General features: G+C 47.7%; 2 protein-coding genes across 3 annotated transcripts; both read left to right on the top strand.

Moving 5' to 3' along the window:
• Nucleotides 1-27,341: 27,341 nt before the first annotated feature.
• LOC123168996 (ethylene-responsive transcription factor 5) lies at nt 27,342-28,258 on the top strand. Its single transcript, XM_044586860.1, has one exon. The coding sequence runs from the start codon at nt 27,463-27,465 to the stop codon at nt 28,237-28,239; it is 777 nt and encodes a 258-aa protein (XP_044442795.1). The 5' UTR covers nt 27,342-27,462; the 3' UTR covers nt 28,240-28,258.
• Nucleotides 28,259-31,601: 3,343 nt separating this feature from the next.
• LOC123181670 (palmitoyl-protein thioesterase 1) lies at nt 31,602-36,580 on the top strand. 2 transcript variants are annotated; one of them, XM_044593990.1, is made up of 12 exons: nt 31,603-31,884; nt 31,986-32,070; nt 32,671-32,722; nt 32,804-32,824; nt 32,893-32,946; nt 33,272-33,322; nt 33,716-33,778; nt 34,951-35,016; nt 35,112-35,150; nt 35,322-35,444; nt 35,984-36,076; nt 36,229-36,580. In XM_044593990.1, exons 1-12 carry the CDS (start codon nt 31,779-31,781, stop codon nt 36,415-36,417), a joined length of 942 nt encoding a protein of 313 aa, XP_044449925.1. In that variant the 5' UTR covers nt 31,603-31,778; the 3' UTR covers nt 36,418-36,580. The 2 variants fall into 2 exon arrangements, with proteins under 2 accessions (XP_044449926.1, XP_044449925.1); XM_044593991.1 differs by lacking the exon at nt 35,112-35,150 and having other exon boundaries at nt 31,602-31,884; nt 35,343-35,444.
• The last annotated feature ends 35,509 nt before the right edge of the window (nt 36,581-72,089 follow it).

Raw genomic sequence — 72,089 nt, 5'->3', positions numbered from 1 at the left:
AAAAAAATGAAAAAAAAATACATAGATAGATGGAGGCATAATGCACGAGTGTGTAAATTTTCAGAACGAAATACGTTGAGCCGAGGGTTGTGCAACAAAGACAAATATGAGGCTTTTTAACACATGATACTATTCATCCTTCTAGACCATGAATTTGTCTTTTTTGTACATGTCACATTTTAACGTATTTCATCCTGAAAATTTTACACACATACGCCTCACATCCTTGTTTACTTGTACAAAAAATTCAGATTTTTTTTAAACCAAAATTTTTGAATTTTGAATTCTTCAAGAATTCGGCCTCCATGGAGGCCGAGATCCAAAACGCCGTTCTCGAAGGATGGTAGCTATAGGAGTACAAATTTAGTCCAACTAAAAAAAGGATGTAAACTTATAGTGACAACGGTGAGGGGTGCGGCAACTGTCTAGCCGAGGGAAAAAAGGTTGTTCTTACCCACCAGCCACGTTACCAGGGTCGATCTCTAGGATCGACGACAGGCACAATGTGACTTGCTGTCTACTCCGAATACACTGAGGCCCTGCTTGGATCAGCGTTTCAGCTCGTTTTTGGCCGGTTTAGGATACGGACCTCTTTCCGTCGTTTTAATTTCAGGCTGGAATCAAGTGGCGACCAGTAATTTACACCTGTAAGATAAATACAGGTGTAAAAACTTACACCCATTCCAAGCAGGGCCTGAGTGGTATGGTGGACCGCGTCTATTTGTTAGTCGATTCGGATACTGTCAGGGGAAATACAACCAGAAACGTTCGGTCTGGAGGAGGAGGCCGAGACGTGCATCATTATGTGCAGAACCGAGATTGGGAAGCACAAGCACGGGGGACAACGTACGGGCATCGCGCCGGGGCAGCATATTCCTTCTCTGTCTTTTTTAATCTCCTTTCCGCCGGGAAAGGAAGATTAACGCGTGGGTGGATGCTGAGGCGATCCAGTCATCTCCGACGAGTGGTTGGTGTTTTCCTCCAACTGGACTGAACTGAGCCCTTCCTTTTTTTTTTCCCTTCTATTGAGCGTCAACTGAACCCAACTGAAGTGGCCATGCGGGCGCGCAGGTGCAGCGCGATCTTGGTCGGCTCCTTTTTTTAGCCCGCGTGGTCGGCGCCTTTAATGTACTGTTCATCGTCCATCTCGATGCACATGGAGGTAGAGTGAAGTCTGAAATAAACCCTGAGGTTGTAGAGGCCGACGCAAATGATCCCTCATCTCTAAATCCTTGAAGTTTGTACCCTGATCTCTCTGATCCCGGTCTACTCAAACCCTAGTTTGCACACCGGGAAAAGCACAATCCTAGCCGGGAATCTGCTTCTTTTACTGTTGGCGCTGATCAACGCATCATAGCCGTCCTTCCTCGTTCCCATGATCCATCAATGGCAATAGCACAAAGCACAACATGCCCGGCTCAAAAAAAAAAGAAGCATACAGCACAGCAAAGACGAGAGTGTCACCTTGTGTGAGCTTAGCCTGTAGCATGTGCACATAGGAAAGCTGCTCTTTCCATGTGCACGGCGGCGGCGAGCAGTAGCAACAGTACATGGTAGATGGTACTGGCCAGCATGGACAGCGGTTGCTTATGGTCGGGAGCTGCACCAGCCACAGTAGTACGCTGCGCCGGTGAGCGGCACCAACAGTACCACGGCCTTGGTGAGATGGGCCGACTCCGTCGACCAGGGCACCAACAGTACCTCGCCGTCCTCGCCTGCTTCAAGCGGGCTCGACTCACCGCCGCCGACGTTACCCTTGTCACCACCGTCGTCCGCGGGCTGGACGGGCCGGGCGAGGAGCTCGAGAGACGCCTGGATGGCGTGCCCCAGCAGCTGCTCCGCTCCCAGAGTCAAAGGGGGCGGCAGCTATCGAGCTCTATCGATGGACTGACGCTGCCGCACGGGCACCTCGAGTCAGAGAGGGCGGCGCAGCTCCAGACAAACGAGGCGTCAATGGCTGAGGACGAGCTAAGCCTTCTGCACTGCACCACGTTCGTTTGTTTGTTTGGTGTACTTGCACACACCAATTAGCCGGCGGCTAGAATCGATCCACCGGCCATGCACTTGTGAGGAAGAGATTGGGGAAGAAGATGCGTATGAAATATGGGCCCACATAGTAAGTGACAGTAGAAACAATCCCGGCTGGGATTGCACCTTTCCTACTACGCCAAACATGATTTCACTGATACAGGGTGAGGATTGACTGGGATCTGTAAATACAGGATATCAACTTCAGGAATTTAGAGATGGAGGTTTTTTACGTCGGCCTTTACAACTTCAAGGTTTATTTCAGACTTCCCTCCATGGAGGTACTACTACTGCAACGCAACGCAGATGTGTAATTCTGTCAAGCACCAACGAGTGCTGATTTGGTAAGATTAAGCAGGTTTGGTAAAAATGGAAAAACAGATGCTGAGGCTGCGGGATAACGCAAGAAAGATGGGATATGTGTACGTTTAACTTTCGTGAGGGCATGTTCATCGTCGTCATCGTCCTCCTCGCCGTGTGTTTGCTGGTGCTTTTCTTAACCTCCGTGAGCACGAACTCGTCGTCGCTTTAGGGTCTACCCGTGCCTTTTCCTAGCCCTGCTCCCTTTTTCTCCACCGCGGTACGTCTTTCCATCAGAATCCCAAGAGTCCGCGTCTGTATGATGTGCCATGGTATGCGTCTGTATGATGTGCCATGGTATGCGTCTGTATGATGCCCACGATAGTCTGATAGTGGTAGGAGGAAAAGGGTGTGCTCGCGGCCTCATGTGGAGTGGGCACTGGGCAGAGGCTGGGGCGGAAGCTGCACCCGTGGTTTCCGGCCTCCCAGCTAAAGTGGAGTCCCCCTAAAAAAAAAACAACTAAAGTGGAGTTTTCTTTCTGCGAAAAATAAAACTTAATTTCAGACAGAAAAAAGGTGTGGCGAGAAATACTCGGCTGAGTTTTTTTAACACAGTACAGACGCAAGCACTTATACATACGCACATACACTCACCCCTATGAACGCACACACGCCTATCCCTATGAACACCTTCGAAAGACTGAGCCGGAATATCATCTTGAGATTTACCAAGTCACCGTAGGCGCCTCGTCGTCGACGAGAACGTCTCCTCCCACTGAAAGCGCATCGTCGGAAATCCTGAAATAAATCCAGACATAATGCGAGCACCACAACTTAAACTCTGATGGGCTGGTGATACCACTGTCCCTCTAACCATCCAACCACAGGTTAGTTCGCAAATATTCGACTGATTTTATGGGTTCATTTGGGATCAGTTGCCTATGTGCCGACGGCCTAGTAGTCTTCTCGGCTGTTGTACCGTGAGCTGCTAAAACAGGGCCATGTATCCCTTAGGCCAACTCCAACACCGCCACCCAAATGGAGACGGATCCTGTCCATTTTTGTCCGTTTGGATCACCAACTGGCGGATGCGGACATGGATGGACAGACGGATACCACATGTACCCAACGCGGGAGATGCGTTTCGAACATCGAGGAAGTGAGTCGTCAACGGGGCACACACGTCTGCGCATCGAGCAGGAAGGGCGACGCTTGAAGCCCGGCGCCCCAGCTGACCGGCTGCTGCAGAGTGTGGCCGCGCAAGCCTCTGCCACCGGCGACGACGGAGACGCGCTAGATCTACACCACCAGCACCCGCCTGCACCCAAGCGCCAAACGCAAGTTGGCCGGCCAATTTAGATTTCACATTTTTTTCCTGGTTAGCTTGATCGCATCTGGGGAAAAAAGGGGGAAATAATAATTCGCAAAAAAGAAAAAAATGAATTCAAAAAAGTTCACTAATTTTGAAAAAATATCATGAACTTGAAAAAGAGTTCACCGAATTTAAAATAGTTCATTCAATTTTAATATAAGTTCATCATATTTTAAAAAAGGTTCATCAAATTTTAAAAACTGTATAGAAATTGAAAATAGTTTATCTAATTTAAAAGGCTCATCAAAATTGGACAAAAGTTCATAAAAATGAAAAATATTTATCTAAAATTGAAAAGGTTCGTTGATTTTAAAAATATCACCTTTTGTAAGTTTGACCAAGAGTGTGATATGGCCCGGTGGTTGCCGCGCTTCATTTGGAAGGATGATAGTGTGCAAATGTTTGCAAATTTCGAAGAAACTGACGCTTGAAGCGTTGAATAGGATATGTCTTTGAAGTTGGGGAGCAACTAGTTGACGAGCGCTTCTTCGGGAGCCTCGCAACGATCACTTGTGGGAGGCCTGGGAGCGCGCCACTTGGCGCGTGCTCAGCCGCCGCCGTCACGTGTCGCGCTCTGGGCGCTTTCTTCAGATTTTTTTTATTTTTTCGCACCCGTTTTTGCCTTTTTAAACGGGTTTTTTTCTTTTTTTGTTTTTTACCGGTATTTCTTAGCTTTTGGACCAAAACCAAATTTGGGGGAAATTTTTGATTGAAAAGCACGTTTTTTTCTTACCCGAAAGGCACGGTTTTGCTTTCGTGAGAGGCACGGCCGTGCCTCTCGGAAACGAAAAAAAGCGTGTTTTCTATTTTTTTTGCTTCCGCGAGAGGCACGGCTGTGCCACTCCGAAATGAAAAAAAACACGTTTTCTGATATATTTTTTTCTTCCGCGAGAGGCACAGTTTTGCTTCCGCAAGAGGCACAGTTGTACTTTCACGAGAGGCACAGTCGTGCCTCTCGAAAACAGAAAAAACGTGATTTTTGCTTTTTTGCGAGAGGTAAGGTTTTGCTTCTGCGAGATGTATGGTTGTGCTTTCCGTGCCTTTTGGAAACGAACAAAACACGTTTTCTATTTTTTTTTTCTTCCACGAGAGGCACGGTTTTCATTCCGCGAGAGGCACAGTTGTGCTTTCGTGAGAAGCAAGGCCATGCCTCTTTCGGAAAGGGAAACCCGTGCTTTTGGTTCATTTTTTTGTCCGACTTTTTTTTGTGAAAAACAAAAGTTCGTCAAAACCTATCAACATGGGATCTAGTTTTTAAAGATCTCGACGCGAGGAATCCAACAGTGAAAACGGTTCGAGATTTGGACGCACGGTTTAAGAGATAAAACATTTTGAATAAACGAATCTACGAAAAAAGAGAAAACTCACATGTTGCGACAAGTGATGCACATGCAGCGCGCCACTTGTCATAGCCTGAAAAGGTGGGAATGATCTTTGCAAAGAGTACTCCTCAATCAGTGATTTCGTTGGAGTTGGCCTTGTGTAGGCTCGAGTCAAAGCCGCACCGGTGGGCCAGCCCTGTAGCGAACCGAGCATAGCCTCTCTTTCGTTTCATCCAATATGTCGTTCCTTTGTTCGCTCTTTTTTTTCTTACATTTGTTTATATTTTCAAAAATATTTTCTAAATATATATATTTCAGAAATTAAATCCATGTTAATTTTCGAAGCTAGGCAATGTAAAAAGTTGTTAGTGTTATTTAAAAAGATGTCGATGTCACTCGATAATATGCTTGTGACATTTCAAAATGCTTACATGTTTCAGAAAATGTACGTAAAAAAATGTTTATGCAAAGCAAAATAGTATTCACTTAACTGAAAAAATGTTTGTTTTGTATCATTCTAAAAATCTATGCTTCATTTAATCAATTGTTCAAGCATTTTTAAAAAATATGCCCATCAAAATATAAATTTTTATGCACTGTAAAATAAAATTTCATGTCGTTTTATAAAAGTAGCATATAGTTAAAAGATGGTTAACCATGCATTTAAGAATTATTAATATGTATTAAAAAAGTGGAAAAATCTATTTGGATTTTTTATCATATATATAAAATATTAACATGTACAAAAAGCAAATGTGTATGAAAAATGTACAATGTCTGTTAAAATAGAGGACATCAAAACATGTATTTAAAATAATGTTAATCATGTATTGGTTAAACATTTATAATTAATGCTCATGATATATACAAAAAACATACGGTGTGAATGAAAGAAAGTAGACATGTGTTTTGAAGAAAGATGAAAAAATAAAAAGAAAAAACACAAAAAACCAGTAGAGAAACATTAAAGAAGAGAAAATCGATGAAAACCAAAAAAATAAACGACAAACAAAAACAAAGGAAACCAATGAATGAAACAATAATACCGAACAAAACCATTGAATACCCTCAGAATGATGAAAACCATAAGGAAAAACACAAAAGTGAAATAAAAAACAATGAAAACCGGAGGACTCTAGAAAACGCAAAAAAGAAAAAACTGTGAAAATAGTATAAAACCATAAAAACACAAAGAAGGAAAAGGGAAACTTTGTAACAAACGTAAAAAAAAAAGAATGAAAAAAAACTGGACCAGTCCAACCAATAGACAGAAAGAAGAAGAAGGAGGAGAAGAAGAAGAAACCATAAAAACTCTGAACGAACGAGCGAGCGTAACGAAACACAAGCGAGCCAGCAAAAAAAAAAGAACTAATGAAGCGGGCTGGTCCAGTAACTACGCGAGGAAAAAGTCTTCATAGACCGAAATCACTACTCGACGAGTACTCGTTGTAAAAATCACTCTCACTTTCTCAGGTTGTGATAAGTGGCGTGCTGCATGTGCGTCATGTGTCGCAACTTATGAGTTTTCCTTAATTCGTAGATTCGTTTATTCAAAATATTTTATCTCTTAAACCGTGCGTACAATCTCGAACCGTTTTCACCATTATATTCCTTGCGTCAAGATCTTCGAAATTATATCCCATGTTGATAGGTTTTGACGAACTTTTCTTCATGAAAAAACCGAACAAAGAAACCGGATGAAAAAACTGAGCCGAGAGCATGCCTTTTTTCCCTTTTCAAAAGAGGCATGGACGTGCCTCCTGCTAAAGCACAACCGTGCCTCTTGCGGAAGCAAAACCGTGCCTATCGCGGAAGAAAAAAAACAAAAAACACATTTGTTTTTTTCCCTTTCGAGAGGCACGGCCGCGCTTCTCGCGAAAGCAAAATCATGCTCTCACGAAAAAAAACAAAAAAATGCATTTTTTTCGTTTCTGCCGTGCCTCTCACGAAAGCAAAACCTTGCCTCTCGCGGAAGCAAAAAAACGTGTTTTTCGCACTTTTTTCAATATTTTTTTATCCAAAAGCTAAAGAAGACTGGTGGAAAACCGAAAAATAAAAAAATCAGAAAAATGTTTAAAAAGACAAAAACGCGTGCGAAAAAAAAATCCGGAGTAAGTGCCCAGAGCGCGACACGTGACGGTGATAGTTGCGAGGCCCCCGAAGGAGCCCTCGTTAACTAGTTGCTCCCCACATAGGCCCAACGGTTCAACAGGAGTGCACAATGTCGTTTTGGGCTGTACATGTAGTTTATTGATACCTCGGCAGGCCTATGGCCCTTTCTGCATTTTTTTAGTTGCCTTTCTACATTATTAGCTTATTATGGAAGATTTTATTTCTATTTTTGTCATGAACTTACTACCTCCGTTCGAAAATATAGGGTGCAACATTTCAACAAAAAAGGTACAATCATTTTTGTGAAAGTCATACATACATCTGTTTGCCAAAATTATGAAATAAAATATCATCATCCGCAATATAAAATAAATAAAATATGAAAAATACTTTTATTGATGCATGTAATGATACAATTTCGGTATCGTAGGTATTAATACATTTTTTCTAAAAACTTGCTCAAACATGCATAATTTTGTCTTTTGAAAAAACCAATATAGCTTGTATTGTAGAACAGAGCGAGTATATAACATATTCCTCTTCACATATACACGGGCACAAGTGCCCCTACAAAAGTGCACATGCTTTTAAACTGTCACACGAGGGACGATCCCAACTACTTCTTCCGTTCCTAAATATATGTCTCTTAGAGATTTTAATGCGGACTACATACGGGTGTATATAGACGTACTTTAAAGTGTAGATTCACTCATTTTTGCTTTGTATGTAGTTGTAGTGGAATCTCTAGAAAGACTTATATTTAGAAACAGACGAAGTATATATCAAAAGAAACAATTTAATCTTACAATGCATGCATCGATATATTACAAGAAAATGAGGGGAAATGAGCGAATGGGTGCCCAGACAGAGCATAGCCAGCCGATGTTACACAAAAGTCTCTCTCCGTTCCATAGTACAAAATTGAGTCATTCCAAGTTAGTATAAAATTGAGTCATCTATTTTGAAACGGAGGGAGTATCGAGTCACAAGCAGCTGCGGAGCGCCGTTGAAGGGTACCAGAGACCTTGTAAGTTGGCAGAAACACCTCCGTAAGGGGGGTATCCCACTGCGTGGTACATGAGCGAACACAATCAATAAGTGCCATCGGCATTGACTAGAAGCTCCGCCAGAGCGCCATGATACAGGAGAGGTCCTTCCGATATTCCGTGGAATGGAATTCAGAATTCCTTCTTCATCGTTCTGCATGAGTCAAATAGTACTTCCTTCGTTCCTAAATATTTGTCTTTTTAGAGATTTCAAATGGACTACCATATATAGATGTATATAGACATATTTTAGAGCGTAGATTCACTCACTTTGCTCCGTACATAGTCATTTGTTGAAAATCTCTAGAAAAACAAATGTTTAGGAACGGAGGAAGTAATACCAAGTGATTATTACTGCAGAGGTCCTTTCGATGCTGATCATAGTGGGAGTAACATAGCAAGTAACATGACAAATTCCAAGAAAAGTTTGCTTATGTGACATGTAGTTAATGAAGAGAGAGGTGTTTGGAGTAACATAATATGTTACCGTAACGTAGCGCATCTCAATACAAAATGAGTCTACATCTTAATAAATGATGTCTTGCATGATACTACATATATGTTCATTCCCATTTAAAAATAGTAACATAAACTAGTAACATATGCATGTTACTAGTCTAAGTTACTTCCCACCATGACTAGCCGGCAAGAGCTTCCACGATAGGCTTCCGCGAGACAGCAACGGAAGATGTATATATATTAATTTAATTCATTCAGATAATTCTACGCACGTGTAAATTTCTTTGATCCTATCCTGTAAGAAAAGTACAGCAGAGAGAACATGTAGGAAACACACAGAAGCTAACAACCAAACAAAATAACGGTACGTGCGTGCTTTCTGAAGTTGGGGAGACCGGACGGACTTTTTACAGAGCATTTCCGTCGTGTGGTGTGGTGTGAATAGAAGGCGTCAACCCTTGAACAGTTGGCTTCCAACAGTCAATGCAACACATTTGTGCAATCCAACACACGTAAGACATCTCTAACGCCGACCTCGAACCATCCGTAACCGTTTTCGCCGTGCGGTCGGGGCGTATTTTATTATCCAAGATGGTTCTATATCAGTCCGTTTGATGGTCCAAACGCATTTCTTCTTACAAACGGGAAACAAACAAGGGGCTTTGCGGGTGTCCGAACCACTGTCACGTCCGTTTATGACTGCCTTTGACCACAGTTAACACCTTCCCTCGCCCATACGGACTTCCTGCTCGAAGCGGTCAGTGCTGCTACAGAGCGACAGTGTCACATTTATGCTCGGCCAGAACAGGTGTGACCTCTCACTGCTGTCGGCATTGAAGAGGCGCACCGGTCGAGAGAGCGCTGCCAGCGCCGCTTCCCGGTGCACGCGACTGCTCTGCGTTCAAACAACACGCAGTTACCGAGGAATCTACTCCGGCGCCACCCATCCGTCCGTCTGCCACCCACCCCACACAGACGTGACCCATTGCCATCAGTGTCGGGGGGATGGACCCCGGGCAGGCAACAGAATCCGGATCCTCTTCAAAAACAACGGGGCTGGCACCGCCCCTCAAAACCGGCGCGCGCTTGGCCGGGTCGCTCGACCCGGCCAAGCCCCCCAAACCGGCCAGACTACCCGACCCGGTAAGACACGTCGACTTGGCCCCAACAACTGGCGCAAGACAGCCGAACCCGGCACGGCCAAGGCCTCCTCACCAAGCCAGCGCCACCCATGGCGTGCTACGCAATCCAGCCGCGGGTCAACTCTCGTCCCATCCAGGCCGTATGACGGGGACAAGACTTCAATCAACGATGACCGAGGTAACAGTGCCCCGACCATGCCTCTGGTCAGCAGGAACGTGGCAACAGTGCCCCTCACCTACCCGCTGACCAGGGCCGGCGTGGCAACAGTGCCCCCACCCTCACCGCTGACGACAGCAAGCGGCAACCTGACGGAGAGCACTGTACGCGGCTCGACTCGGCCACGCCTTGACGATCGACAAGACGGCGCACAGTCCCCCTAGGCCTGCGGGGCCCGCACCTAGGGGAACCCGGCGAACCAGAAGCCCTCAGCGGGGCCCAGCCCGGGACCCCGGACACCGACTACACGGACCCACCGACTTATAACATTACCATTGTATCCCCGAGGGGTTGGACTATAAAACCCCCGGGAGCCCACGATCATTCGGGGCGAAGCAGAAGGACTAGCCACCAAACAGCAACACCGGAGAGAAGGAGCAGCCCAAGCCTTGGCCAGCTTCCTTCCTCCTTCATACAGCTCCAGGAGCAACATTGTACTATCGATCATCCAACTACACTCGGCAGGACTATGGGTATTATCTCTTCGGAGAGCCCCAAACCTGGGTATGTCCGGCGTCCCGTGCCCGCTCATGCCGACCTCGACTCTGGAGCCCACCAGCGCCCTCGAGCCTCCTCCTTTCTTTAGCCATTCCTTGGCATCTGCCGTGCGCCCACCACGACAGTTGGCGCCCACCGTGGGGCAGCTCGAGGAGCTGGCCGGGAGCATACTTCGGACGGGGCCCTTCTTCTTCACCGACGAATCCGTCGCGCTGGCGGACGACGTCATCGGCGCGCTCGCCGCCTCCTTCGCCGCGCTGCGCATCTCCGATGCGTTCGCGGCCGACGAGTACCCGAGCGAGGTGCTCAGCTACTCCGACTCTCCCCTCTCCCTTGGCGGCGGCGTTTCCGTCGGGGCAATGGGCGTCCATGTGGAGGTCTTCGTCACCGGCAACGGCGCCTCCTCCTCGTCGAGCAAGACGAGGAAGGCTGCCGAGGCCAGGGCCGCAGCAGATCGGATCGAGCCGTCCGATCCGTTGCGTGCCGCGATGCAGAGCCTCCACATCCCCATCGGCACCGACGTCGACGCCACCAACGTCGCTGAGGCCCGAACCCAGCTCGAGGAAAGGCGCCAGCAGATGCTGGACCTATCTGAGACGCTCGCCGCCACTCAGCGTCACCTGGACGCCGCTCAGCTGGAGCGCGACGCCACCTACGGATTCACGCCCGCCGCGGCCGAGCCAAGCCGGGTCGCCGATGTGCGTGCCTGGGGAGGAGCAATCGGCCGGGCCCTCGGCGCCGTCCCAACCGTCTACGAGACCCCAGTGAAGAACATGCGCGCGGCCCAGGCAGCCGCGGTCGGTCTGGACCAGCTCGCGGGTGAGGAGCTGAAAGAGCGCATCGGGCGGATGCGTGAACTCCTCCATGCCGCCAACACCCAGCAGGACCGCCTCAACCAGCTCGCCAAGCCGGCGGGATCCGGCTCCGCCCGCCTTGGCGGGCCCGGCGAACTTCTGCACACCGCTTCCTCGCCACCCGGCGAGGCGCACTCCGGCCAAGCCCGGACTCGGCGCGTTCTGGCCGCTACAGCCGCCGGCGGATTGGGCAACGAGCCCGTCCTGGAGACCCATGGACCCGGCCAGCATGGCTGGCGTCCGGCTCCAACCGACCCGGCCCCTCGTGGCCTGGCCGCAAGTCGACTCGGCCCGCGCGCCATCGACGACACCGACGCTCGCCACCGCCTCGATCAGCTCGCTCGCTCCCTGGAAGTGGAGGAGAGCGGCGCTATCGGGCCAGCGTGCTTCGGCCCACGCATCCAGGAGGAGCCCTTCCCCAAATGGTTCATGCTCTCCCGCGACACCCCCAAGTACAACGGGACGGTGAAGCCAGAAGACTGGCTCACCGACTACATCACGACCATTGGCATCACCGGCGCTAATCGTCGTCTCGCCGTGCGCTACGCACCGCTCATGCTCCAAGGGTCGGCCCGCACGTGGTTGAACAGCCTGCAGATGGGCAGCATCAACACGTGGGTGGATTTCGAGGAAGCCTTCGTCCGCAACTTCACGGGGACCTACAAGCGACCCGGCCGCCCTAGCCAACTCGCGATGTGCGTGCAAGGGCCTACGGAGACCGGCCGCGAGTACCTCGCACGCTGGACCGAGCTCCGGAACAGTTGCGAGGGCGTCCATGAAGTCCAGGCGATCCAGTACTTCGTCAGCGGGTGCCGAGACGGCACCCTCCTCAAGCACAAGCTATTACGCTCCGAGCCGGCCACCATGAGCGCGCTCATGGTGACGGCGGACAAGTACGCCAACGCCGACTCCGCCATGAAGATCCAGGTGGCGCTGGATGAAGCCGACAAGGCGAAGCCGGTTCCCCCTCCGAAGCCGGCCGGCGAAAGCAGCCGGCAGCAGCATCACCAGAACAACAAGCGCAAGGCCGACCAGCCGGCGCCGCGTCACGACAACCGGCTCGTCGCGGCCACCGAGCCCGCGGCGAAGCGCCAGCAAACCGGCAAGACGGCATGGCAACCCGCCATGAGCTTCGAGCAGATGCTCGACGCCCCCTGCAAGCACCACAGCGGCGCAAGACCCTCCACGCACACGCTTCGGCAGTGCGCCATCACCAAGCGCATCATGAGGGGTGACGTCCCGCCTCCTCCGACTCCGGCTCCAGGCGCGCGACAGCCGCCTCCGCCTCCACCGCCGCCTCCAGCTGGCGGCGCGATGCGCGACGACGCCTACCCGGACCAGAGCGCGGCCTACGTCGTCTTCACCAGCCTCGGCAACGACAAGCGCAGCGAGCATCTCCTTCGGCAGGAGGTGAACACCGTCGTCCCGGCTAAACCGGAGTTCATGCATTGGTCGGATCGCCCGATCACCTGGACCCGGGAGGATCACCCGGCAATCATGCCAAGTCCGGGTGGTTACGCCCTCGTCCTCAACCCCACCATCATCGCGTGGCGCACATGCAAGTTCTCCCGAGTCCTCATCAACGGCGGCAGCAGCATCAACATCCTCTACCGCGACACGATGACCAAGCTCGGCCTCAAGGCCGAGGACCTGGAGCCAACCCGAACGATCTTCCACGGCATCGTACCCGGCCTCTCCTGCTCCCCCATTGGCCGGGTCCGGCTAGATGTCCTATTCGGTGACAACGGCCACGTCCGGCGTGAACCGGACTGGTTCGAGGTGGTGGACCTGTCCATCGCGTATCACGCGTTGCTGGGCTGGCCCGCGCTCGCCAAGTTCATGGCGGTTCCCCACTACGTGTACCTGAAGATGAAGATGCCGGGTCCCAAGGGCCTCATCACCGTCGCCGGCGATTACCGCAAGTCCCTGGAGTGCGCCCGAGACGGCGCCAAGTTGGCCGAGTCACTGGTCATTGCCGAGGAGCGGCGCCAGCTCGACCGGATCGTCGCCCTGGCAGGCGAGGCCTCCACCGCGTCAATCCCGACCCCGGACCCGGCCGACGAGGCCGCCTTCAAGCCCTCCAAGGAGACCAAGAAAGTGAAGCTCAACCCAGAAGACCCCAGCTGCAGCAAGTACGTTGTCGTAGGCGCCCGCCTCGACAGCAAATAGGAAGGCGAGCTCGTCGACTTCCTCCGTGAGAATCAGGATATCTTCGCATGGACCCCCAAGGACATGCCAGGTATCCCGAGGAAGTACGCCGAGCATAAACTTCACGTCCGCAAGGACGCCAAGCCTGTCCGTCAACCCCTACGACGATTTTCCGAAGAGAAGAGAAGAACCATTGGTGAAGAGGTCGCCAAGCTTTTGGCAGCCGGCTTCATAATGGAGGTGTTTCACCCCGAGTGGCTGGCCAGCCCAGTCCTCGTCCTGAAGAAGAACAAGACCCGGCGCATGTGTATCGACTACACCAGCCTCAATAAGGCCCGTCCAAGGATCCGTTCGCCCTCCCGCGGATCGACCAAGTCATCGACTCGACCGCCGGGTGTGAGCTCCTGTCCTTCCTGGACGCTTACTCCGGCTACCACCAGATCAAGCTGGACCCGGCCGACGCCCTGAAGACGTCCTTCATCACGCCCTTTGGGGCGTATTGCTACATCACCATGCCGTTCGGCTTGAAGAACGCTGGCGCCACCTTCCAGCGCTGCATGCAGAAATGCCTGTTGCCGCAACTCGGCCGCAATATCCACGTATACGTGGACGACATCGTGGTGAAGACCAAGCAGCACCTCACGCTCCTCGACGATTTGAAGGAAACCTTCGCCAACCTCCGCAAATACAAGGTCAAGCTTAACCCGGAAAAATGCGTCTTCGGCGTCCCGGCCGGAAAGCTACTCGGCTTCCTCGTCTCGGAACGCGGCATTAAGGCGAATCCGGAGAAGATCAAGGCCATCGAGCGCATGTGCAAGCCAGCTCGGCTGCGCGATGTCCAGAAGTTCACCGGATGCTTGGCCTCGGCCAGTCGGTTTCTAAGCCGGCTGGGCGAGAGGGCACTACCCCTGTACCAGCTGATGAAGAAGACGAGTCTGTTCGAATGGAACGGCAAGGCAGACGAGGCCTTCCAAGACCTCAAGCGCATGCTCTCCACCACGCCAGTCCTGGCCGCGCCGACCGACAAGGAGCCGCTGTTGCTCTACATAGCCGCAACCTCGCGGGCGGTCAGCACGGTGCTGGTGGTCGAGCCACCAGAGAAGGGCAAGATCCAAGCCGTCCAGCGCCCAGTCTACTACCTGAGCGAGGTGCTCTGCATCTCCAAGCAGAACTACCCGCACTACCAGAAGATGTGTTACGGCGTGTACTTCACCGCCAAGAAGCTAAAGCAGTATTTCCAAGAGCACGTCGTCACCGTGGTCAGCACGGCGCCTATCAAAGAAATCATCGGGTGCCGGGATGCCTCTGGCCGGGTCGCCAAATGGGCGATCCAGCTAGCCGGCCACACCATCCTCTACGAGCCCCGCACCGCGATCAAGTCTCAAGCCCTAGCTGACTTCCTCGTCGACTGGACCGAAACCCAGTACTTACCGCCGCCTCCCGACTCGACGCATTGGCGCATGCACTTCGACGGGTCCAAGATGCGACTCGGCTTGGGGGCCGGCATCGTACTGTCGTCCCCGAAGGGCGACTGGCTCCGCTACGCGCTCCAGATCCACTTCGCCGCCTCCAACAACGTCACCGAGTATGAAGCCCTGGTGCACGGCCTCCGGCTAGCCAAGGAACTCGGCATCCGGCGCATCCTGTGCTACGGCGACTCGGACCTGGTGGTGCAGCAATGCTCCGGCGAATGGGACGCCCGTGACTCCAACATGGCAAGCTACCGCTTCCTTGTCCAGAAGCTGTCCGGATCCTTCGAGGGCTGCGAGTTCCTCCACGTCCCGCGCGCGGAGAACGAAGCAGCCGACACGCTCGCCAAGATCGCCTCGTCACGACAAGCCATCCCGTCCGACGTCTCCCTCGAGCACCTGCGCAAGCCGTCCGTCAAGCCATCGCCGGACTCCGAGTCCATCCACGTTCCAGACGACCCGGCCGCACCTCAACCCAGCCCGGGGACTGCTGAACCCGGCCCGGGGGCTGCTCAGCTCGACCCGGCCACCATCGTCCCGGACCCGGCGATCGCCATCCCCGACCCGGGGGCTGCTCAACCCGGCTCGGGGGCTGCCGACTCGGAACCCACCCTGGTGGCCGTCTTCGCCGTGGTTACGGCTCCATCTTGGGCCCTCTCAATATCAGAGTTTTTGGAGAACGGGATTCTCCCCATGGACGAGACCGAAGCTCGGCAAGTGCAGTGCCAGGCGTCCGCCTACAACATCATCAACAACGAGCTCGTCAAACGCAGCTCCACCGGCGTGTTCCAGCGCTGCGTCGAGCAGGAGCGGGGCATCGACATCCTCCTCGACATACATCAGGGCGAGTGTGGGCACCACGCCGCATCGCGATCCCTGGTGGCCAAGGCGTTCCGCCACGGCTTCTACTGGCCCACAGCCCTCCAAGATGCCGAGTCGCTCGTCCTCAAGTGTGAGGGATGCCAGCGCTTCAGCAAACGCAGCCACCAGCCGGCGTCGGCGCTCCGCACCATACCGATCGCCTGGCCCTTCGCGGTCTGGGGACTCGACATGGTGGGACCCTTCAAAACCGCCCGAGGCGGCATGACGCACTTGCTGGTGGCAGTGGACAAGTTCACCAAATGGATCGAGGCAAGACCAATCAAGAAACTGGACGGGCCAACAGCCGTCCGGTTCATCAAGGACATAGCGGTGCACTACGGCATGCCGAACAGCATCATCACCGACAACGGCACCAACTTCGCCAAGGGCGCGCTCGAGCAATACTGCTCCGTCTCTGGCATCCGCCTCGACCTAGCCTCCGTTGCGCATCCGCAGTCCAACGGGCAGGTCGAGCGGGCCAATGGACTCATCCTGTCCAGCGTCAAGCCGCGACTCATCAAGCCGCTCATCCGCTCACCCGGCAGCTGGCTTGACGAGTTGCCAGCCGTTCTCTGGAGTCTACGCACCATGCCGAATCGGTCGACCGGGTTCACCCCGTTCTTCCTTGTCTACGGAGCCGAAGCCGTCATCCCGACCGACGTCGAGTTCGACTCGCCGCGCGTCGCGATGTACACCGAAGCCGAAGCCAGAGAAGCCCGCGAAGATGGCGTCGACCTGCTCGAAGAAGCACGCCTCCTGGCACTCAGTCGCTCGGCCATCTACCAGCAAGGCCTGAGGCACTACCACATCAAGAAGATCAAGCCCCTCGCGTTCCGCGAGGGCGACCTCGTCCTCCGACTCGTCCAAGAGCAGGCATGCCAACACAAGCTGTCCCCTCCATGGGAGGGCCCATTCATCGTGAGCAGGGCCTTGCGCGACCGCAACGCCTACTACCTCATCGACGCACGCAAGTCAAGGAAGTGCAAGAAGGACACCGCCGGTGAAGAAACAACCCGGCCGTGGAACGTGGAACTCCTCCGCCCGTTTTACAGTTAGTCGCATGAGCGTATGTATCATCTCCTTTTGTAAACGCCTGAAACTATGGGGTCCTCGAACGAGACTCGGGGGCTGCCTTTTGTCGACCAATTTATTGTCTCCTATTTTCTTGCATCACTATACCACTGAACCCGGCCACCGGTCCGACTCGCTCGACCCGGGGGCTCGGGGGCTGGCCGGCTCGGTCGCCACCCCGCCGCCTTACTTGGTGATTCCTGATAAAGTTAGGATGCTGCGGTCCCCCACTTTGCCCTAAAGCCACAGATCCAACTTTGGCTGTCGGCTAGCAATCACAACGGGCCAAAGCTCCTTTACGCTTCATACACTAAGGCAAAGGTTGCCGGGTCGATCAATCCGGCCCGCCATTCATCAAATGAACAGCCGCACGACCGGCTGCTCGCCAACCGGCTTCGCCGGATTGCCGCCAGCCGGCCCAGTGGGTGTTTCGCTCGCGCTCAACGTTTCGAGGGACCCAAGTCCTGCGCGCTCCTCTCAAAGAACCAAACTCCTTGTCACGGACTGGAGCCTCGGCCGTCTGACTCGCGGGGGGAGGTTTGAGAAAGGAAAAGCGCATGAAATCGGTCCAAAAAACGGAAGGCAAAAAAGCAAAAGCACCCACGACATCTACACAAGTACTTAAGAAAAGGCCCATGGCCCGAGTTCATTACACCCTAAAACCCCAGTGGGTGGGTGGACCTGCTATTTAACAAATTTTACATAAAGTGTCTCAGGCATCTCCAGCGCCGCGTCGCGACATCAATGGCTCTCCCCTCACGGCCTCCGGGTCCGGCGAGGTGGCGGTGCCCTCCTCAGCGTCCGCGTCGCGGTAGACGCCCGTCTCCTCCGAGCTCCCCTCCGGATCGTGGAAGAGCAAGCCGTAGTCGTCCCCGTCCACGACCCCGCCGTCTTTCTCTGCTCCGGATGGAACTCGTTGTGGAAGGTGAACTCGGCGATGTAGCTGGCCCGAGAGGCGATCCGGCCGGCTTGCTCCTGCAAGAGCTGCTCCGAACCGGCCCGCTAGCCCATCAGCGCGTCCAGCTGCAGGTCCGGGTGCCAGGACAACGCGAACCGGAGCGCCATCTCAGCACCGGCACGAGCGGCGGAGACGCGCCACTCGCCAAGCCGGTCCGGCCCCATCTCCAACCAACGCGCCAGGCGCGAGAAGCTGCTCGGTTGGACGGAGTCCGGCCACAGGGCCGCCGTCATCGCGGTGCCGGCCTGGGACAGCCGCCCCAACTGCGTTCCCAGAACCTGCAGGCGAGCCTCAGCGGCCGCGATGATCTCCGGGAAGGTCCAGGCCACCCGCGAATCCTTCCCGGACCCAACGGCGCCGGTCGGGTCACGCTGATAGCGGACGGCTTCCTCCGCCAGCCGTTGCGTCTCCGGGAAGGCCTCTGCTGCAAAGAAAGAAGCAAGTTAGAAGAAGAACAACAAGGAAGAAAGGCCGGATCCTGACCTGGCAAACGACAGGAAAAAGCACCTACTGGAGAAGGACTCTTCCAGGTGCTGCGCCTCAAGCAACGTACCACGCCGCTCCCGCTCAATGGCGCGGTTGCGCTCCTCGAGCGCCTTCTCCAGATCGGTCGCCTTGGCAAGGGCCGCCTTCAGCTCGGCGTCCTTGTCTTCGGCCGCATTCTCGGCTGCCTTGCGCCGACGGGCCTCGTCCTGACGGGCCCTCTCAGCCGTGGTGACATGCCCCCGCAGGCGATCCACCTCGGCCTGGAGCCGGCCCTTGTCGTCGGCCGGCTGGCCGCGCTGCTGGTCCGCCTCCACCAGGGCCTGCTGCGCCTCTGCCGCCTTGGCGGCTTCCACCTTAAGGAGCTCCACCTCGGCCTCGAGGCGGCTCTTGTGACCCGCCAGCTGCTCATGCAGCCGGTTGGCCTCGTCGAGAGACCGCCGAGCTGCGGCCGCCTCCGCCCTGCGTGCGCTAGCACGCTCCCACTAGAAAAGAGCACAAGGATACCTGCGGCGACGCGGAGCTCCTCCTCCTTGGCGGCAAGCCGCTCCACGAGCTCCCGGTGCTTGCCCAGGAGACGATTGTAGGCGGCGACCCGAAAGGCGTCGAGATGCTGAAGAAAGCAGAAATCAGAACAAGGCCGACACTCTAAAGATTCGACCCAACTATTACGTAGTTGGCCCGAACCTCGGGGGCTACACCCAGTGGGTGTGCTGGCGCGCCCCCACAAAGAAGAAAATTGCAAGAAGACTTACCAGGACGGCGCGCTCCAGGTCGCGCGTCCGCTCCACCTCGGCCTGGGCGAAGGCCTCGAGCCGTTCCGTCCGGCCTCGCAGGCGGCGGCTGACGGCGTCCAGCGCCTCCTCCTCCTGGGTCTGAGGCCCGAAGACAACGGCGCTCCCGCTCCACGCTGGCTGCGGCACGACAGCTCGGCGCTCTCCCTGTCGGGGCACCAAGGCGTGCTCCTCGCTGGCCACTCGCGACGCGGCCAGCACCTCCTCCGGGACGCCCTGCATCGCCGACCCTGACCCGGACGCCGGGACGCCCTGCGTTGCCGTCTCCGACCCAGCTGCCGGGGTAACCTTCGGCACCGCCGCCCGCGGTGCCTCCTTCAAAACCGGCGGCACCTCCGTCGCCGCCGCCCGCAGCGTCTCTTCCAAAACGACGCCGCCTCCACCACCATCAGTCCCCGCTCGCTCGGCCACGTCGGCCCGTGGCGGGGTGTCATCCTCCACCTCCACGACCTCCCGGTCGGGGATCACCACCTCAGCCCGGCCTCCACGGCCGCACTCCCTCACCGACGACGGCTCAAAGACCGTCGCCGCCACCACCGTGCCCTCTGGCATCTCGCGCCAGACCGGCTCCGCGCCGGGTCGCGCCCATGCCGCCGCCGCGTCGGTCCAAGCCCGGACCGACGCCGCCTGCAGCTCCGCCTCAGCCCGGTTCCTCTCCCGCCAGGCTAAGGCTTCGACGTCATTCGGATCCAGGCTGAGGTCCGAGTCGGCCCGTCCCTCCACCTCGGCCTGATCGGCAAGGTCGTACCGGCTCCTGCGGAACGCGGCCCCTTCGGCGGTCGCGGCTTCCGCCGCCGCCCTCACCAGCGCGATTGGCGACCTAAAGAAGAAGACAGAATGAGCAGAAAAGAAACAAGACTAGCCCAAGAAACAAAAAAACCTGAGCGCAAACAAGAGATGAAGCTCACCCTGCCAAGACCGGGACCGGGGTTGGCCTCCCGTGCCCGCCGCTGCGCTTCCTCTTGGCCGGCCTCCCGGCCGCGGCCGAGTCCGCCATGCGCTTCGGGGCCCGGGGTCGCGACGCGATGCTGTCTTTCCCATGCGGACGGCTTGGCGCCGCCCCATGCGAGGACCCGGCTCCGCCCGCGTCGCCGCCTCCCCCGCCCAACGCCACTACACCAACAACTGGCGTCAGCACCGGCCGTTCCGTGCCGCGGTCAGCAATTCAAGACACATGAAGAAAAACACGAGACTTACCCGCATGACGCCCAGCGCCGGCGTCGGACTCGGCCTCCTCCTCCCCGCCACGAGCCACGGGCTCCTCTGGCGCCACCGGCTCCACCTGCGACGGAGCCCGGGCGTAAGGATGTCGAATCGCGTTCAGAAGTACCCCCGGCGTCGCGTCAGGACGGATGAGAAGGTGCACAGCAGCAAAGTGAGAAGACCAGACACTCACCCGCGGCGCCGGGTTCGACCGGCTGTACGGCGCCTTGCCGAACGGCCAGTCCTCCCCAAGGTTGGCCTTGGAGATGTCGTTCACGCCGCGCGCGATCTGCTTCGCGGAGAGCCGCGTCGACCCCATGCGGTTGGGGTCTTGAAGGCCGACCATTTTGCCGATGAGGCAGGAGCGCCCCTGAAGCGGAAGGACCCGGCGCATGACGAACGCGTCGAGGAGGTCGGTGCCGGTGAGCCCCTCCTGCGTCCTTATTACCGTCACCCGCTCGCAGAGATTAACGATCTCCTGCGACGGGCGCTTGGGCGAGTAGCCCCAGTTCGTCTTCGCCCGCGGCGGTGCGATGGCGAAGGCCGGAAGATTAATGCGATCCGCTCCAAGGTTGCGGACGTAGAAGGAGTTCTGCCACTTCTTGACAGAGTCCTCCAGCGGGATCTTGGGGAAATCCGCCCCCGACCGCTTCGAGATGACGACGGCGCCGCAATCGGCGAACTCCCCGGCCAACGGGCCCTGCTGCTTCAAGGAGAATAAGCGCGCCCAAAGGTCGATCGTAGGCTCGATCCCCAGGTACCCCTCGCAGAGGGTGACAAAGCCGGAGAGCTGGACGATGGCGCCAGCGCCAAGATGATGCGGCTGGAGCCCAAAGAACTCCAGAAAGGCACAGAAGAAGGTGCTCGCAGGCAGCCCGAACCCGCGCTCGAAGTGCGTGAGGAAGACCACGCGCTCCTGCCCCTCGGGCCGAGGCCTCTGCTCGCCGCGCGGCAAGCGGACGCCGACGTCCGTCTCCCGCGGCAGGCGCCGCGTCGCCCGGAGCTGGGTGATGTCCTCGGGGGTGACGTTCGAGCCCATCCAGGAGCCCGATGGCGGCGACATGGTCGAAGAAAGAAGAAGGAAGATGGACGGCAAAGGAGTTCTGCTCGGAGCAGCGGGCGCCGCAGTGCGTCTGATGCGAAGAGCGGAGCGAGAGCAAAGGGACAGGAGGGCGCGAGCGAGAATAATGTCCGCCGCCCCCCTGCCCCCCCGATTTATAACCCTCGTTTTGAACGTGGGGAAGTGGGGAAGTGGGATTGTCTGCATGCGCCGTTCCACTACCCCGCAATAAGTGCGCGCGTACACGTGCAGTAACTGCCGGGGGAAGAGCAACCGGCCCCTGGACGCCGCAATAAATCCGCGCGCTTGGGCCGAGGGTGCGCGGCGGCGTGCCCCAGCCCGTCGCCCGGTCCCGTCACGCGCGTGGCCTGTCAGGCCCCTCCGGCTTCCGGGCACCACGTGGCGCCCGTGCAAAGCCCGAGGGATTGCCCCAAGATTCGGCGGACTTCTCGGTCCCCGCCACGACCAAGACGCCGCGATCCGGTTTCCGAGAAAACCGGCACACAGCAGGTGTTGCCGGACCCGACGCTCGCAGAATCCACCTTGCTTAAGGGGGAAACTGCGAAGGCCCACTCATCCGAAGACGGCGGACCTTCAAAGCTTCAGGGACTACTGTCGGGGGGATGGACCCCGGGCAGGCAACGGAACCCGGATCCTCTTCAAAAACAACGGGGCTGGCACCGCCCCTCAAAACCGGTGCGCGCTTGGCCGGGTCGCGACCCGGCCAAGCCCCCCAAGCCGGCCAGACTAGCCAACCCGGCAAGACACGTCGACTCGGCCCCAACAACTGGCGCAAGACAGCCGAACCCGGCACGGCCAAGGTCTCCTCACCAAGCCAGCGCCACCCATGGCGTGCTACGCAATCCAGCCACGGGTCAACTCCCGTCCCATCCAGGCCATATGACGGGGACAAGGCTTCAATCAACGATGACCGAGGTAACAGTGCCCCGCCCATGCCTCTGGTCAGCAGGAACGTGGCAACAGTGCCCCTCACCTACCCGCTGACCAGGGCCAGCGTGGCAACAGTGCCCCCACCCTCACCGCTGACGACAACAAGCGGCAACCTGACGGAGAGCACTGTACGCGGCTCGACTCGGCCACGCCCTGACGATCGACAAGACGGCGCACAGTCCCCCTAGGCCTGTGGGGCCCGCACCTAGGGGAACCCGGCGAACCACAAGCCCTCAGCGGGGCCCAGCCCAGGACCCCGGACACCGACTACACGGACCCACCGACTTATAACATTACCATTGTATCCCCGAGGGGTTGGACTATAAAACCCCCGGGAGCCCACGATCATTCGGGGCGAAGCAGAAGGACTAGCCACCAAACAACAACACCGGAGAGAAGGAGCAGCCCAAGCCTTGGCCAGCTTCCTTCCTCCTTCATACAGCTCCAGGAGCAACATTGTACTATCGATCATCCAACTACACTCGGCAGGACTAGGGGTATTATCTCTCCGGAGAGCCCCGGACCTGGGTATGTCCGGCGTCCCGCGCCCGCTCATGGCGACCTCGCCTCTGGAGCCCACCAGCGCCCTCGAGCCTCCTCCTCTGTTTAGCCATCCCTTGGCATCTGCCGTGCGCCCACCACGACAATCTGCCCGCTATATAAACTCCAGCCCCGACCATAGCCGCAATCATCCTAGTCCGGTCCCTTTCTCCTCTCCGCACCGTGCTTGCCATGGCCTCCTCGCACTCCAAAGCCCTCTGAGACACCCTCTCATCTGAGCAGAAGGAGATGGTTGCCGTTGCTACCGGCACGCGGATGAAGGCCGACGATGTCCCAATGGAGGATACGGCCGAGGACGAGCCGCCACCACCCTCCTCGCCAGTTCATGCCGGCATCACCGTCGACGAGGCCCATGCCCATTACACTGACATGGTATGGGAGGAACGGGAAGCCAAGTTCCGGCGGGCATAAGCCGACCAGGCCTACAGCCTTGGCCTCCTTAATGAGCACTGATGCGCGGAGGAGCAACTCGCCGCGGACACGACCATCGCGCCAGACATGGACGTGGTGGAGTAGGATGCGATGCTCGACTCCTACTGCTCCGCCACGACTGCTGGCGGTACCGGCTCCATCAGGCAGAATAATAGGCCGCCTACAAGGAGATGGACGAGGCAACGGATGAGGTGTTTGGCAAGAGCGGCGACGAGGAGGACATCGCCAGTTCTGCCAAAGCCGCGCTCCGTTGCCACAACCACGAATCTGGCACGTCCGCGGGTGCCGCCGACAGCGAGGAAGAGTAGTGCATGGTAGGTTTTCGCTGCTTGGGTCCCAAGAAGGCCACCGCTCCCCCTCCCATTGAAGCCAAGCTTGGTGGGCTCAACATCGTCTGTCGATTAGCCGCCAAGGCTGCGAAGGCGGAAGCTGCAGGGGCATAGCTAGAGAGCGCCAAGGCGGAACTGGAGAAGGCGAAGGCAAGAGCCAAAGCCTCACTTTTCGGGGCTCACGGCCAGACATGCGGAACGGGCGCCGATGATCATTTAGATTAGGTTTAGAGTAGGGTTTAGTTAAAAATTGTCTAAAGTATAATGAATTCGGTCTGATTTATATGAAAATCCCCTTTTTGCATGAATTTCTTCTTCTTAGTTCAAACAGTGGTTCAAATGTATGCGGTCAGCGTTGGATGGCGGCTCCTGCATCGTGTCTCTGGATTCCTCCCCCACCCCCAGGTCCGCGGACGGATGTAGGCAGACCGGGCCAAACTGGCCGGCCCGACATGGCTCGGCCCAGCCTGGCCCATGCTAATCATACCTGGCACGGCACAGCCCGCGATGGCATGTTCAATAGTGGGGCCATGCCGTGTTGGCCCACGTGCGCCACTCCTTGGCCCAGGCACGCCCTGGTTATTAAACGGGCCGCCTGTTTTTCAGCCTATTGGGTTGTATTTTAGGCCTATTAGGCTGTAATTTCGGTCACATATATAAATTTCTGAAAATAATAATAATAAACGGGCCGTGCAGTGTCGGCCCGCGTGCCCAGCCTCTAGGCCTAGGCACAGCCCAAGGCGTGCTGGGCAGGACCCGTTTAGCCTGTGTCGTGCCTGACCCATGGCGGGCCATGCCGGCGTGCTCGTGGGCCGGCCTGATTGGTCCGTTCCGTTTGGCCAACTATAGATGCGGGAGAGAATTTGCGAGTCAACATTGAAGATGCCCTAACACTGTGCATATGTTTTTTCAAGAGAAATGTGCATGCTTTTCTTACAAGAAGGAAAAGCAGTGTGAGCATGCAGTCATGCTTGGATGGACCCGCAGTTTGTTTCCCAGAGTGATCCGCATTTCCAGTGAAGCATATAAAAAGGTGGACGCTACACGTCAGCTGATGAAATTTGAATAAGATCAGCCGTCTCAGAAGTCGTTGGATGATGGGCGCGCCAACTATTCCATCTTTGCCCGCTAGTCGCAGTCCTGTGCAAAAACCGGCCATGTTGCGCTCGACCCGGCGCAACTCAACCCCTGTTGCACCCCGGCTCGAACCCTCTTCCATCGTTGCAACACGCCCTATGTTGCGACCACAACAAGACTCCTATTGCAAACCCGAACCTTTTTTCTACCACCGCAACTGGACCCATTCTTCTACCATTGTAATATACCCTGTATTGCGACTACAACAGGACCCTTGGTGCAAACCCAAAGCTTCTTATATCATTGTAACACGACTTATGTTGCGACATTGCAAACTTACCATTGAGACCTAACCTTATTCAGAGAGAGAGAGAGAGAGAGAGAGAGAGAGAGAGAGAGAGGGGGGGGGGGGGAATGAACCTCTGGCTGGAGATAGTGGCGGGCGAGCCCAGACAGGCGTTGCGCATGAGAGGCAACGAAATCGGACGGTTGAAAGGAGGCGTTTCCGCAATTAGAGATGATACCCACATATTGCTGTAAAAATTGGTTGGAATATATTTAATAAGATTTAAGAATATGAATATTCCTATTAATGATATTTAAACCAAAACTAAAGTTGCATATAACTTATTGTATTTTTTTTATTATTTTAAAATATTTATTGAATAATAGTAGCATAATAGAATCGAAATGACAACATTTTCTCATGCATGAATGCACGATTGCATGTTTATGTTTTTTATGCATGATGGCATGTTGAAATATCATGGTTGCACGTAGAAATAGATTAGTGGAGATTGATATTACAGTTCAAAATTTATCTAAATGTAAAAATGTAAGATATAGAAAATATAATTCATGTTGTGTGTGTGACAGGGGAACCCCTCGTCTCCGGCTGAAACCAAATTAAAATCCCCAAATTAGTACAAAAACAAATAATACTATTACTTCCTTCGCACCGGTCAGCGACACTTATTTTGGGACGGAGATAGTACATTTTAATTAGTTCAACCATATTGTTTTCTATCCATATCCTGAGATATATATTAGAATATGTATAATATATGTAGTTTTTTTTGTCCAACTTCTACAAAAAGAATACTAGAAGGAATACTCCCTCCATTCCCTTAGGCTAGTCATAGTGGGGAGTATCATATACTAGTATCGTACATATGATACTAGTGTATGATATTATCTTCATACTGCATAGTATCATAGATGATCATATTTATTGCCATGTATGACACAAAGTAGCATAGCATTAACATGATACGGTATCTACCTATACTACTCTAATTCTCTCTCTCTTCTTTAACTGTGTGCAACATAAGCATGTTTGCTAGTCCCAAGTGCATGTTACCGGTTATGTTACCCCCACTATGACCAGCCTTATACAAGGCCACTATCAAAAATACATTTTGCATCAATACAAGGCCACCAACAGTAACCGAGGCAGAAATTAATGATGTTTTCTCGTACTAGCAACTTTTTAATACTTACATGCATGTAGTCATAATGACACTTAGCTACTTCCTTGCCATGCATTTGTTGCATGCTTATAGCATATTAATGATCTCGGTTAACGAAAAAAGTTGACTTGCAAAGCAGTCATTAAATTTTATTTTGGTACCTGTAATCTGAGTTTGTGGCATTGTATAAGAGAATGGAGGGAGTACATAAAACATTGAGGTCATCAAGCTCTTTCCCCACCAAAGACCAGATCTCATGCTCTTCTCGCGACACCATGAAGATGGCACAATGGCTGGACAATAGACCCGCGAATGCCAATGTGAGGTTCTCCAAAGTTGCAACGCAATGCAAAGGCTACGCTCACAACGGAAACGGAGACATTAAAGCAATTTTATGACATCTCCAGTGTACCAACACGAGCTAATTTCACCGCCTCATCCTTGTCAAACTCCAACCGATGAACTTAACTCGAACAAAGAACATGCTACATAATCTGCAAACCCCAACCAGTAGATCAGATACTCATCCTCGCTGACCTGGCGAGGCTGACCGGAGGAGGGAGAACCATGATAAGACCCATTGGGGTGGACGATCCAAACATGTGGCGGGGGTTTCTCACCGGGAGAGAAAGAAAAACTAGTTCGGTTAGCACGCCGCCAAATTTGGTGTAGTTGGAGGGAAAAAGAGCAATGCTACACGTACAAATAACTACAGGGTTTTGCAGGGGAGGATTAACTTGTGCTTTGTGATTGGTCAATAGGTTGTGGAGCCAGCCCACCCCCGAAAATCAGGGGAGGGGGAAGGGCAAATTTGTGATTGGTCAGTAGATAAAAAGAGTCTGTAAAACCCTGTAATTGTTTGTACGTCTAGCATTTTTGAGGGAAAAATCCCCAAATCAACAAGCCAATTTGAGCGGTCTCCGTCTGCCTTGAACGAATTGAAGTCGAGGCACGGGGCCCCGTCACCTGGCAGCGATGGACAACTTGCGCCGTGAGCCGAACCCACGAGGAAGAAGAGTCAAGAGCAGCAGTGCAGCACGAGCACATATCGCCCCCTGCTTCGCGCGGCCCCGCAAGAAGTCTCCTGGAACCCATCTTATCCCCTGCCCTTTATTAGCACCCGCACCGGAGGAGGGCTGCACCACCACACCACACTCCACGCTCCCGTGCTCTCTCTCCAGCCAACTACACCAGCGCGCGAGCTAGACGGTGACTCTCCCCTCCCAGGGTCGGTGCAACGGCAACCATGGCGTTCACGCAACGGCAACTCGACCTCATCCGCGCCCACCTCCTCGACGACCTCCACGCCGATGCCGACTCCCTCGCCAGCTGCAGCTGTGACTCCGACTCCAGTGCTTCGTCGCCGCTGGGGCGGCGGAGGCCGGCGCTCTCCTTGTTGCTGCCGCCGAAGCCGGCGACGACGATCCTGGGGCGGCAGCCTCAGCAGGAGATCTGCGGCAACGTGGAGGGACAGGAGGAGGAGGAGGACGACTTCCGGCGGTACCGGGGCGTGCGGCTGCGGCCGTGGGGCAAGTTCGCGGCGGAGATCCGGGACCCGGCGCGGAAGGGGGCGCGCGTGTGGCTCGGCACCTACGACGACGCCGTGGAGGCCGCGCGCGCCTACGACCGCGCCGCCTTCCGCCTCCGCGGGTCCAAGGCCATCCTCAACTTCCCCAACGAGGTCGGCACCCGATCCATCCAATGGACCTCGCCTGCTCCCCTCGCCGACACCATCGCCGCTGTGCCCACCGGCGGCAAAAGGATGAGGCCGGCACAGGAGGAAGAGCGCCTGAGGGAGGTGAAGAAGGAGAGGCTGCAGCTGAAAGAGGGTGATGAGGAGGGTTGTATTGCCGCGAACTACAACGCTGCAGGCGGGGACGCGCCAGCGAGCTGGGACGGCGTGGCGGCGGCTAGAGACGCCGACATCTGGGAGGAGCTGAAGGTGATCTGCAGCCTGCCGCCCCTCTCGCCGCTGTCGCCGTACCCGCACTTCGCCTTCCCTCAGCTCTCGGTCGTGAACTGAGCAGGGGGGGGGGGGGGGGGGGGGGGGGGCTCTGCCTAACCCTGAATTTGGTTAGATCACAGGGCGTTCTTTGATTAATGTGCCATCACTACGATAAATTCATTCGTTCTTTCGTAACCCGTCGAGCGACTCGACGTCTGCGCTCCATGGAGCAGCGATTTGTCAATGAAATGGAATTTTGCAAACTGAAGTAAGAATCTGTTTTTAAAAGACATCTGAAGGACATGGACATATATATCTATCCAAAAGGGGTAGTACAAAGGAATGACAACTTGTCACAGAACAAACCTTGAAAAGCAAAATTAGGCCAAAAAATATAATGGTGGTCTTCTTCCTTCAATCGCTTGTCACCCGTGGAGGCATCATGAAACTTGCACTGAACAAACAGTAATGAAAAGGGATGATACTTGCAAACGCTCTCGACATTTAAAATTTTGAAGACCACGAACAAGAAATCTTAGTAACCGCATGAGAAACGTGGACTCGGGAAACACTATAAGTATCACATGCTTGCAATCCTCCACTACAAATCCGAAGAATGGAAAAACTAAACCTTGGCATGTAACAAACCGAGAGAAGAGGTCAAAGTCGTTGCGTCAAAATCTAGCCAACTGCTTCCCATGATAGATACACCAATTATCAAGATCCGAATAGAGCCAACAAACTTGGCGGTACCCATTCTCACTGTCCCTTCGCCGACATCAAACGTTTCAAGGTAAGGAGAAGCCGTAGAAACCTTATTTCAATGAGCCATTGTTGTCACCACCGCCATCACCTCATCGATGATGAAGCAAGACCTACAGAAAACAAGGACCCGCAAGGAGTACAATCTACAAAGGAACAACCGGCATAGGATTTTTTCCCCCTTCCACCAAGGAGGCCGTCGGACAGAAGAGAGGAGGAAGGCCGAGGCGGTGGCTCGGAAGTCGGAAGGAACCCTAAGGGAGAACATTCTTGGAGAGACCATCTTTTTCCATATCATCGTAATTAAAAAAGAGTAATTACTGTCTGATGAGACAAATGATGACCGTCACCATTCTGATTAACTCGTAAGAGGACATCACTGGAAGATGTTTTTTTGTTAGTATGAAGAATACGTGCTTTGCTTCCGTTGACGTTTTCTCAAACACAGAATACAATCTGCAGATGTGTACGCACGTGTGGGCGTGGCGCGTTCACGTAGACACCTTATGACCGGCCAGTTTAATCACGTTCTTTACGTTTTTGAAACCCGAAAACTGATTATTCAAACCATGCATGCACTTTGTAGTTCATTTTGATGTATGAATAATGGGGCTCAGTCCCTAAAAGAAAATGGGGCTCAGAGAAAGATACATGCATGTTTATATAGGCCATGTGCGTGATTTGGTACACGTATAAGCAGGAGCGTCGTACACACATGCATGCATGCTGCATGCACCGGTCGTTGTATATATCTACCGTGAAAGTTAGGTACTCCTACAAGCTTGCCCGGTCGCAAGCAAATCAACGAGGTGTACTCTTCAGGCACCTGTCTTGTATTCCCTCCATTTCAAAATAGATGACTTAATTTTATAATAACTTTAGTACAAAGTTAATATAAAATTGGTTCATCTATTTTAGAACGGAAGAAGTACATACGTTCAGACAGAACAGTACACGCACTACCTCCACTTGCACGTGAACAAGAGAAAAAAAAAAGGACGAGCACGTATGGCGGTGTGATATCTCAGTGAGTGTGACCGTTGACGTGCGTGCATCATCAGCAGACTACTTCCGCATTTGAAAAAGTAGACAGCTTAATTAGCCTCCAAAAGGCAGGCCATGTTTAAATAGTTGTGTATATGCGGAGAACATGATCTTTTGTTGACTTAAAATGCATCTATATACATCCGTATGTGGTTCATAGTGGAAGCTCTACAAAGGCTTATATTTAGAAATGAAGGGAGTATGAAACTATATTTCATAACGGATTTAACAATATTGATTTGGCATTGTCGATATTGATATTTTTTTCTATATGTTTGATTAAAATAGAGATACTTTGACTTTGGACAAAATTTATATGTAGATTAAAAAGGACCAGAGGGAGTACTACCGTAGTATTTACCAGAAGCTCGAATCAAGTGGAAGAATCACTTGTAGTTTCAGTCATGCATGTTAAAGTGTTAATCATGAGTTACGCCTTTGAGTCAATGATTTGCTCGCAAACTTTGGTCGACCTCATTATTTGACCTGGCCAACATAGTAGGTGGTGGGTGTTTGATGGCCTTGATTGAACTATTTTTTTTTCTTTTTTTTACTGTGGGCATGATAAACTAAATCTTGGCGCGCATAAGTAATTATATTTTCTTCTTGTAATTATGAACTAAAAGGGGCTCGCATGATTTTGAAAACATAGAAATGTGAGGACGAGTTTGTGCATTGTTACTTGATGTTCCTCTTTTAGATAGCTTGGTGTTTTCGAGCTTGTCTTTTTACCTACATCGGCTACATGCAAAACTAGGGCTCAGTCCCTAAAAGAAAATAGGGCCCCACATTGGCTACACATTAACATTGTTATCTCTGGGGATGGAAACTTTGTTATCTGGGCCTAGTTATCTCCTTGCAAAGCCCAGTTTTTTTAAAAAAATAACCACATATATTTCATTAGTAGACAAACTTATTATAGAGAGTACATATGCGGTCACCACATGAGACATATATAGGTGTCTTACATTATCTCCTTGCAAAGCCCAGTTGAAATGTAAAATTCCTACATTTTTTTTCCTTTTGAACTGAGATGAACGCAGGAATTCTCATTTTTATAGTTTTCCTTACCCCGTTCCTTCAACCATAAGGTTGAAGAGTACCTCCAATTCCTATCAATCAAGAGGCCCCAAAGGGAAAGTTATGCTACCTAAGCAACACAAATTTCTCTAGAAAAAGGTAAGCAACATACTCCCTCCGTTTCAAAATAGATGACCCAACTTTATACTAAGAGTCATCTATTTTGGAACGGAGGGAGTAGAAGCGTATATCTACAAGTATTCACTTGCAAAGAAAGAAAAGAAATCAATTGCTCAATTTGGTTCAAGATAAAGCAAGAGCTCCCATTTCTTCCTTGCAAGCAAAAGCAATAGCTTCAGCCTTCGGGTGGGACTATGACAGCTCTGAAGCGATGCCACTGGTTTGGGGGCCCTTCCGAACGTGGGTCCGGCATGTCATTATCCGTGCGATAAACACAACCACTGGCAACAACCCTACCGAATCTTTCGTAAAATGAAAAAAGAAATACCGGCGGGGTCGTTATTCATGGGCCCACTTGTCTGCGGCCCAAGCTGCGTCGAGCCTTGGAGTGACGGAGCTCCCAACGGTCGCACCAAACCTCTCTGACACGGGGGCCCCGCGCAGCGAGTTCACCCACAACTGCCCCTCCTAGTCCTCCTCCCCCCTTCTCCCTCCGCCCAGTTCACCATTTCCGCGGCCGCACACTCCCCGCGGGGCGACGAGAGTGAGCGGGAGCGGGAGCGCTGCGAGAGAGGGCGAAGCCCTAACCCTCGACCCCCGACCGGAAGCCGATGGCCGCGCTTTCCCCCGCCGTCTCCCTCCTGCTGGTCCTCGTCGTCGCCGCCTCCGCCGCGCTCGCGCCGGTGTCCTCCGCGGTGCCCTTCATCGTCCTGCACGGTTAGGGTTCCGTGCTCCCCCATCCTCGTGTCGATTCGGGGTCTGTTTGGCGTTAGGGTTTCGTCTTGAGGTTTTGGCTGGCTGGCTGTGCTCGCGCGCAGGGATCGGGGACCAGTGCGGGAACGACGGGATCGCCTCCTTCACCGATGAGCTGGCGGAGTGGTCGGGATCCAAGGGATACTGCATGTAATGGCGTCTCTCCTTCTCGCTTACTCTTTTTCTCGCGGATTGTTTTTGTTGCCAGTGTGCTCAAGCAGTTATGTTGATTACAGCGCGTAGAAGTATTCTCTACCGTCATGCAGTCATGTTGATTATAGCTAAGCAAATGTCGGTCTGTGAACCTTTGTGTTGGGCTTGCTGATTTGTACGCTGTCCAATTTTTTGTTGGGTGTGTTGTTTGCGTGTTAAGCAACGAGTCTGTACTGTCTGTATGTGGATGTTGCGACATCCCACCTCCGATAATATGTGGCGTAAAACTTATGTGAGTTAAATCTTATGATCTGTGTTATATTATATAGCGTAATATATTATTTTTGTTTCCATGTGAATGCCAATAAATATGGATTCCCAGATTAGTAATGTTAATCTAATTAGGCGTCTCTTGTCTGAATATCTGAGTGCAGCTTCAGAAATTAAGAGCCTGAGCAATCTATGTACCCAGCTTCTGCCACGAGATATTGCCGCTAGCCCTCAGTGCCATTACTTTGTTTGAATATTAAACAATTTAGCTCACGGCATTTGTTGTCGAGTTTATTGTTGGAATTTAAACATGTTCTTCCTGTACAGGGAAATTGGGAGAGGATCATGGGATTCTTGGTTAATGCCACTTCAAGATCAGGTTGGTTTTTTACTATTAATTTTCTTTAACTAAATAAACTGTTCCTTGTAGAAGTTTCTAAGATCACAAGGTCATCTACAGGCAAATGTGGTTTGCAAGAAGGTGATGCAGAATCTTCGGTACTGCTTTTCTGTATAGTATCCAGACCCGTCATGGAATTGGTTTTCCAGGTAAAGGAAATGGAAGAACTTCGTGAAGGTTACAGCATAATTGGCCTTTCTCAGGTGCGTTCATGCTGATGTGCTCTAATTGGGTTCAGGGCAAGAATACAGTGTCATAATGTATTAATGTGCATATATTTGCTGTGCCATTCTTTTTTGTATTACTGTGCTCTTATGTCGTTTCTAAATTTTGTAGTAATTCTGAACTCTGTTGATGTCCAAATTAGTGCCAATTGACTACCAGTAAATTTGGGATGTTCTGTGATAAATTCTTACTGGCTGTTGATTTAGGGAGATATTACCGATAGTTGCTATGTACTTTTACAAAAATCAGTTACTCTGAGTTAAAGACTTCCCCTCCTGTGCTAAGCCATCTCTTACCTTTCAGGGGAACTTAATTGGGCGGGCAGTAATTGAGTACTGTGAAGGTGGACCACCGGTGAGCGAATTTATTTGCTTGCCTTTATGCAATAGTAACAGTGTAAAACTCACCTAATTTGGTCCGCTAAATAAGAAAGTTAACATTTTGGCCAGCACCCACACATGTTATAATGGTGATAGAAGATCATGATGATAGGAATACTGAAGAACATTTGTAATTTTGTTAAGTATATCCATCTATTGTATAACAAATGATGATGCTTAATGTTTTGATTAGGTGCTTCACTTCATGAGTATGTGTATCAGTAGTGCTGCGAGACTTCTTTCAAAACATTATTTTTGTTACCCTGAATGATGATTAGGGCTTTTCCTGTACTGTATCCCTTATAGTTTATATGATATTGTCTTCACTTCTTCTTGGGGAACTATATATCTTTATTTATTGTAACAGGTAAAGAATTTCATCTCAATTGGGGGTCCTCACGCTGGTACTGCTTCAGTGCCACTTTGTGGTGTAAGCTTACTCTGTCCTTTCCTAGTTATCTTTTATCAGTCTATAAAGAGTAAGCTTTGTGGTGTAAGCTTACCGATGGATTAATACTAGTAATAAACAGGCACTTATGACTTTCTAGATAACTACTGACTACTGGTAGACACCTCATCCGTTAAGATGGATTATTCTCTTTCATCCAAGATATATGTTGATTTAGCTCCATGTAATAGAATACGCTAAAGTGCGATAAAAGCTAGTGCCAAGTTTTCCGCATAGTCCCCCCTCCCAGGGAAGAAATCCTCATTCAGTATACACATTCAATGGGAAAAGTTATTTGAAAAAAGAACATAATGAACAGTATTTGCAAACAAGAACCTATGTTACTTGAATGCCATGAAAACTTGACGGAAGAAAGTATGTCATACAATATGAAATTTTGTGGGGCTACCTCCGTCATCTAACATGAAGTTTTGTTGGTCTACCTCATTTTTTCTTCTTAATCATGTGCGTGCTCACTTTTTATGATTTAGTCTTCCTTCTCCATGACTATCAAGTCTTAACATTTCGCCACAGTTGTCTAAATTGTCAATTTGCTGGTATATATCTCAATGGAGGTACTTGCATGTAGAGTACAGGCAAACACTTCCTCTTTCACTTAATGCATGTAACCATCTGCACTTGTATCCGAGTGCACTAGATGTTTAATGTCATCTACCCTATTGGTTCATGTGACTTACAAAATAATGAAAAGATGAGGCAATGTTACCCCGCAACAAAATCATTTTCTCATGGTATCAAATTGGCCAAGATTTATATTTCAATGCTGTAGAAGCAACCAAACCGTTGTAGGTTAAGCTAGTTTGGCGTGAGTCACTAGAGCAAACAGCACTGCATATCCTCAATTCTTGGTCAACAGGTTAGCAATGGAACGAACAGAAAATCTGTAGATTGTAAACTTATGTTGCTTTCACAGTGTCCCGCTGTTTTTTCTGTGTGTAGGAACATACATACCTCCAATCATTTTTGCATGAAGTATGATCATGTAAATCTTTCATTAATGTTGTTGCTGCTAAACTCATGTTTTCTAGTATTATATTTAGCTGTACAAGGAACTTGAATACTTTGGGTAATGATATTGATTTATACAGTTTCCACCTATTGTTACTGTCCTATTAAATATTTTCTCTTTGCAGTCTGGTTTTCTTTGCGTTCTTGTTGATGCGCTGATTCAACTGGAGATATATTCAAACTATGTGCAGGTTAGTATGTGGTGTCTGTTATTTGGTCACAGTTATCATTATTAGACATGACACATAATGTTTCTCTGAATAACTTGAGGTTGGTGAAATTACAGGCACATCTTGCCCCTAGTGGTTACCTAAAGATTCCCACTGTGAGTTCTTTATGCTATATTTGCACTTGCATATCCTGGCCATCAGGATCACCGTTTGAATTCAACCTATGTACTTGTACAGCTGTGTTCTGTGATCCTAAATGATACCTTCAGTGAATACTTCTATCCTATGATCCGCTAAATGACAACCAATTTCCCTTTCTTTTTCAGGATATGACAGCTTATTTGCAGGGTTGCAAATTTCTTCCGAAGCTTAATAATGAGATACCAAGTGAAAGAAACATTACATATAAAGAAAGATTTAGCAGCTTGGAGAACTTGGTACTGATCATGGTATGTTGAGCAAACATATGCTATTCTTGTTTTACCCACTTACACTCAAGGGTAGTCCCTACATTCCAAATTAGTTGGAGCTCTAGCTTTGTCCCAAGTCAAACTTCTCTATATTGACCAAGTCTACAGAGAAATGTGCTAATATCTAGACTAGGTCAAACACAACAGTTTGACTTAGGACAGAGCTACAACTTGAATTTCATTTGTAAGAGAGGGAGTATGTGGTAGGGATCAGACCGAAACTAGGTTCTTAGTCAATTTCATTTGTTATTTGATATTGGGCACTAGTGTACCCCACTCATTGTATTCTATAGGCAATAATCAGTAAATAAAACTGCTCTTGGTCATATTCAATATGCAAAGCAAGAGTTAAGAGTGAACATATAATCAGTACTCAATAATCATAGCACATGATATAACAAAATGGCAGCTCAAAAATCTATTGCCTCAGATTGCCCTCTTTGTCTTCTGCATTCCACATTGTGAGATACTTTGTCTGCTGAGGAGCTGACGCTTTGCCTTTCCAAACTGCTAAACAGTTTCAGGACGACGCAGTCTTGATACCTCGGGAAACAGCATGGTTTGGTTATTATCCTGATGGCGCCTTTAATCCAGTGCTGCCTCCTCAAGAGGTACTGTGCTGCTTCTGAATTGCATCTTTCTTTCTACCAAAAAGTACTTCATCATTCCTCGCATCGCATCAACTCCTTGAAAAGAAATTTCTGGCGATTTCGTATGGTTATTATCATTTGTGTCTGACTGCAAGAAAATGCCTTGTGTGTAGACAAAGCTATATACCGAAGACTGGATCGGCTTGAGGACTTTGGATGAGGCTGGGCGTGTTAAGTTTGTGTCGGTGCCAGGAGGTCACCTCCGCATATCAAGGAGCGACATGAAGAAGTACATAGTGCCTTATTTGACACCGTCATGTGGATCATCCAAGCAGAGTATTCGTCGAATCTTGTCATATTGAGGATAGGTAAACCACGCTTGCGGCTGTAATTGCACTTGTTCTGGGTCTTTGTAAGCCCAACCCATGTCTCTCTGCATTATTACCTTATAAATACATTGGCGAAACAGACTGGAACCATAACGTTGCTGTGTTCGGGGTAAATAGACTGGCGAGTTTGCAGCAATGGTCTCATCTTCCGGTCATCATGGAATCAATTTGCGCAAATGTTGTGACTGGTAGTTTGATCCTAGCATGGGATCGAGCTACCGTGGAAACGGAATATCAACAGTTTAAGCCCAACCCATGTTTTCTGAACCTTTTCTATGCAAATGTTGGTCCTACATCCCCGCCTATTTTCCAATCTCAAAGTAATCTTACTCATTTTTGAAGTACTCCCTCCGTTCACTTTTGTAAGACGTTTTTAGACATTTATTTAAGACAGCACCTAAAACTGTTCAATTTTAGCTGTCTTAAACGACTTATAAAAATGAACAGAGGAGTAGTAGAGATAGGGATAGGGATAGAGGTAGACGTTGGTAGTACATTAATTAACACGTGGTGATTCAGGTAATGTCAGTTTGCTAATGACGGTCACGGTTGGTTGTGAGATACTACGTCGGCTGATTCCTAACAGTACCGTCCGGAAGGCAGACAGGCACGGACGTGCTGGATCGAGAGACTTGTCGGGGACAGATAGGTCTTCGATTTCCGCCCGAACGATCGGGCAGAGTTAGATCTGGTTTCCTTTTTTTTTTATCGCCAGGCTTAGTATATATATATTCCTGTATACAGACGCTGGTGTTACGTACCCCTGTAACCGATTGCAGATCACGGAAGACCATGGCCAGCCGCTCGTCCCCGACGGAATCCATCACGGAGCTGTTCGCGATCCCCGGCTACTCGAAGCTGGCGCTGATTCCCCCCGGAACCCGGTCCACTTTGGTCCGGACCTTTCGCTTCCGCAGCCGCGTCTGGCACGTCACGGTTAGTCCGTCTGTTTTCAACAAAGGAGTGCCCATGTACGTCGGTGTCACCGTTTTCGCGGTCACCGGAGACTCTCCCTCGGGCATCACCGTCTCCATAGAAATCCTAGACCACACCTGGGAGCGCACCGTGTTCCACGAGGAGGAGACACTTAGCGGTGGCAACTGGTTCAAGCACTTGGGGTCAAGATGACTGCGCTAGAGGAGGCGTCTTGCATCCACAATGACAACATCCCTGTGAGGTGCACCCTCACGTACGCGAAGAAGCAAAAGAGAGGGCAGCGGCAAACAACAACTAGTTCCAAATGGTGGCACCGGCTTAGAAACATCATCTTTTGCGGCAGCGAACAGCAAGTGGGTCCAAATGGTGGCACCAGCTTAGAAAAAGGTTTACTATAAATTCAGCAGCGCAAAAGAGCAACTTCGACCTTAAAACGTGCTTCTCGTCTATTTACATGAGCGTGACCGGCTTAAATCCGTAATCAAGTTTATGCAGGCGAATGAATGAAAATCTCGTTGCTATTATCCAATTATGACTTCTTTACTGAAATCATAGAAGTATTTCATCTTATAAAGATTGATACCATGGAGAAGATATCTCCAAAGTATTTTATTGTAATTTTTAGTTACAGGAATTACTATGTAATTTCTTGGATCCTACTAGATTCAAAGCGTTAAACTTTTTTCTTCTGCAAAAAAGACATCAAAGAGCATCTTGTATTTGGTACTCCCTTTGTAGCTACGTATAAGATATTTTTTACCTAAAAAAAAGATATTTTTGCATTTTAATTTTTAATAGTACTTTCTACTTTTAGTGATCTAAACGTTTTTATATTTCTTTACAGAGGAGGTATCTACTGAGAGAAATAGTAGACAGTTCAAACGAAGGACAACAAAACATATAAGCAACCTATAAAAGTAAGAATGAGGATCCGGTAGCCGTCGTGCACGTTGCCCCATTATTTAGGTTATTTCTGATTTTCCTTTTGGAACAAGGTTATTTCTGATGCTCATTATGCTACGATGGTGGGCTAAGCTCTTCTTCTGATGGAAAGATCTCAACATTAGTATAAGCAACGCTAATTGCCAAGAGCCGGCGCCGGTGTGTGAGCGCCAGGGAACGGCTGCCTGTTCCAGCGGCTCTTCTTGTTATTCAGCATTATTTCTCTTCAACTTCTTTTTCTTCTTCCAAAGAACAGGAGCCAGATAGCAACAATATTCTTTTATTTTCATGCGAACAGGAGCTAGCTGGGATTGTTATAACAACTACCCCCTCCGGAAAGAAATATAAGAGCGTATCTAAACGCTCTTATATTTCTCTGTAGAGGAAGTAGATGATACCCCACGCATTGCTGCGGGAATCGGTTATAATATATTTTATAAAATTTGATTGAGTGAAATATAAATATTTAAGTTAGTAATATATGAACCAAAATTTAGAACACATATACTTTATTATATTTGATTATGTATACTTGTAAAGTATCTATTAAATATAAATAGAATAGTTGAATGAAAAATATTTTCAATGTATGGTTGCTTGTGGTGATGGGTCTTTTTCTATGCATGATTGCATGTTGAGGTGGGTCTTATCTCATCCATAATTGTGTGATGATATGACATGCTTGTATTTGTATCTATATCTATATCTTATCTTCTCTACTAATAAAGCAAGGTGCGTTTCGCCAATTTTTTCATCCATTAACCATCGATTTTTTTTCTATCCGAGGTGGTACTAAATTCTTATGTGTTCGTCTGCTGAAAAAAAGACTTTTTCAGAATTTCATACATGGCCGCGCGCTGTGGCCCAGCGAGCCAGCAGACTTATTTTTCTGTGCACGCAGCTGGAAAAATTCTCTTTTCCTTACAGAGCGACAAATAGTTGGAGCTTCACACAGGACAACCAATAATGAGCTGGCCCATTTTTCTTTGTTTCTGTGTTTTACTTCTATTTTTATCCTCCTTCCTTATCTGTTTTTCCCTACCAAGTTTATTTTTCTTATAGAATTTATTTCATAAATTCAAAATTCTCAAAAAATGTCAGTATTTAAAATAAAAATCAAATTATAGAAAATATTCAGAATTTCAAAATTTTGTTGCTATTTTGAAAAATATTCGGAACTTGAAAAAAGTTTCCCATTTTTCAAAAAAAATATTGTTTTCCAAAAATTCATAACTTAAAAAGAAAATGAAATTTAAAAAATTCAAAAAATATTCTTGTTTTAGAGAAATTTTCACAATTCAAAGTAATGTTAAAAGATACACATTTTCAAAAAAGTTATGAATTTTCAACACATGTTTCCATTCTAAAAATGTTCACAAATTCCAATAATATTCATGTTTTTATTAAAAAAAGTTGGTGTTTTCAAAAAATGTCTGTGAATTTTAAAAGATGATTCTGTTTCTAATTGTGTTCGCGTTTTTCTTTAGGTGTGCATAATTTTGAAAAATCTGTTCAGGATTTAAAAATGGTTCATGTTTCCTACAATATTCAGAAACTTCATATATTAAAATCTTCTCGATTGAAAGGAAAAGTAGATTGAATAATTCATGTGCCTTCTCTGGCGTACGATGACGTAACAAAACTCTTAAATGCCTTCGATCAATGAATGGAAAAATAACGGATTGATTACTTTACATCCGGCAAAGCTAAATACCGAAGATTGGATCAGCTTGAGGACTTTGGATGAGGCTGGGCGTGTTAAGTTTGTGTCGGTGCCCGGAGGTCACCTCCGCATATCAAGGAGCGACATGAAGAAGTACATAGTGCCTTATTTGACACCGTCATGTGGATCATCCAAGCAGAGTATTCGTCGAATCTTGTCATACTGAGGATAGGTAAACCACGCTTGCGGCTGTAATTGAACTTGTTCTGGGTCTTTGTAAGCCCAACCCACGCCCTCTGCATTATTACCTTATAAATACATTGGTGAAATAGACTGGAACCATAACGTTGCTGTGTTCGGGGTAAATAGACTGGCGAGGTTGCAGCAATGGTTTCGGTCATCATGGAATCAATTTGCGCAAATGTTGTGACTGGTAGTTTGATCCTAGCATGGGATCGAGCTACCGTGGAAACGGAATATCATAACATCTCTTCTGTACGTAAATAATAACATAAGAAATGTATGGTGCAAACATTGTTTTCCAAACCTTTTCTATGCAAATGTTGGTCTACATCCCTGTCTATTTTCCAATCTCAAAGTAATCTTACTCATTTTTTAAGTACTCCCTCTGTTTACTTTTGTAAGATATTTTTTAGACATTTAAGATAGCATCTAAAACAGTTTAATTTTAGCTGTCTTAAACGACTTACAAAAGTGAATAGAGGAGTAGTAGAGATAGAGATAGAGATATAGGTAAACGTTGGTAGTACATTAATTAACACGTGGTGATTCAGGTAATGTCAGTTTGCTAACGACGGTTGGTTGTGAGATACTACGTCGGCTGGTTCCTGACAGTACCGTCCGAAAGGCAGACAGGTACGGCCGTGCTGGATCGAGAGACTTGTTGGGGACAGATAGGTCTTCGATTTCCGTCCGAACGATCGGGCAGAGTTAGATCTGGTTTCCGCCCAAACGATCGGGTAGAGTTAGATCGGGAAATCCGTTGGTGCTCCCGGGAGTGCGCACTCTTGCACGCGAAAAATATATTTCAAAGTGCTTGTATGGTAGTGGCAGCGGTACCATCGGGCAATGTCGTTTGACACGAGATTTTCTCAAGCATTAGTTGGCTTTTAGGTCTTTGACTAGTGTAGATGTCTTGTTTTTACCCACATCGGGGAAAAGATAAAAGTGGACGCAGAGGTGCAGATTGCAAGACTGGAGGGTGCAGTGAATCATTCTGAATCCGCTCTCCGTGGTCGCGTCGTGTGAACCACCACCATGCAGCAAAATTTTGTATTTTGACCCTTTTCTAAAAGTTAATTGAGATTTGACCCTAGTTTGCAACATTTTCGGGATCTGACTCTTTTGCTACCGTCAGGGTCCACGGTGGTAGAACTTGGCGGTAGAAAACATCCCTACCGCCAAAAAGGCTGGCGGTAGCCTGTACAACCCTACCGTCAAGGTGCCCGGTGATAGGCGCGAGCACGCACTGTGTTTCATACTTAGGAAAAATTTGCGGTAGGGCATGCACCCCTACCGCCAGTGACCTTGGCGGTAGGATGCTATCTGCCGCCATGGACCCTGTCGGTAAGAAAAGGGTCAGATCCCGAAATTTTTGCAAGGTAGAGTCAGATCTTGATCAAGTTTCGCAAAAGGTCAAAACATGAAATTTAGTCCCATCATGTAGACTGGCTAGTCTTTATCGAAGTAAAGCAGGTACATGCAGTAGTATCGACGACCGACGCGTACCACGTACACGCAGATTACCTTGGTGATGTATTTTGCACGTACCCAACCAGCCTGGGTTTTCATTTTCATTTCAAAATGAAGAAAACAAGCCAGGGTTTCGACGTTGGCGCGACACCCCAAATTTCGGGCCTGATATAGCGCCCAAAGTGCCGCCGAGACGAGCACCTCTCTCTTTTAGCACCCCGGCCGCGTGAGAGAGAGAGGGAGGGAGGGAGGAAGGGACAAACACATGGGAGGGGAGGGCCCAAGTAAAACTTATACTACGAAGAAGTATACAAGTATACATTACATCTGAAAGATTATTAAATGGATAGAATAAACACTCAATTTGCAGAAGCACCACATACTGATAAGTTATATCACGCATAGGCAAACCAATCTGACTGGCGAAGTTGAGTTCAAATACATTAGTCTCTTTACGTATCATAATGGAAATGCTGATAACTAGACTTCAATGTTTAAACCAACGCACAATTTTTAATTCAATAAACATGTAGGCATCTCATTTGCACAAAATCAAACCAAGTGAATCTGGACAAGCATGTTAGGTAATCGAATCATGCGTAAAAGTATATTCAACAACATTTTTGGTTCTTCGAATTACAAAACCCAACTTGCAAGCCACATTTTCTATGCCCTAGAAGTTTTCATGAAATGACTGCCTAGGGCATAGAAACCAATAAAAAATTGTTAGTGTGCCTATAATTTAGAAATCCCTATCATAATATTCAATATAATATTAAAAGATGTATGAATACACGCATATATATGCAAATGTGTATACACTACATCATTTATGCAATATTAGAAAAATAAATATGAAAGATCTTTTAACAATAAAGAAATTTTTTGGTGAATCATAAAATTTTCATTTTGTACAATTAAAATTTTCAATGATATACATTACAATTGCATACCAATGAATAATACAACAGTTATTTGAAAACATTTTATGTGGCTAAGTAATAAAAAATATTAATTACAACTGTAATATGATACACTTAGTTTAAAATAGGTATAAAAGTTTAGTATGAAAAACAATTTTTTTACATCACCACGGGCCCAAAAATGCTTTGGACCGACTCTGAGGGGAGCGAGCGTACGTCTAATTTGTGTCTTGGTCTAATCTGCTCTCTTTCCGCTAGTTATTCGTTGTTTCCTCTGGCGTTTTTCATGATTTGAATCGTGTGGACTGCAGAAGTTGAACGGGGATTCGGGGAGCTCTTTGCATATTGTTTCCTTGTTTCTTTGGGGGGCGGGGGGGGGGGGGAGAAAGGTGGGTGTTTTCATCTTGTGTGGTGATTTCTGGACCATCTCCTTGGTTGTTCATCTTTTCTTGTTCCTGCTAGGCCACTAAATTGCTATTCGTTTTCCTCTTGATAATTTTCCTCTTCAGGAACGGTTAGCCAAGATGTGGGTGTTGAAGATGTGGGTGGTCAAGATGTTGGGATCTTTCCGGGATCTACTAGTCAAGATGTTGGCATTCATCGGCGTCATGAAGGGCCTGTTTCTTATGGGGAATAGCGTCTCAGTTCCATCATCGGTCATCCAGACACTCCACAGCCTCAACACCACATTTGTATCATAAGACGCCAAATAAGTGGCACTTCACTACAAGAACCCGGCCTTCGATGTTACTTTCCTTTCGATCGCCATGGCACTCTCAGCTTGTATCATGTGTTGTGCCAAGATCATCGTCGACGCTGGTGCCCAGGAAGAAGAGCAGGAGCAATGCGAGGCCCATCCCGCCGCTGCCGCGCAGGCTGCCGTTGATCGCACACGCACGGTTAATGCTTCTAGGGACGCCTCAAATGCCCAAGCAGGCGTTGTCCATGCCGACGCGGATGCCAAGCGTGTCGCCACGGAGAAGCGCGCCGCCTACAACAACACCCTCGAGGCCTCCAAGAACGCCAGATCCCAAGCCAATCAAGCAATCGAAGCTACCCGAGCTACCGATGCGAACTTGTCGCAAGCCAAGACCAACCCCGCCGACGACGTCGTTGCCGCGCAAAACAAAATTGTGGACTTGGAGGTGGCTGCCGAGGAGGCGACTAATGCGGCAGCTCATGCTGAGGAGACAGCTGCAAAGGCCGACGAGGGTCTCGACGTCATCAGCAAGGACCTCAAGGAAGCAGACAACGAGGTCAAGCAGAAGGCCGATGTGACTCATGCTACCAAGGAAGCCGTGGAGGCTGCAAAGAAGACTGCCGACGCTGCCAAACCCAAGACTGGTATGGCCCGTTTCCCTCTTTGGAAAAGGTGGACTCTGCGTGGATTGTTTCAGTCAGGGCTGGCCCAAAGGTCGGGCAAAAGGGGCGACCGCCCCGGGCCCCAAGAGGGAAGGGCCCCGCTACAAATTAGACTAGTAAATACTATACATTTATACATTACATATGAAAGATTATTAAATGCATATAATAGAGCCTTAATTTGAAGGAGCGCGAATACATAACACATGCTAATGGTTTATACCATTCAGAGGCAAACCAATATGACTGGTGAAGTTAATTTTAAATATGTTAGTTTCCCGTTATAATGAATGCCTTAGCATCATAATGGAATTTATGATAACAAGATTGGAATTTTTAAACCAGTGCACAATTTTCCATTTGAGAAGCTGGTGAAAAAATCTCATTTTCTCCAAATCAAGCCAAGTGAATCTAGATGAGCATGTCGGATAATCAAATCTTGCGCAAAAGTACAATCAACATGTTTGGTTCTTCGATGATTCTATTACTTAACCCAACTTGCAAGTCACATTTTTTATACCTTAAAAGTTTCTATGAATATGGTTGTCTAATATATACTAGAAACCACTATTAAAATATTTGTTCGTATTTATGATTTAGAAATATCTACCATGTTATTCAATAATATTAAAAGATATATGAATAAACACATATATATGCAAATATATGTGTATACACTATGTAGTTTATGCAATATTAGAAAATGAATTTGAAGGATTTTTTTAACAAGAAAGAGGTTTGGTAAATCATACAATTTAAATTTTGTAGAACCAAAAATTTCATTGATATACATTACAATTGTGTAATAATGAGTGTATTATTTGAAAACGTTCTTATGTGACTGAGTAATAAATAATAAAAAATGTATTAATTAAAATTATAATATGGTCACTTAGTTTAGAATATGTATAAAAGTTCAGTAAAAAATAACTATTTTACATCGCCCCAAAATGGTTTGGACCGACTCTGGTTTCAGTTTGACACCGTGGTGTCCATGTACGTGTGCGTTGTCACGATGCTTTCATTCGCGGAGCTGCTCGAGTATAAGACTCGCTGTGTTCGCTTCGAGGGTGATTTAGAGAGTCGCCATGATACCCATATCGTCTTGTGTGTCTTCAAGTACATGCTTTTTGCCGTATTCAGCTGCCTTCATCTTATGATCTTTATTGGGGCTTGTTGCAAGGACTGATTATGGCAGGTTTAGAGATGATGATGATCCAGTCCCGTGTTGTGTTGTTCGTCATGTATCTCGTAACTTAGAAGAGTTTTGTTTACTGTTTAATTTGCAAGTCGTAGCATTGAACTATGCTGATCAAGAATGTACCAGTTGTAACTGTGACACTAATTATGTTTGCTATTGTATATTACACTACTTCGTACTTGCTTTATTAATTTCCTTCTTGTGAATATCATCACTGTATGCATTCAGTGAAAGAATCGAGGTTGCATCACTGTTGTACCCTTACATGTCTGAATCCTCTATTCCATGTTCATAGTCTAGCATTCTGATGTGCCTTACTGGACAAATGAGCATCAAACCTACACTCTGTTATAGCTTAACAGAGCAAACGTGCACACCACTTTTTTGATTGAAGGGATTTCATACTATGAATTTGGTTTGAAGGTATTTCATAGGAATTTTGAGGACCCTGATCCATAGAATTCCCCCCCCCCCCTATGAAAATCCTTTGGGTCACAGGGGAATAGAGTCGCCAAACTTTGAAAACTCTGAAAGAAAAACAAGCAACTACGCCGTCCCAGTGCAAGCGCGCATTTGAAAACTTCGGCCTACGCCTAATCCTCTTATCACTAAGATGCCACTTTTGACAGGTGCCTCGCCACGTCGGAAGGTGCTGTGCGTTTACTTTCTGCATTCGAACATACTCCCTCCGTCCGAAAATACTTATCAAAAAAATTGATGTATCAAGATGTATTTTAGTTTTAGATACATTCATTTTTATTCCCCGACAAGTGTTTTCAAACGAAGGGAGTAGTTATCAGTCCACTGCAAAACATTTTTACATTATGAGCACACGGGCAAACATGATCGAAACATGCTATATGTATCGGCTTCCACATAGACTATATTAGAGAAACAACACGCATTGAAACCACCCACAGACATTGGGGCAACTCCAACGCAGAGCACCAAAATGCCGCCAAATGTCCGGACCGTGTAGTTCGGACAATTTTCACCTCTCCAACACTATGCACCAAACTTTGACTGCATGGTCCGGACATCCAAAATCCCACAAACCGATAGCAAACCTGGGAGAGATTTTCGGGTATCTAGACCTCCTCCACGTAGGTGTCTGATAGTTAGGACTCACAAAAAAAACCTCTTTCATTCCACTTCATGTTTGCGTCAGATCAGGTCATCGAGGCCATGGTCGTGGTGGATCCGAGCTTCATGGTTGATCAACGATGATGCTTGAATCCGTGCATGGCGCCCGCACCATCCGTTGCGAGTGATGGTAGTTGTGGGGTCGGGTGGAATAGGGTGGGCAGCGTGCGTCAGATCCAACATGTCGGATGCGTCCAGGCTTCCCCCATATCCATCCCAGATATGGGTTGGGTATGGGGGGTGCAGGACAACCTAGATCTATAGAGACGGTTTGAGAGGTCCACTTGAATGGCATTTTCGTGACCGGTCACTAACCGAGTTGTCTACCCGGACGAATAGAAAAGGTATGAGGAGGAGAGTGTGTCTACGTACCCTCGTAGACCATTAGCGGAAGCGTTTAACAACGCGGTTGATTTAGTCAAACTTCTTGTAGCTCCAACCGATCAAGTACCGAACGTACGACACCTCCGAGTTTTGCACACGTTCAACTCGATGACGTCCCTTGTCCTCTTGATCCAGCAAGATGTCGAGGAAGTAGATGAGTTCCGTCAGCACGACGGCGTGGTGATGGTGATGGTGAAGTGATCCGCGCAGGGCTTCGCCTAAGCACTACGAAGATATGACCGGAGGCGTAAACTGTGGAGGGGGGCGCCGCACACGACTAACAATTGATGTTGTGTTATCTGTTCTAGGCGCCCCCTCCCCACGTATATATAGGTGGGAGGGGAGGAGAGGCAGCCATGGGGCGCCCCAAGTAGGAGGAATCCTACTTGGGGTCCTCCCCAATTCGGCCTCCCCTTTCCTTTTTCCGGAGGAGGGGAAAAGGGAAGAGGAAGGAGAGAAGGAAAGGGGGGCGAATCCCCTCATTCCCTTCTCCAATTCGGCCTCCTTCCTTGCAGGGGGGGCGCCACCCCTTGTGGGCTGGTGTGCTCCCCTCCTATGGCCCATATGGCCCATATCTTTCCCCCGGGGTTTCCGGTAACCCCCCCAGTACTCCGATAAATACCCGATACTATCCGGAACACTTCCGGTGTCTGAATACTATCATCCTATATATCAATCTTTACCTCTCGACTATTTTGAGACTCCTTGTCATTTCAGTGATCTCATCCGGGACTCCGAACAACATTCGGTCACCAAATCACATAACTCATATAATACCAAATCATCATCGAACGTTAAGTGTGCGGACCCTATGGGTTCGAGAACTATGTAGACATGACCGAGGCACTTCTCCGGTCAATAACCAATAGCGGAACCTGGATGCTCATATTGGCTCCTACATATTCTATGAAGATCTTTATCGGTCGAACCGTTATCACAACATATGTTATTCCCTTTGTCCATCGGTGTGTTACTTGCCCGAGATTCGATCGTCGGTATCCACATACCTAGTTCAATCTTGTTACCGGCAAATCTCTTTACTCGTTCTGTAATACATCATCCTACAACTAACTCATTAGTCACTTTGCTTGCAAGGCTTCTTATGATGTGCATTACCGAGAGGGCCCAGAGATAGCTCTCCGATACTCGGAGTGACAAATCCTAATCTCGATCTATGCCAACCCAACAAACACCTTCGGAGATACCTGTAGAGCATCTTTATGATCACCCAGTTAAGTTGTGACGTTTGATAGCACACAATGCATTCCTACGGTATTCGGGAGTTGCATAATCTCATAGTCGAAGGAATATGTATTTGACATGAAGAAAGCAATAGCAATAAAACTGAAGATCAATATGCTAAGCTAACGGACGGGTCTTGTCCATCACATCATTCTCCTAATGATGTGATCCCGTTATCAAATGACAACTCATGTCAGGAAACCTTAACCATCTTTGATCAACGAGCTAGTCAAGTAGAGGCTCACTAGGGACACAATGTTTGTCTATGTATTCACACATGTATTTAAGTTTCCGATCAATACAATTATAGCATGAATAATAAACCTTTACAATGAATAAGGAAATATAAAATAACAACTTTATTATTGCCTCCAGGGCATATTTCCTTCAGTCTCGCACTTGCACTAGAGTCAATAATCTAGTTCACATCGCCATGTGGTCTAACACCAATAGTTCACATCGTCATGTGATTAACACCCATAGTTCACATCGCCATGTGACCAACACCCAAAAGGGTTTAATAGAGTCAATAATCTAGTTCACATCGCCATGTGATTAACACCCAAAGAATACTAAGGTGTGATCATGTTTTGCTTGTGCGAGAAGTTTAGGCAACGAGTCTGTCATATTCAGATCCGTATGTATATTTGCAAATTTCTATGTCTACAATGCTCTGCATGGTGCTACTCTAGATAATTATTCCCACTTTCAATATGTATCCAGATTGAGACTCAGATTCATCTGGATTAGTGTCAAAGCTTGCATCGACGTAACCCTTTACGACGAATGATGACCCACAAGTGTAGGGGATCTATCGTAGTCCTTTCGATAAGTAAGAGTGTCGAACCCAACGAGGAGCAGAAGGAAATGATAAGCGGTTTTCAGCAAGGTATTCTCTGCAAGTACTGAAATAAGTGGTAACAGATAGTTTTGTGATAGGATAATTTGTAACGAGCAACAAGTAACAAAAGTAAATAAAGTGCAGCAAGGTGGCCCAATCCTTTTTGTAGCAAAGGACAAACCTGGACAAACTCTTATATAGAGAAAAGCGCTCCTGAGGACACATGGGAATTATCGTCAAGCTAGTTTTCATCACGTTCATATGATCCGCGTTCGGTACTTTGATAATTTGATATGTGGGTGGACCGGTGCTTGGGTGCTGTTCTTACTTGAACAAGCATCCCACTTAGGATTAACCTCTATTGCAAGCATCCGCAACTACAACAAAATTATTAAGGTAAACCTAACCATAGCATGAAACATATGGATCCAAATCAGCCCCTTACGAAGCAACGCATAAACTAGGGTTTAAGCTTCTGTCACTCTAGCAACCCATCATCTACTTATTACTTCCCAATGCCTTCCTCTAGGCCCAAATAATGGTGAAGTGTTATGTAGTCGACGTTCACATAACCCCACTAGAGGATAGACAACATACATCTCATCAAAATATCGAACGAATACCAAATTCACATGACTACTAATAGCAAGACTTCTCCCATGTCCTCAGGAACAAACGTAACTACTCACAAAGCATATTCATGTTCATAATCAGAGGGGTATTAATATGCATAAAGGATCTGAACATATGATCTTCCACCAAATAAACCAACTAGCATCAACTACAAGGAGTAATCAACACTACTAGCAACCTACTAGTACCAATCCCGGACTTGGAGACAAGAAATGGATACAAGAGATGAACTAGGGTTTTGAGAGGAGATGGTGCTGGTGAAGATGTCGATGGAGATTGCCCTCTCCCGATGAGAGGAGCGTTGGTGATGACGATGGCGATGATTTCTCCCTCCCGGAGGGAAGTGTCCCCGGCAGAACAGCTCTGCCGGAGCCCTAGATTGGTTCCGCCAAGGTTCCGCCTCGTGGCGGCGGAGTCTCGTCCCGAAAGGTTGCTTATGATTTTTTCCTCGACGAAAGACTTCATATAGCAGAAGATGGCCACCGGAGAACCAACAGGGGGCCCACGAGGGAGGGGGCGCGCCCAGGGGGGTAGGGCGCGCCCCCACCCTCGTGGCCAGGTGGGGCCCCCTCTGACGTACTTCTTCCGCTCAATATTTTTATTATTTCCAAAAATAATTTCCGTGGAGTTTCAGGACTTTTGGAGTTGTGCAGAATAGGTCTTCAATATTTGCTCCTTTTCCAGCCCAGAATTCCAGCTGCCGGCATTCTCCCTCCTTATGTAAACCTTGTAAAATAAGAGAGAATAGGCATAAGTATTGTGACATAACGTGTAATAACAGCCCATATTGCAATAAATATTGATATAAAAGCATGATGCAAAATGGACGTATACAGGAAACAGCTACTTTGCCGTCTGCCATGGCGGACGGCAAAGGCTCGAAAGGCGGACGGCAAAGACCTTTGCCATCAGCCGCGGACGGCAAAAGGCTCCGGCAAAGAAGGCTACGGTAAACAGCTGCTTTGCCGTCTGCTTCCTGGCGGCGGATGGCAAAGGCTCTTTGCCGTCCGCGGCGGACGGCAAAGAGGGCGGACGGCAATAATTGCGCTGTCAGTCCGTTAAGTGGCTAACGGCAGACCTTTGCCGTCCGCCGCAGACGGCAAAGAGCCTTTGGTCTTTGCCGTCCGCCTTATGATGTCATGTACACGTCACTAGATGGCAGGTTCTTTGCCGTCTGCCACTGATGGCAAAGTGCAGGTTCTTTGCCGTCTGCCACGGACGGCAAAGTCTTTGCCGTCTGCCACTGTAGGCAAACTGACCAAATGGGTCAGCTCCCAGGAAGCACAGTTGGCTGCCACGTGGCTTCTTTGCCGTCCGCGGCAGACGGCAAAGGCTCTTTGCCGTCGGTGGCAGACGGCAAAGAGCCTGCATATTGTCTGTTTTTTCTGTTTTTTATTAAATCCCACAATTTGCAGCACATATCACATATATAAGTTTCATATCCAGCACATATCCAACACATATCTAGCACATATCACATATCACATATCCAGCACATATCACATATCACATATCCAGCACATATCACATATCACATCAGTTTCATCCATACACATTGTTCATACATAAGGAAGTTCCATCCATACACATTGTTCCATCCATATATATATTACAATGCAAAGTGTCATGAAGATAGCAAGCTAGATACAATGCAAAGTTTCATCAAAGGCACTCCATCATAGCAAGCTAGCTTCCATCAAGTGAATGAAATCTGCAAAATGGTAAATAAGAAAGTTAGAAATAGGTGACTAGAACAAGAAGAAGACTAGAACAAGAAGTATATGTCATTTATGAGCTAACTTAGGTGAAATGGATCATATATGAGCTAACTAAGTTGAAATGGGTTGTTTATGAGCTAACTTAGTTGAAATGGATCATTTATGAGCTAACTTAGTTGAAATGGGTCGTTTATGAGCTAACTAAGGTGAAGGGCATCGTTTTTGAGCTAAGTAAGGTGAAATGGGTCATTTTGGAGCTAACCTAGTTGAAATGGATCGTTTTTGAGCTAACTTAGTTGAAATGGATCGTTTTTGAGGTAACTAAGGTGAAATGGATCTTTTTTAGCTCACTTAGGTCAAATGGATCGTTTTTGAGCTAACTTAGTTGAAATGGATCGTTTTTGAGCTAACTTTGTTGAAATGGATCATTTTTGAGCTAATTTAGTTGAAATGGATCGTTTTTGAGCTAACTTAGGTGAAATGGATCATTTATGAGCTAATTTAGTTGAAATGGATCTTTTTGAGCTAACTTAGGTGAAATGGGTCATTTATGAGCTAACCTAGGTGAAATGGGTCGTTTATGAGCTAACCTAGGTGAAATGGGTCGTTTATGAGCTAACCTAGGTGAAATGGGTCGTTTATGAGTTAACCTAGGTGAAATGGGTCGTTTATGAGCTAATTATGCAATTTTTGACATAAGTAAGCTAAGTACATATCGTTTTAGAGCTAACTTAGGTAAAATGGATGGTTTATGAGGTCAGTAAGCTTATTAAGTCATTTTGGAGGAAAAGAAGCTAACTCTAGGTCATTATGGTAAGCATATTGGAGGAAATAAAGCTAAGTCTAGGTCTTTATGCATTTGTTAAGCAAAACACTAGAGAAACTTACCGTGATCAGGGAGGTGTAGGAGCGGGCTGGCTAGTGCCGGTAGCTGGAGAAGGATCATGCGATGCGTTTCTGGAGTTAAGCTGCACCAAAGATCATTTCCAATGTCTCGTTAGCATTATGACACTCAAATGTTAAGACTAGCAAGTAATGTCCATTCAAATTAAACTCACCGTGGTCCCAGGAGCAATCACTGGCATCGGCGGAGCGGTCTGACCGGTCTTCTCGCACACAGACTGCACATTTGGTTTTGACGACTCAGTCATACTAGTTAGTAATGAGACAAACACTACATGAATGTTTTGGCTAATCTGCAGAAGAAACTTACCACAAGGAGCTCGTACATGGCCCTTGCCTGCATGTCATTCCGTGCCCTCTCCTCCTCCATCATCTTTGTCGTCCTCTCCTCCAACTCCCGCTGCCTCTCCGCCGCCTCCGCCAGAAGTTTCTCCGTTCTATCTCTCTCACTCTGTATAGCAGCCTGCAACACCACTCACATGACCATTTGTAATCATTGATGGAAGCGCACACAATGTAATGGAGAAAGATAGCTGAGTACGTATCACTAACCTTGATGGCGAGTTGCACTGGCCGTTCACGAGGCCTTATCTCAGGAGCGGAGCTCGACTGGCGCGCCTTGATCTCTGGGAGAGTGCTAGGACAACGGATAAGTCCATCTCCAATGGCTATGGAGCCATGGGACCTCCCGCCACCAGATATCATCACCAGCTCTGGATCAATGGGACCCTGGCTCGGGTTAAAGTCCTCCCCTTTCCTCGCCTTCCCCTCATCTCTATATCTCACGAGCTTGTTGTGGGAGGAGATGTTGGTGAAGTTGTTTGCATCATCGAGGTCAGACTGAGAGAAAGCCTTGACTTTCTTGTAAGAGCCAGTGTGGGCCATGGCATACAGGTCGTACACCTCTGGCACCTTATCCGCCTTATTGTGGCGTGCCTGAAAGAGAGAAACAATGAAAATTAGTAACTAAAGGGCTCAAGCTAGCATGATGAATGAATTGCATGAATCATGAAGCAAACCACATACCCAGTTGCGCCCGAACTGATATAAGTTGGAGCTGCCTTGATGGTGTGGCACACCTTCCATTTGGGCACGTTTGTCCTTGGCCTGGTTGTGGAGGGCTAGCCATTCTTGTGAGCACCACTCATCGACCAACACCTCCCAACAATCCATCCGATCCGCACACCATCTCGGAGGCGCCTAAGTTAGCAAATAGAAACTTGAGCGCTACGGCTAAGAATTACTAAATGAAGGAACTTAAGTAGAAGGCCTTAAGAATTACCTTCATGTACTGCTCCTTACTCAGGAACTTATCGCGGCACGCCGGCTTGGTCTTCTTGATACCACGCAAGGCGTAGTAGTCTCGAACAGCCTGCACCCGAGCCTCGTGCCGTAAGTTCTGGAGTAGGCGCTTGCAGACGTTCTCGATAACATTTGCGCACTCCTCCTCGTATCCCTCCTCACACCTGTAGAATGTCTGCAATCAAATGAGACAATATTGATTAGTACAATTAATAACTAGCTAGTTGAAGATTTTGAAATGTGTAAAGGAGAAATTACCCAGAACGTCCTGATCACCATGTCTGCCCTCGTGTCGCACACGACACCGTCGATAATGACATCCGGCGGGGCCGGGGCAGCCACGTAGTGCTCCCAGCTCAACCCAAGCTCTGGAAGCCGACCCTCACCAGGCAACGTGACAAACCCCGGGAAGTTTTGCCGGCAAAGAACTCCAAGGACGGAGTTGGGCCGGCGGACACTATGATGGTGGTCCCAACCCCTGCAGCATGACAAGGCCAACGCATTAGTTATTTGAAGAAACGTGAATGCAGAAGGTACAAAAATATTAAATGCACTTACGTACCTCTCCCCATCAGGGAAGATCAACCACCTCTGCTCGCGAGTCGCCGGCACGGACGGGAGCCGTGTAGCACCACGCTGGTAGACGGTGCCACCCTCCTCCTCAAGATCAGTCGGCTCCCCGCCATCATCAGCATGGCCACTCGGCTCCTCGGGCTGATCCGGCCAGGTACCCCATCCGGACGTGTGCTCCTCCGGGGTCTCGTGGGCCGAACTCTCGTGGGCCGAAGGCCAGTCGACCCGAGGCTCGTGGGCCCAAGACCCGTGGACCGGAGGCTCGTGGACCGGAGTCCGTGTAGCCTCCTCCTCGGACGAGTCCACCCTAGCAGTCACGTGCTCGGGTGAAACAGCTGGGGGTGGCGGCGAGGAAGGCTCCCTAGCAGTCACCCTACCTCCTCTCCCGCGACCACGTGCCCCACCTCCTCTCTTCCTACCTCGTCCCCTGCTGGGCACCGCGGTGGACGAAGAAGGGCCCGGCGGTGTGGACATACTGTCCAGCAACGCTCGGCGAAGAGGTACGTCTGGAATCGAAGACCTCAGACCACGCGCCGAGGAAGAAGGGGCCTTGGCGCGCTCCCGACCAGCGCCCACCATCTTTCAACACCTGCCATGACAAACAGTAAACGAAATTAGTACAACATAAAAAAAAGACCGACATGAATAATAATATGTGTATCACTTAAGTGTATCATCATCAAGTACAACATTAAAAAATTTAATACCTGACACTACTAATAATCTCGATCAGTATCATCAATAAATGCATAATCATCATCATCACTATAATCAATGACGGGCTCATAGGGTTCAGTGGCATCAACATATGCAAGGCCACCTTGACGTAATCGGTCAAGCAATGACAGGTCATCCGCAGCAGTAACCTCTTCTTGTTCCGGCTCTTCTTGTTCCTCCTCTGGGGTGATGTCGGATTCACTGTCACTGTCTACTTCAATGTTTTGGGGTGAAGTATAGCGGTTCTTGAAACGCTTTTTGGAAAGACGTGTCTCTTGGAAGAATTCTCCTTCATATGTGTCTGGGTTAATGTGAGGTTCATAATCCTCTTCCTTTGGGGGAGATAGTCTAGCACGTGGCGGCACTTCATAAACGACTTCCCAACCTTTCAGATTTGGATTAGTTTGGCAGGCCCACGGTAGATAGAATACTTGGGTCGCCTGTTGAGCCGTAATATAGACATCAGGAACATCTAAATGGGTGCTTTGGTTGATTTCAACTAGCCCTATATGTTCATGAGTTCTTCTAGTCTCCTTCGGCTGAAACCAATAACATTTGAAGACTACGACATTCGGTGGGTTTTCACCATAGAATAGAAGTTCATAAATTGCTTCAACTCTCCCATAATACTCGGTACCTCCTTCGCCGATAGCAGATACACAACAATTTGTAGACTTTCGGTCGGCCATAGATAGCTCTTTGCCATAGGTACGAAAGCGATACCCGTTGATGTCGTATTTGTCAAATGAACGGACCTTATAGTCAAAACCATTAGCGACTTGTCTCAATTCGGCGTCCATAGACTCTGAATTAGCCTACAAGTTTAATATGAAAGGATTGTTGCATTACACACAAATTAGCGAATGAAACCGGGATAGCCGCCTACAAATTAGCCTACAAGTCTAATAGAAATTACCGTTTGTTTGAACCAAGAGATGAAACCGGGATAGCCGCCACCTTGCTTTGCGAGAAGCTCATACTCTTCGACAGAATCCTTTTGGATCACCGCTCCATACGAGAATAAGGCGACGTATCGACTGTATGAAATATCCAGGAATAAGAGCAGTTCAAAGGAAATAGAAGTTGCGAAACTATGTACCGAGAACTTACTCGATGTACGGCCGCACTTCTATCAGGTTGTTGAAGATATACAACGAAATGGTCCGCCATTGTTCGTTATCCAAAGATACTGGATTTGAAACACTGGCTGGTGCGAGATTCCCTTTGAATAGGCTGAGGTTGGATCCACCCTTTTTAGGGTCGTCAGCATTGTACCGAGGCTTCGGATTATGCAAATGACGATTTTTGGCTTCGTAGTGTGCTGTCACGAAGTTTGCCGCCTCCTCAGTGATGAATGCCTCAGCCATCGATGCTTCAATTCTACGTTTATTTTTACATTTTTGTCGAAGCGTCTTCTGCATCCTCTCAGTTGGGTAGCACCAACGATTTTGCACGGGCCCCCCCAATCTTGCCTCGGTCGGGAGATGCAAAATCAAATGTTGCATTGGATTAAAGAAGCCCGGTGGAAAGATCTTCTCTAACTTGCAGATCAACTCCGGCGCCAACTCTTCCATTTCTTCTAGCACGCTAGGCGATAGTTCTTTCGCACAAAGAACACGGAAGAAATAGCTGAGTTCTGCCAGTACTAGCCATTCATCCTCAGGGATGAAGCCACGCAACATCACCGGCATTACCCGCTCAATCCATATGTGCCAATCATGACTCTTGAGACCAAATATCTTCAATTTATCAAGACTGGCTCCCCTCTGTAGATTCGCTGCATACCCATCGGGGAACATCAACTGCATTTTCACCCACAAGATAATTTCCCTCATAGCCGGCCTTCCAAGATTGAACCATGCCTTTGGCTTCGTCCAGTTCTGCTTTCCTTTCGGTTCTTTCATGTTTTGTAACGGCCTATCACATAGCGCCTCCAGATCGACTCTAGCCTTAGTATTATCCTTTGACTTCCCATCTATGCCGAACAATGTACCAAAAAGTGCCTCGGCGATATTCTTCTCAGTGTGCATCACGTCGATGTTGTGTGGGCAAAGGAGGTCTTTGAAGTAAGGCAGATCCCATAAGCATGTTTTGTGAGTCCAGGCGTGCTGAGAATTATACCCCTTGAAGTACCCTGGACGCTCGGGATCTGGCTCGAGAGCGTTTAACTGATCCAGGGTCTGTTGGCCTGTCAATGCATGTGGTGCAGAGTTTTTGACAACTCTACCTCTGATGAAGTTCTTCTTGTCTTTCCTGAACTTATGGCGAGGATTCAGGAACTCTCTATGCATGTCGAAGCAAGAAAACTTGCGACCGGCCTGAAGCCAACGAAACTCAAGAGCTCCCTTGCATGTGGGGCACGGGAACCTTCCATGCACACACCAGCCAACGAATAGCGCATACGCCGGCAAGTCATGCGTCGAGTACATGTACCAGACACGCATTATGAAGTTCCGTTTGCTATAGGCATCGTATGTCTTGAACCCATTATCCCAGGCTTCTTGCAATTCGTCCTTAAGCGGTTGCATGTACACATTCATATTTTTCCCCGGATAGTTGGGCCCTGGAATTATCAACGTCAGGAAAATGTTCTTTCTTTGCATAATCTGTCCGGGGGGGAGATTGAGTGGAAAGACAAATACGGGCCAACAACTGTATTGGGCTGCCGTCATACCAAACACACTGAACCCATCCGTGCTGATGCCGACTCGAGGATGCCTCGGATCTGCCGCTTTGTCACCATGTAATTCATCAAACTTTTTCCACGCAACACCATCAGATGTGTGTACAATCATCAGATTCCCATCTGCATCTAGTTCGGTTCTTTTGCCCGTTTTGTGCCATGTCATCTGTCTGGCCGTCTCTTCGACCATGAAAAGACGTTGAAGTCTTGGTACGATTGGCATATACCGAAGAACACTAACGGGGATTTTGGTCTGTGTCTTCTCACCCATACCGTTGTCTACCACAACATACCTGGAAGACTTGCAAATGGGACAACAGTTCAAGTCCGCATAGTCAAGCCTAAACAAGACACATCCTTTCTCACAGGCATGTATCTTATCATAGGGCATCTTCAGTGCACGGAGGATTTTGTCCGACTGGTACAGGTTTGCAGGCATTACATGGCCTTTGGGTAGAAAGCGTCCAAATACTGTCATCATTGCATCGTAGCATTCTCTGCCCAAGTTGAACTGAGCCTTCAGAGCCATTACTTGTGAGATGGCATCCAACTGACAAAGCTCAGTGTGCTCATGGAGCGGACGTTTTGAAGACTCCAACATTTCATTGAAGGCCTTTGCAGATTCCTCCATCTCCTCGTCCGAATCCTGAGCATCATCAAAGTCTTGCACCATGTTTTCCATACCGGTACCATGCTCGTCGGTGCGACGACGATCCACCTCAGCTCGGTCACGTTGGGCAGACTCACCATGAAATGTCCACACCGTATAATCGGGCGTAAAACCACTCTTCTGCAGGTGTTTGCCCATTTCAGCCTCTGTCCTCTTTTCCCAATTGCCGCACCGTAAACAGGGGCACCAGGTTTTCCTCTGGCCATTTGCAAATGCGGCTCGCACAAACCCCTTGGTTTTTGTGAACCATTCAGTGCTCCATTTGTTCTGACCAGTGTGACCGGTGTACATCCACGCACGATCACTCATCTTGACTTTCAGAGCTACTAGACACACAACAAATATATATATATAATTCACCATGTATGTATTCATCAGTTGATCTACTTTGTCAATTTTATTACGTCCATGCAACCTACACTCTAATAGGTAATGATAGGTCCTAATCCCACCCGAGTATGTTTAGATTGGGTTCATTTTCCCATGCTATGCCCCGGATCCTACGCAAAATTTCGGCAGCACCTCCCCGCTGTTCTCCTGATACACGTCTCTGCAATAAACAGAGAGGATGTGTACCCGGAGAACAACAGGGGAGGCACTGACGAAATTTATGCGTCGGATCCGGAGCAAAGCATATGGGAAAACGAACCCAATCTAAACATACTCGGGCTGTCCATGGATAGCGTTGGACAATTCGAAAGAATCAAGGTTATAAATATGCAAATGCATGCATATTTATAACTATGACGCTTTCGAACGGGAGACACATATTGGTTACGCATACTGATGATTCAAGACACATATATATCTAGCTATCAAGTTTCATCGGAATAGATCAAATAATTAATGGGGGAGGAGGACATGTCATTTGTGCTCACCCACGAACGAAGGGGCAGAGCTCGTCAAACGCACGGCGAGGTCGTCGAACACCAAACCTCGCAGCGATGAAACAACTGCACATTTAAAACTACCCGATCAACACAATTATATATGATGTTTTTCATAACAAAATCGAAAGATATATGACCTAACTAATAATTCACAAATATATGACCCCGTCGGCTTCTGGAAGGCCAAAGAACACCTTTTCAGGGTCGGGGTCTCGGGGTCGGGGTGTCGGGTCGGGGTGCCGGGTCGGGGTCGGGGTGCCGTGTCGGTGTCGGGGTCGGGGTGTCGGGTCAGGCTCGGGGTCGGGGTGTCGGGGTCGAGGTCGGGGTCGGGGTGTCGGGTCAGGCTCGGGGTCGGGGTGTCGGGGTCGGGGTCGGGGTTGGGGTCTCGGGGTCGGGGTGTCGGGGGTGTCGTGTCGGGGGTCGGGGTGTCGTGTCGGTGTCGGGGGTCGGGGTGCCGGGTCGGGGTCGGGGTGCCGTGTCGGTGTCGGGGTCGGGGTGTCGGGTCAGGCTCGGGGTTGGGGTGTCGGGGTCGGGGTCGGGGTCGGGTTCTCGGGGTCGGGGTGTCGGGGGTGTCGTGTCGGGGGTCGGGGTGTCGTGTAGGTGTCGGGGTGCCGTGTCGGTGTCGGGGTGCCGTGTCGGGGTCGGGGTGCTGTTTCGGGGTCGGGGCTTCGGGGTGTCTCCTCCTCCTCCTCCTCTTCTTCTTCTTCTTCTTCTTCTTCTTCTTCTTCTTCTTCTTCTTCTTCTTCTTTCTCCTCCTCCTCCTCCTCCTCCTCCTCCTCCTCCTCCTCCTCTTCTTCTTCTTCTTCTTCTTCTTCTTCTTCTTCTTCTCCTCCTCCTCCTCCTCCTCCTCCTCCTCCTCTTCTTCTTCTTCTTCTTCTTCCCCCTTCTACTTAACCTAAACCTAAACTAACCTAAACTAAAAACCTAAACTAATTAAAACTAAACTATTTAAACTAATGAAACCTAAACTTAAACAGAAAAAAAACAGAAAAAAAAACAAAAAAACAGAAAAAAAGGGAGGAGGGGCTCACTGTGGGGGAGGGCCGGGGCGGGGCCGGCGACGGAGGGCCGGGGCGGGGCGGCGGGGGCCCGGCCGGCGGGGGGCCGGGGCGGGGCGGTGGAGGAGGCGGGGCGGCGGGGGGATGGGGGGCGGGGGGCCGGGGCGGGGCAGTGGAGGAGGCGGCGGGGGGCCGTGGCGGCGCTGGGGCGCGGGGCGGCGGTGGGGCGCGGGGCGGCGGGGGCAAGGGCGGGGGGGGCGACGGGGCGGTGGGGCGGCGGGGCGGCGGGGGCGACGGGGCGGCGGCGCGCGGCGGGCGGCGGCGGCGGCGGGGGGGTGGGAGGAGAAGGGCGAGGCGAGGACGAAGTGAGTAACGGGCGGGGGGTACCTGCCGTTAGGCAAGTGCCCTCTTTGCCGTCCGCCAGCCTTTGCCGTCCGCCTTTCTGCCTCTTTGCCGTCCGCTTAGGATTTTTTCAAACGAGCGGGGGGTGGGGCCACCACACTCTTTGCCGTCCGCCGCCCACCTCTTTGCCGTCCGCCAGCGGACGGCAAAGATTATTTGCCGTCCGCTGGCAGACGGCAAAGACCAGGCAGATGGCAAAGAGTGTGTTTGCCGTCAGCCTTTTCTTTGCCGTCTGTTTATGTGTAGCTGATGGCAAAGAGCTTCTTTGCCGTCAGCTAGCAGACGGCAAAGATCTGGCAGATGGCAAATTAGCTGATTCCAGTAGTGTCAACTCCCCCAAGCTTAGACCTCGCTTGTCCTCAAGCGAAAGCCGATAACGATAAATATGTCCACATGTTTAGAGGTAGAGGTGTCGATAAAATAAAATACGGACATGAGGGCATCATGATTATTCTCATAACAGCAACATAAATGGATATTGTCATATGATTTCTTATGCTCAAGTAATAATCTATTCACAATGCCAAGTATGAACCAGAAACTTTATTGAGAACCAACAAACTATAATCTCAGTCATTGAAGCAATTGCAATTTATCATAACATCAGAAAGAGTCTATGTCAGAGCTTTCTAGCAAGTCCACATACTCAACTATCATTTAGTCTTTCATAATTGCTAACACTCACGCAATACTTGTGGTTATGGAGTTTTAATCGGACACAGAGAAAGATAGGGGCTTATAGTTTCGCCTCCCAACCTTTTACCTCAAGGGTAATGTCAACAATAATAATTCATGCTAACTTACATCCAATTAGATATATCTATCAGGATCTTTCCAACACCCTGTGCTTGCCAAAGGATAAAATGTAAAAAGGAAAGGTGAAGATCACCATGACTCTTGCATAAGGAAGAAGATAATAATAAAAGATAGGCCCTTCGCAGAGGGAAGCAGAGGTTGCCATGCGCTTTCAGGGTTGGATGCACAAAATCTTAATGCGAAAGAACATCACTTTATATTGCCCCTTGTGATATGAACCTTTATTATGCACTCCGTCGCTTTTATTTCTTCTACATCACAAGATCGTATAAAGCTTATTTCCTCCACACCAATCAATCATACATATTTAGAGAGAAATTTTTATTGCTTGCACCAATGACAACTTACTTGAAGGATCTTACTCAATCCATAGGTAGATATGGTGGACACTCATGGAAAAACTGGTTTAAGGGTTTTTGGAAGCACAAGTAGTATCTCTACTTGGTGCAAAGAATTTGGCTAGCATGAGGGGGAAAGGCAAGCTCAACATGTTGGATGATCCATGACAATATACTTTATCTCAGATATAAGAAAACATAACCCATTACGTTGTCTTCCTTGTCCAACATCAACTCTTTAGCATGTCATATTTTAATGAGTGCTCCCAATCATAAAAGATGTCCAAGATAGTATATTTATATGTAAAACTTCTCTTTCTTTATTACTTCCTATTAATTGCAACGATGACCAAAGCTATGCTTGTCAACTCTCAACAATTTTTAATCATCATACTCTTTCTATGTAAAGTCATTACTCTCAATAAGATCAATATGATCTCTTTGTTTCTTTTTATTCTTTTCTCTTTTCTTTTATTCACTCAAGATCATAGCAAGATAATCAAGCCCTTGACTAAACACTAATCTTTATTATATAGCTCATGGACTTGATTACAAAGAAGGGATCATAAAGCAAAACTCAAAACTAGATCATACCAAAACTTTATTCTACTAGATCAAGATACTACTAATAGGATCGAACTAAGAAAGCGGTAAAGATAAGAGTGTGATGGTGATACGATACCGGGGCACCTCCCCCAAGCTTGGCAGTTGCCAAGGGGAGTGCCCATACCCATGTGATTATGTCTCCTTTTTCGGTGATGGTGTAATATTCTTGGCGATGATGCCCCTCAGGATACGATTCTCCTCCTCGAGCTTATTGACTTGCTGCTTGAGGTCCATTATTTCCTTACGAAGCTTTCTTGTAACGGCTAAAGCCCCTTGCACCCAAGGGTGTTGCATAGCTGCGGGAGAACAAGTGACACTCTTCTTCATATTTTCATAAGAAAGAAATCTGACATTGGAAGGGATAACCGAGTTTGGAATAGCTGAGCTCTGTAGTTCTCCCATCGTGAACCCAGCTCAGAAGCGAGAAGTGACTTCTTGATCCTCCATGGCATCTATCCTCATCAAATCAGCCTCCATCTCTTCCTCCGTTGCTGGCCCAAAGTGGTCAGCATCGCTGTTTGTCCTTGGTTCCGATACTGGATGAGACACCCGACTCTCTCCAACTGACTCTTGAGAAGACATCTTGCTCTAATCTGCGGCAGCAACAGCTCGAAATAAGAACAGAGAATATTTGCATGATACAGGAGCCAAAACCTTCGGGAGATTATATAATGAATTTTTACCGACCAAAATACGTAACGTGCAAGAAAACGGAGTCCAGAGAGCACACGAGGTGCCCACGAGGTAGGGGGCGCGCCCAGTAGGGTAGGGCGCGCCCTCCACCCTCGTGGAGGCCTCATGTCCTTCCCGGACTGCTTCTTATTTTTCTAATTTTCTAAATATTCCAAAACGGAGAAATATTGCCATAAAATTTGTTTTGGAGTCGGTTTACTTACCGTACCACATACCTATTACTTTTCGGAGTCTGAAACGTTTCGGAAAGTGTCCCTTATGAATTCCTCCGGGGTTACGGTTTCAATAACATTGGTTTCAACATTTATAGGATTACCTGAGATATAATGTTTGATTCTTTGACCATTCACCACCTTCGGATTTGTGCCTTCGAAGTTGTTGATTTTTATGGCACCGGAACGATAGACCCCCTCGATAACGTAAGGGCCTTCCCATTTAGAGAGAAGTTTTCCTGCAAAAAATCTTAAACGAGAGTTGTATAGCAATACATAATCACCTACATTAAACTCACGCTTTTGCATCCTTTTGTCATGCCATCTTTTAACTTTTTCTTTAAACAATTTGGCATTTTCATAAGCTTGGGTTCTCCATTCATCAAGTGAGCTAATGTCAAATAACCTTTTCCAACCGGCAAGTTTGAAATCATAGTTGAGCTCTTTAATAGCCCAATAAGCCTTATGTTCTAGTTCGAGAGGTAAGTGACATGCTTTTCCATAAACCATTTTATACGGAGACATACCCATAGGATTTTTATATGCAGTTCTGTAGGCCCATAATGCATCATCAAGTTTCTTGGACCAATTCTTCCTATATCTATTAACAGTCTTTTGTAAAATTAATTTGAGCTCTCTATTACTCAATTCTACTTGACCACTAGACTGCGGGTGATAAGGAGATGCAATTCTATGATTAACATCATACTTAGCAAGCATTTTACGAAAAGCACCATGAATAAAATGTGACCACCATGAGTCATTAAATATCTAGGGACTCCAAACCTCGGAAAATAACTTCTTTAAGCATTTTAATAGAAGTGTTATGATCAGCACTACTAGTTGGAATAGCTTCTACCCACTTAGTAACGTAATCAACAGCAACTAAAATATGTGTGTATCCATTAGAGGCAGGAAAAGGTCCCATACAATCGAAGCCCCGAACATCAAATGGTTCAATAACAAGTGAATAATTCATAGGCATTTCTTGACGTCTACTAATATTACCAATTATTTGACATTCATCACAAGATAAGACAAACTTACGGGCATCCTTGAAGAGAGTAGGCCAATAAAAACCGGATTGCAGTACCTTATGTGCAGTTCTATCTCCAGCGTGGTGTCCTCCATAAGCCTCGGAGTGACACTTGCGTAGGATCTGTTCCTGTTCATGCTCAGGTACACAACGTCTAATAACACCATCTACTCCTTCTTTATAAAGATGTGGGTCATCCCAAAAGTAATGTCTCAAGTCATAGAAAACCTTTTTCTTTTGCTGGTATGTGAAACTAGGTGGTATAAATTTAGCAACGATGTAATTAGCATAATCAGCATGCTACGGAGTACTGCGAGAGGCATTTATAACATTCAATTGCTCATCAGGAAAGCTATCATCAATAGGTAGTGGGTCATCAAGAACATTTTCTAACCTAGACAAGTTGTCTGCAACGGGGTTCTCATCTCCCTTTCTATAAACAATATGCAAGTCAAATTCTTGTAGCAGGAGAACCCATCTAATAAGTCTAGGTTTAGCATCTTTCTTTTCCATAAGATATTTAATAGCAGCATGATCCGTGTGAATAGTTACTTTAGAATCAACAATATAAGGTCTGAACTTATCACAAGCAAATACAACTGCTAAGAATTCCTTTTCAGTAGTAGCATAATTTATTTGAGCATTATCTAGAGTTTTACTGGCATATTGAATAACATTTAATTTCTTATCAACTCTTTGCCCTAGAACAACACCTACAACATAATCACTAGCATCACACATAATTTCAAAAGGTAAATTCCAATCAGGTGGCTGAACAATAGGTGCAGATCAATGCTTTCTTAAGTATTTCAAATGCTTCTACACAATCATCATCAAAGACAAATGGTATATCTTTTTGTAATAAATTAGTCAGAGGTCGAGAAATTTTTGAGAAGTCCTTAATGAACCTCCTATAAAAACCGGCGTGACCAAGGAAACTTCTTATACCTTTGATGTCCTTGGGACATGGAATCTTTTCAATAGCATCAACCTTGGCTTTATCAACTTCAATACCTCTTTCAGAAACCTTATGCCCCAAGATAATACCTTCATTAACCATAAAGTGGCACTTTTCTCAATTCAAAACAAGATTAGTTTCTTCACATCTCTGCAAAACTCGATCAAGGTTGCTCAAGCAATCATCAAAAGAGGATCCATAAACGGAGAAGTCGTCCATGAAAACCTCACAAATCTTTTCACAAAAGTCAGAAAATATAGCCATCATGCATCTTTGAAAGGCAGCAGGTGCATTACATAAACCAAAAGGCATACGTCTATAAGCAAAAGTACCAAAAGGGCAAGTAAAAGTAGTTTTAGATTGATCATTGGCTGACACAGGTATTTGAGAGAAAGCAGAATAACCATCTAGAAAGCAAAAATGTGTATGTTTGGATAGTCTTTCTAGCATTTGATCGATAAAAGGTAAGGGGTAATGATCTTTCTTAGTAGCCTTATTTAATTTGCGGAAATCAATTACCATCCTATAACCTGTAATAATTCTTTGCGGAATCAATTCATCTTTATCATTAGGAACGACGGTAATACCTCCCTTCTTAGGAACGCAATGGACAGGACTTACCCACTGACTATCAGCAACGGGATAAATTATACCTGCCTCAAGGAGCTTTAGTATTTCTTTTCTTACCACTTCTTTCATCTTAGGATTTAGCCTTCGTTGATGATCACGAACTGGTTTGGCATCTTCTTCCAAATTTATTTTATGTTGACATAGAGTGGGACTAATGCCCTTAAGATCATCAAGAGTATATCCAATAGCAACATGGTGCTTCTTCAGAGTTTTCAATAGTCTCTCTTCTTCATGCTCTGAAAGGTTGGCACTAATAATAACAGGATATATCTTTTTCTCATCGAGATAAGCATATTTAAGAGTATCAGGTAACGGTTTAAGCTCAAACACGGGATCACCCTTGGGTGGAGGAGGATCCCCTAGGATTTCAACAGGCAAATTGTGCTTCAGGATAGGTTCCTGTTTAAAGAATACTTCATCTATTTCCCTTCTTTCATTCATAAACATATCATTTTCATGGTCTAGCAATATTGTTCTAAAGGATCACTAGGAGGTACGGCAATAGAAGCAAGACCAATAATTTCATCCTTACTAGGCAATTCTTCTTCACGGTGTTGTCTTCTAAATTTAGAGAAATTAAATTCATGAGACATATCACCCAAGCCAATAGTAACAACACTCTTTTCGCAGTCTATCCTAGCATTAACTGTGTTCAAGAAGGGTCTACCAAATATAATGGGACAAAAGCTATCTTGTCGAGAACCAAGAACAAGAAAATCAGCAGGGTATTTAGTTTTCCCACACAAGACTTCAACATCTCTAACAATTCCAATGGGTGATATTGTATCTCTATTAGCAAGTTTGGTGGTAACATCAATACCTTCTATCTCAGCAGGTGCAATTTCATGCATAATTTCTTTGTATAAGTCATGAGGTATTGCACTAACACTAGCACCCATATCACACAAGCCATGATAACAATGATCTCCTATTTTAACAGAAATAACAGGCATGCCTACCATAGGTCTATGTTTATCTTTAGCACAAGGTTTGGCAATTCTAGCAGTTTCACCGCAGAAATAAATAACATGCCCATCAATATTATCAGCCAAGAGATCTTTAACAATAGCAATATTAGGTTCAACTTTAATTTGCTCAGGAGGTGTATAAGTTCTAATATTGCTTTTACGGACCACAGTTGAAGCTTTAGCATGATCCTTTATCCTAACAGGGAAAGGTGGTTTCTCAATATAAGAAGTAGGAACAACATGATCATTATAAGTGATAGTCTTTTCTTCAACTTTAGTAGGTGCAGCTACTTTTACTTCTATGGGAGGATGATATTTAAACCACTTCTCCTTGGGGAGATCAACATAAGTAGCAAAGGATTCACAGAAAGAAGCTACTATCTCAGAGTCAAGTCCATATTTAGTGCTAAATTTACGGAAAACATCGGTATCCATAAAAGATTTAACACAATCAAACTTAGGTGTCATACCTGACTCCTTACCTTCGTCGAGATCCCAATCTTTGGAGTTGCGTTTAATTCTATCCAATAAATTCCATTTGAATTCAATAGTCTTCATCATAAAAGAGCTAGCACAAGAAGTATCGAGCATGGATTTATTATTACGAGAAAGCCGAGCATAAAAACTTTGAAGAATTATTTCTCTTGAGAGCTCATGATTGGGGCATGAATATAACATTGATTTAAGCCTCCCCCAAGCTTGAGCGATGCTTTCTCCTTCGCAAGGCCAAAAATTATATATATAATTGCGATCACGATGAACAAGATGCATAGGATAAAATTTCTGATGAAATTCCAATTTCAATCGTTTATAGTTCCATGATCCCGTATCATTACATAGCCTATACCATGTCGATGCATCTCCCTTCAAAGATACAGGGAAGACCTTCCTCTTAACAACATCACCGGGTATACCTGCAAGCTTAAATAATCCACAAACTTCATTCACATATATTAGGTGCTCATCAGGATGCTTTGTTCCATCTCCTGCAAAAGGATTAGCTAGCAGTTTTTCTAACATACCCGAAGGAACTTCAAAGGGAACATTTTCATTTTCAGTAGGTTCAATAGGTTGAGGAGCAACTCTTTGCTCTACAGGTCGGGGTGAAGATACCCCAAACAAGCCCCTCAGAGGATTACTTTCCATAGTAACAAGTGACAGTAAATTTCAGCACACTATATAAATTTTTCCTTACCAAATTCCACCTACCAAAGGCGCTTCACTCCCCGGCAACGGTGCCAGAAAAGATTCTTGATGACCCAAAAGTGTAGGGGATCTATCGTAGTCCTTTTGATAAGTAAGAGTGTCGAACCCAACGAGGAGCAGAAGGAAATGATAAGCGGTTTTCAGCAAGGTATTCTCTACAAGTACTGAAATAAGTGGTAATAAATAGTTTTGTGATAGGATAATTTGTAACGAGCAACAAGTAACAAAAGTAAATAAAGTGCAGCAAGGTCGCCCAATCCTTTTTGTAGCAAAGGAGAAGCCTGGACAAACTTTTATATAGAGAAAAGCGCTCCCGAGGACACATGGGAATTATCGTCAAGCTAGTTTTCATCACGTTCATATGATTCGCGTTCGGTACTTTGATAATTTGATATGTGGGTGGACCGGTGCTTGGGTGCTGTTCTTACTTGAACAAGCATCCCACTTATGATTAACCTCTATTGCAAGCATCTCCAACTACAACAAAAGTATTAAGGTAAACCTAACCATAGCATGAAACATATGGATCCAAATCAGCCCCTTACGACGCAACGCATAAACTAGGGTTTAAGCTTCTGTCACTCTAGCAACCCATCATCTACTTATTACTTACCAATGCCTTCCTCTAGGCCCAAATAATGGTGAAGTGTTATGTAGTCGACGTTCACATAACCCCACTAGAGGATAAACAACATACATCTCATCAAAATATCGAACGAATACCAAATTCACATGACTACTAATAGCAAGACTTCTCCCATGTCCTTAGGAACAAACATAACTACTCACAAAGCATATTCATGTTCATAATCAGAGGGGTATTAATATTCATAAAGGATCTAAACATATGATCTTCCACCAAATAAACCAACTAGCATCAACTACAAGGAGTAATCAACATTACTAGCAACCTAGTAGTACCAATCCCGGACTTGGAGACAAGAATTGGATACAAGAGATGAACTAGGGTTTTGAGAGGAGATGGTGCTGGTGAAGATGTTGATGGAGATTGCCCTCTCCCGATGAGAGGAACGTTGGTGATGACGATGGCGATGATTTCTCGCTCCCGGAGGGAAGTGTCCCCGGCAGAACAGCTCTGTCGGAGCCCTAGATTGGTTCCGCCAAGGTTCCGCCTCGTGGCGGCGGAGTCTCGTCCCGAAAGGTTGCTTATGATTTTTTCCTCGACAAAAGACTTCATATAGCAGAAGATGGCCACCGGAGAACCAACAGGGGGCCCACGAGGCAGGGGGGGCATCCAGGGGGGTAGGGCACGCCCCCCACCCTCGTGGCGAGGTGGGGCCCCCTCTGACGTACTTCTTCCGCTCAATATTTTTTATTATTTCCAAAAATAATTTTCGTGGAGTTTCAGGACTTTTGGAGTTGTGCAGAATAGGTCTTCAATATTTGCTCCTTTTCCAGCCCAGAATTCCAGCTGCCAGCATTCTCCCTCCTTATGTAAACCTTGTAAATAAGAGAGAATAGGCATAAGTATTGTGACATAACGTGTAATAACAGCCCATATTGCAATAAATATATATATAAAAGCATGATGCAAAATGGACGTATCAACGAACTCTTTATCACCTCCATAACCGAGAAATATTTCCTTAGTCCTCTTAGGTAACTAAGGATAAATTTTGACCGCTGTCCAGTGATCTATTCCTGGATCACTATTGTATCCCCTTGCCAAACTCATGGAAAGGTACACAATAGGTCTGTTACACGGCATGACATACTTTATAGAACCTATGGCCGAGGCATAGGGAATGACTTTCATTCTCTCTATCTTCTGTCGTGGTCGGGTTTTGAGTCTTACTCAACTTCATACCTTGCAATGCAGGCAAGAACCCTTTCTTTGACTAATCCATTTTGAACTTCTTCAAAACTTTGTCAAGGTATGTGCTTTGTGAAAGTCCTATTAAGTGTCTCGATCTATCTCTATAGATCTTGATGCCCAATACATAAGTAGCTTTACCGAGGTCTCTTATTGAAAAAATCTTATTCAAGTATCCTTATATGCTATCCAAAAATTCTATATCATTTCCAATCAACAATATGTCATCCACATATAATATCAGAAATGCTATAGAGCTCCCACTCACTTTCTTATAAATACTGGCTTCTCCGAAAGTCTGTATAAAACCATATGCTTTTATCACCTCATCAAAGCGTATATTCCAACTCCGAGATGCTTGCACCAGTCCATAGATGGATCAGAGCTTGCACACTTTGTTAGCACCTTTAGGGTTGACAAAACCTTCTGGTTGCATCATATACAACTCTTCTTTAAGAAATCCATTAAGGAATGCAGTTTTGACGTCCATTTGCCAGATTTCATAATCATAAAATGCGGCAATTGCTAACATGATTCGGATAGACTTAAGCATTGCTACGGGTGAGAAAGTCTCATCATAGTCAACTCATTGAACTTGTCGAAAACCTTTCACGACAAGTCGAGCTTTGTAGACAGTAAAATTACCATCAGCGTCGGTCTTCTTCTTGAAGATCCATTTATTCTCAATGGCTCGCCGATCATCGGGCAAGTACACTAAAGTTCACACTTTGTTCTCATACATGGATCCTATCTCAGATTTCATGGCATCAAGCCATTTATCAGAATCTGGGCTCATTATAGCTTCTTCATAGTGCGTAGGTTCGCCATGGTCTAGTAATATGACTTCCAGAACAGGATTACCGTACCACTCTGGTGCGGATCGTGCTCTGGTTGACCTATGAGGTTTGGTAGTAACTTGATCTGAAATTTCATGATCAACATCATTAGCTTCCTCTCTAGTTGGTGTAGGCATCACGGGAACGGTTTTTTGTGATGAGCTACTTTCCAATTCGAGAGAAGGTACAATTACCTCATCAAGTTCCACTTTCCTCCCACTCACTTCTTTCGAGAGAAACTCCTTCTCTAGAAAGGTTCCATTCTTGGCAACAAAGATCTTGCCTTCGGATCTGTGGTAGAAGGTGTACCCAATTGTTTCCTTAGGGTATCCTATGAAGACGCACTTCTCCGATTTGGGTTCGAGCTTATCAGGCTAAATCCTTTTTGACATAAGTGTTGCAACCCCAAACTTTAAGAAACAACAACTTAGGTTTCCTGCCAAACCACAGTTCATACGGTGTCGTCTTAACGGATTTAGACGGTGCCCTATTTAACGTGACTGAAACTGTCTCTAATGCATAACCCCAAAACGATAGTGGTAAATCAGTAAGAGACATCATAGAATGCACCATATCTAATAAAGTACGATTACGACATTCGGACACACCATTACGCTATGGTGTTCCAGGTGACGTGAGTTGTGAAACTATTCCACATTGTTTCAAATGAAGGCCAAACTCATAGCTCAAATATTCGCCTCCGCAATCAGATCGTAGAAACTTTATTTTCTTGTTACGATGATTCTCCACGTCACTCTGAAATTCTTTGAACTTTTCAAATGTTTCAGACTTGTGTTTCATCAAGTAGATATACCCATATCTACTCAAATCATCTGTGAAGGTCAGAAAATAACGATACCCGCCGCGTGCCTCAATACTCATCGGACCTCATACATCGGTATGTATTTTTTCCAATAAGTCATTGGCTCGCTCCATTGTTCCAGAGAATGGGGTTTTAGTCATCTTGCCCATGAGGCATGGTTCGCAAGTATCAAATGATTCATAATCAAGTGATTCCAAAAGTCCATCTGCATGGAGTTTCTTCATGCGCTTTACACCAATATGACCTAAACGGCAGTGCCACAAGTATGTTGCACTATCATTATCAACTTTGCATCTTTCGGCGTCAATATTATGAATATGTGTATCACTACGATCGAGATTCAATAAATCATTCACATTGGGTGTATGACCATAGAAGGTTTTATTCATGTAAACAAAACAACAATTATTCTTTGACTTTAAATGAATAACCCTATTGCACCAAACATGATCTAATCATATTCATGCTCAACACAAACACCAAATTACATTTATTTAGGTTCAACACTAATCCCGAAGGTAGAGGGAGTGTGCGATGGTGATCGTATCAACCTTGGAATTAGCTCCAACACATATCATCACCTCGTCCTTAACTAGTCTCTATTCATTCTGCAATTCCCGTTTCGAGTTCCTAATCTTAGCAACTAAACCGGAATCAAATACCCAGGGGTTGCTACGAACACTGGTAAAGTACACATCAATAATCTGTATATCAAACATACCTTTGTTCACTTTGCCATCCTTCTTATCCGCCAAGTATTCGGGGAACTCCCGCTTCCAGTGACCATTTCCTTTGTAGTAGAAGCACTCAGTTTCAGGATTTTGAGTCTAGCTTTGGGCTTGTGGGAGTG

The sequence above is a fragment of the Triticum aestivum genome, chromosome 1D (assembly GCF_018294505.1).
Source record: "Triticum aestivum cultivar Chinese Spring chromosome 1D, IWGSC CS RefSeq v2.1, whole genome shotgun sequence".
NCBI classification, from domain to species: Eukaryota; Viridiplantae; Streptophyta; class Magnoliopsida; order Poales; family Poaceae; genus Triticum; species Triticum aestivum.
The sequence above is the reverse complement of the archived record's forward strand: the minus strand, read 5'-3'. Positions and strand labels throughout refer to the sequence as shown.

Bases quoted from the DNA above. Each gene is read 5' to 3' on its own strand.
- LOC123168996 (XM_044586860.1), top strand. From the start codon at position 27,463: ATGGCGTTCACGCAACGGCAACTCGACCTCATCCGCGCCCACCTCCTC.
- LOC123181670 (XM_044593990.1), top strand. From the start codon at position 31,779: ATGGCCGCGCTTTCCCCCGCCGTCTCCCTCCTGCTGGTCCTCGTCGTC. The intron at 32,947-33,271 runs GTGCGTTCATGC...CTTACCTTTCAG, and splicing joins GCATAATTGGCCTTTCTCAG to GGGAACTTAATTGGGCGGGC. The intron at 35,017-35,111 runs GTTAGTATGTGG...GTGAAATTACAG, and splicing joins TATATTCAAACTATGTGCAG to GCACATCTTGCCCCTAGTGG.